Source organism: Chelonia mydas, chromosome 11, assembly GCF_015237465.2.
Source record: "Chelonia mydas isolate rCheMyd1 chromosome 11, rCheMyd1.pri.v2, whole genome shotgun sequence".
In the NCBI taxonomy this organism is placed as follows: Eukaryota; Metazoa; Chordata; order Testudines; family Cheloniidae; genus Chelonia; species Chelonia mydas.
The window spans coordinates 3,918,001-3,990,089 of record NC_051251.2 but is presented as its reverse complement, the minus strand read 5'-3'; the positions used below and the strand labels follow the sequence as shown (position 1 = coordinate 3,990,089).

The 72,089-nt window shown below is 46.0% G+C and overlaps 1 long non-coding RNA gene across 1 annotated transcript; it reads right to left on the bottom strand.

The window, feature by feature from the left end:
• Window positions 1–19,812: 19,812 nt before the first annotated feature.
• Window positions 19,813–42,401, bottom strand: LOC122462396. Its single transcript, XR_006284923.1, has 3 exons — window positions 42,198–42,401; window positions 26,866–26,872; window positions 19,813–19,824 (listed from the first exon to the last, which is right to left on the bottom strand). It is a non-coding gene; the product is annotated as an uncharacterized LOC122462396 (long non-coding RNA).
• Between the last annotated feature and the right edge of the window lie 29,688 nt (window positions 42,402–72,089).

The window sequence follows — 72,089 nt, the reverse complement described above, 5'->3', positions numbered from 1 at the left end:
CTAGTCTACAGAGTTCATTGTGGTGTATCAAAAATGCCATTAACTGTTGTTTAGTGGTCAATCAGCGCCAGCCGTGGCATGACGCATGGCAAAGAGCTAAACAGAACTGTTTGGACAGCTGAAATGGAGCATGGATATATTGGAGTCATTTGGAATGAGAGGATCCTGTTGGGGAAAGTTAGGGGAGGCAGAACAAATCTTTGAAATAACCCAGCACCTCTCCTGCTTCTCTTTGTCTTTCAGGGGAAGATTCATATGCGTCTTTCAGCTTATAAATATCTCCTGGTCTTATCTCACAATCCATGGGATGGTCCCACAGATTTCCATGGGTCTACTCTGCAATCTACACCTCTGGAAAGAAAGAGAAGGTTCCAAATCACGGCATCGCGACCCAGCTGGCCTAACACAACGACCTCACGCTTTGTGTCATGACCTCACATAGGCATCACGTGTCGATGCTACCCCTCCCTGTGCCGACACAGTGCTGCAGTCTGATTGGCCCCCTTGCGGGATGCATGCGAAACCATGACGCTACAGGAAGTTAGTGAGATAGACCTTATGCGGTGCATGCTCCTCAAAAGACGGAAGCAGAAAGTGGTGAGAGAGAGAGGAAGAGGGGGAATCATGTTCTTTATAAGGGATTTTTCCTTCTTCCCGTCCAGATACCAAACAAGTTTTAATGATGAAACCTGCTAACAGCTGGGGCTAATTTGGGAGGTTATTTTAATGGCAACAACAACCAGACAATAAAAGTCTCGCCCTAATTGTGGCTTGGTTCTGGCACTTTCACCATCAGCCCCAATAAAATAGTTCCGGTTTGACCTTTTATCCCCATTGGATCATCCCTGTCTGGTGGCAGGCTGTTTCATGTGGCCGGGATCAAACGCTGCGCCTTTCTGCCTAGTGAAAGGAATGTCTCTGCTGCATTCTGCAATACTCGGGGAGGATGCAAGGTCTGACACATTTAGCTGTGCATTTCCCACAGAGCATTAGTGACATCCTGTCTGCCACTGACTGCTATTTATAGGATACAGCATTCTCTAAAGCATGACATTAAAATCTGTTGCCTCATCATTCCCCCCCCCCAACGGAGGTGCGTACAGTTTGAAGGAAGGTTTGTTATTGTAGGGTTGCTCATAATCAGGGGGCATTTCACACTAGACTGTTATTGTAGGGCTACTCATCTCCACTAGGCACTACACTCTTGTTCATTGTTGTATGGTTGCAATGTAGGTTGAATTGATTGTGCTGGTTAGTACTGTAGGGCTGCTCAGAAGTTCTGGGCTGCATATACTGGTTTGTTTTTGTAGGGTTGCTCTTAAACAGAGGGTTGAACTCGGTGTTTTGTTAGAGTAGACTGCTCAGGAAAGCTGATTTGCTAGCACTGATTATTTTTGTAGAAAAGAAGAAGCTTGAAATATTAACCCTCCCCAAATTCCATAATACTTAGCTCCTATCAACGGGAGATTTGAAAACACTTTCCAATTCCCCATTTTACAGATGGCAAAACAGAGGCATCGTGATTTCCCCACAGTCGCACAAAAGAACCAGGAATGAAGCCGGGTCTGCTGAGTGCCAGGCTGGTGTGTAATGCACTAGGCAACACTGCTTCATCAAATGACCGACATGGACTTTACAATTTATTACTGCATATGAAAAAATGACTATGCTGTTAATCTTGGGAAAACACCTTGGGAAAAATCTTGTTCTCGGATGCACTGGTGTCCCCTCTAATAGATACAGCTACTGTCGGGCACACTACAAGGGCTATATCTTAAATCTATCTAGAGATGGAAGCTGATGCAGAGTTTGGTGATGGGATCCATCTTTCCAGGAGCACAAGACCCTAGTCAAGAGGGGAAGCAAGCTTAGACTTGATCGAATGGTCCTTTCTGACCTTAGTATCTCTGAATCTAATGCTTTCGGATCTGCACTTGTGCCACGTAGAATGCAAGGTGTTGGTTTTGATCTGTGAAGCCCATAGGGACACAGGACTGGAAAGAATTTCCTGGGACAGTGCACCCAGTCTCCTGCTATGACAGGCAACCCTCACATATAATCCCATTCCTATATTTATCAAGCTCATTTTTATAACTAGTTAGACGTTTGTCCCAGCTACTCCTATTGGGAAGCTGTTCCAGAACCTCACTCCACTGATGGCTAGAAACCTTCCTCTAATTTCCAGCTTAAATGTATCTATGGCCAGTTTCTCCCCATACCAGCATTGTCATTTAGCTTTACTTGCTCTCCTCCTTCCACGGTGGGTAGCTCCTAATGTCCACATAGACAGCAATCAGCTCCCCTCTCAGCCTTCATGTTGCTAGACTCTTCCAGTCTCCTCTCATAAGACAGGCCCTCCATTCCTCTGGTCATCCTAGTAACTCTTCTCTGCACCCCTTCCAGTTTGAGTCCATCTTTCCTGAACATGGCCGACCAGAACTGTAGACAGTATTCCAGATGCCCGTGCCTTGTCCAATGGCATTAATACCTCTCTGTCGCTGCTGGAAATACCTCTCCTGATACATCATAGAGCCAGTCGCATTTTCCTTTTTCACGACCACATCACACTGGTGTTTCATAAGCATCCTATTGTAACCCACACACCTCCTGGGTGTAGCGTTCTGTCCCCTCTTTTGGCACCGAGACCACTTTGAGATTAGTGAGTCTGCTACAGCCTTAGCTAACGCCTGTGTGACTTTTAGCTCATGCAGCAAAGACTCAAGCATTTAGCTCCAGAGGTCCCAGGTTCGATCCCACCCACCGACAACTGGGATCTGTCGGTGTTAACACTATGACTGACCAGTACGCCCCTGTCGTTCTCCTCCTCTATTGATGAGCCCCAGCGTAAAGCAGAAATGATTGTTTCTGCTAAAAAAAGGTTTATCTCAAAGGCCACCTCCCTCCCCGAGCTGTACCGCCACAGATGAGATTGCCGAGCGGCCCACGCCGGAGCTGAGCATGTATAAAAGATAAAGGGCAGCTCGCGGGCTGTGATCTGTGAGGGCCCTTCAGCTGCCCAACTCACTCCCCACCCTGGGTCCAAAATTGTCCTAGTTCGCTGAAAGGCCCCTGTGTTTTCTCCAGGCTGAGACACACTGGCAGGAATCTGGTGGGAGCGTGTAAGATCTCAGCTATGTTTTCATCTGCTGGGTGATGATTCTCTGTCAATTATTGGGTAAAAGGAGGATCCCTGTTTTTGGAAGGGTAGGTTTAAAATGTGCCCGGGAGTGCCTAGAGCAAAGGAGAAAGGCTCCTTATTATGAGATGTGCCTATAAATCAAAAGAAAAACATCAATAGGGAGTCATTTTCTGGAAGTCAGTGGAGTGACTCCAGATTTACACCAGAGTGAATGAGAACAGAATTTGGCTCCCCTTCCCTAAAGGGAGATTCTGGCAGGGTGTTCTCTGCAAGGGGACCTCCAGTTTAGAACTTGCTCCCTCCTTTTCCTCATCCCAGATTTGTTATGGTTGTTATTTGTGATTTATTTTCTAGGTATGCTGGCAAACCCAGATAATTCGCCTCTTTGTTGAGGGGGCCAGGGGTTAGAGGGGAACCATTATGGGCCGTCCTTTGTCACCTTAACTGCTATCAGCCCATTCTTCTCAGTCTGGGCCATGGAACTGTGCTGTAACTTCTTCATTTCCCAGATCCTGACATTTCTGTGAACTCTGCCTGCATGCAGAGACAGGAGCCAGTCGGTTCTGTGAGTCACTGCAGGAGACCCATCCCCACACTGCGCTCTCTCTTGGAGGACTCTACTTTTGTTCTTTCTTGCTGTTATCCTTAATCGACATAGAGTCATAAATTTCAAAGCCAGAAAGGACCATTATGATCTTCCAGTCTAACCTCGTGAATGACACAGGCCATAGAACAGTGGTTCTCAGCCAGGGGTATGGGGCTCCCTGAGGGGCCACGAGCAGGTTTCAGGGGGGCCGCCAAGCAGGGCCAGCATTAGACTCGCTGGAGCTTAGTGCAGAAAGCCAAAGCCCCACCACATGGGGCTGAAGCCTGGGGCCCTGAGCCCCGCCACGCAGGACTGGAGCCAAAGCCTGAGCAATGTAGCTTTGTGGGGACCTGTTTGGCGTGGGGCCCCAGGCAATTGCCCTGTTTGCTACCCCCTAACACCAGCCCTGGCTTTTATATGCAGAAAACCAGTTATTGTGCCACAGGGGGGCCATGGAGTTTTTAAAGCATGTTGCGGGGGCCTCCGAAAGAAAAAAGTTGAGAACCCCCGCCCTAGAACATCCCTAAAATAATTCCTAGAGAAGATATTTTTGAAAAACATCCAATCTTCACTGAAAAATTGTCAGTGATGGAGAATCCACTTATGACACTAGCTAAACTGTTCCAATGGTTAATTACTCTGAGTGTTAAAATTTTACATCTTATTTCCAGTCTGAATTGGTCTAGCTTCAACTTCCAGCCTTTGGGTCATGTTATACATGAGTCTGCAAGACTGAGGAGCCCATTGTTAAATATTTGTTCTCTACGTGGGGACTGACAGACTGTGACCAAGTCACCCCTTAAGCTTCTCCTCGTTAAATTAAATAGATCGAGCTTCTTGAGTCTCTCACTCTAAGGCAGGTTTTCCAATCCTTTAATCATTCTCGTGGCTCTTCTCTGAATCCTGTCCAGTTTATCAACCTCCTTCGTGAATTGCAGACACACGCAAACTGGATATAGTATCCCAGCAGCGGCCATACCATTTATGATACATTTAAATTCAGACTGGAATGATAGAGTTGCTCTTTGCGCTTGGGAACAAAATAGAACGCTGAAGGATACAGGCCCATTATTCCACTCAGATTTCAACACAGGGTCAGATTTCAATACTGCTCAGTGCCTGAGGTGCAGATCTCTGTAGAAAATCTGGCCCTGACTGTAGGTGCTGAGTCCTTTTTAAAAATTCTGGCCTTGGCTGTTTCTGTAACTACATGGATCTGTCACAGGCATTTATCTGGCACCCGTTAGCATAGATTCTGAGCACCTCGATGTCTTTAATGTATTTAGCCTCACAACACTCTTGTTAGGTCAGGTAGGGCTATGATCCCCATTTTACAGATGGAAAACTGAGGCACAGACAACTAAGTCACTGACCTAAGGTCACGTAGGTTTGCTCTGATGGAGCAAGAATTGAACCCGAGTCTCATAAAGCCTTGGTTAGCACCCTCACCAGTGGACTACTCTCCCTCTTGATACAGTAGATACTTTCCAAACACCTGAGGGGGGACAGACCCAGCCCAAACATGCTAGCAGCTCCACTAATGTCTTGTTTAATGCATAAATTGCCCCCAACTGCCCTCCAATTTAGTGATCACAAGCTAAATTTCTTGTTGGCCTCATAGCAGTGGTTGCTCTGGAGGCAGGGTCGGGGGACTTGACTGAAGCGAGATGAGCAGCTCAGCACCGCTCCTGGCTCAAGCAGCGACTCTAAAGCCCAGAGCATGAACGCAGAGCAAGGAAGGTGCTGGCTGGAGGGGAATAAAGCATCCTTTTGTGAACAGTAGTTGGAGCCCGCATGGCTTGTGTTGCTGCTGCGTAGAGTCACGCAGCACCTGTTCGATCTTTCAGCGCAGCCACGGCTTGTACTGTTCTCAAGACACACGAACAGCTTGACTCTATAAAACCCCTGATGTGTTTCCTTTCATACTGAAGAGCTAATCAGAAACTTTCTGTTCCCAAAGGATGAAGAAAAGCGGGGTTTCTTTTGCTTGGGAAACAGGTTGGAGCTGTTAAAATAATTGGCAACAACTCCTGCAGATTCCTTTGGCCACATTTTAAAATTGAGGTTTTGGGGTTTTTTTTTTCTTTTCTTTTCTGAGATTTAGCCATAAAATTACCCTTTATGACATTAGCAGTTGCAGAAGGCAGGAGTTTTCCTCATTAAAGCCGGTTTGCTGGAAGGGTCTGGTTATATCATTTGATGGGACAGTCCTTGCCAATAGCCCATTAAAACAGCCAAGGACGCATGCAGTAGTGTCAAGAGGTTGCTTCCTTGGTTACTTTGGTAACATACAAGCAAACTTCCCTCTAATCTCAGGGAGAGGATATGAGTTTATTTTAAAACTCATCTCCATACAGGATTGCTAGATGCATGCTGAGAGGTTAACTAAGGAGTTGGCAGGGACGAATGCTGGAGTGAACAGGAAAATAACAGGAAGGGGCTGAGAAGGATACCTGAGTCTCAAGACCTGGGTTGGGCAGTTTCTCAATTCACAAGGCTTGTTGGTCTCTAAGTAACTCAATGTCTCGGGGCACACCTCGCCACATACCTCTAAGAGGCACAGCACAGAGCTCAGACCCCAAAAGTGGCTTTGTGCTCTCCCAGTCCAGGGGCTGGAGAGGTGTCTGGTGTAAATCATGACAGCCTCGGGGACCTGTCTAAATGATGGCAGTCTCTCAAGGCTGCTTCTGAGATGCGGAGTCACCCGAAATCTCTGCAACACTGCGTGCTGTGGACCCACCCCACTTCCGCCTCTCTCTCCCCCAGCATGCCCTTTGTGCTAGGACTCATGAAGGCAGTCCTTGAAGGACAGCTGTCGGGCTGTCTTCTCCAGTGCCAGTGCTGGGAGAATCTCCCATGACCAGGGCCTTTAGGCATTTAATGTGCCCCTTTAGCCTTTTTACCCAGCATAAAGGGGGCAGAGCAACTTCACCGTAGCTGGTCCCAAGCTCGGCTGAAAAAGGGAGGTGGCTGGTGTCAGGCTGGCCGCCCGCTGTAAAACGTTGCCAGAGAAATCCATGAAATGAGTCCTTTACGCATCCTGCCTGAAAACTAGGGGTTCCTTGAAAGCGAAAGGTAGCACCCTTGTATTAGTGCTGCAGCTAGGGCTCCGGCATCATTCTGGACAGATGCAGTCAAAGAAGAGAGTCCAGAAAGTAAGACTGGTACCGTGGAATACAGAGACATTAACTGGAAAATGGGCAGAGCTGGGTCAGATGCAGAGGGGAAAGTGGGCCGGTACGGGCCGGTACGGCGTACCGGTAAGGAGTGGCCGCTGGTACAGGCCCGTACACAGCCCATGTTAAAGCACTGCCGTGGCAACACTTTAATGTCACTGCCCTTTTTGGCTCCCCCAGGGCTGCCGACGGGGGGCGGGGAGGGGGCAGCTGCTCCAGGGCCTGGAGATTTAAAAGGGCCTCGGGCTCCCAGCCACCGCTGCTGCTGCTCCCGCAGCTGCGACCAGAGTCTTGGGCCCTTTAAATCACTGCCAGAGCCCTGGGTGACACAGGCCGGGCAGCGTGGAAGGGCTGGCTGGGGGGAGGCTGACCCCCAACCCCGCCCCTTCAGCCCGAGGCCCCGCCCCTCCCAGGGGCCTGGAGCCATGTCCCCGTCCCGGTCAGTAATTTACCTTACTTTCACCCCGGTCGGATGTTAATGAAAAGGCATGTACAGATTGCCTGCATTCCAAAGACCAAATAGTAAGGAGCAAAGGCAAATGGTATTGGAGAAGGCTATAAGCGGCAATGCTCCGGCACACTGAATCACAGGAACGGAGTTGGCGTGGTTTCAGACAAAGTGGCAAGGGACTGCGGAATGGCTGTAGATAGGATAAGTGACAGGATAATTTTGGTGGAGCTAGCTCTTGCAAATGGCCCCCTACATGTCCTATGTCCCTGCACACTCCAAGTGGGATGTGATGACCAAGGAAAAGAGGTTTTCCAGGGAAATATGGGAACTGTTGTACAGAAAGTGATAAGGAATGAAAGGGTCATCGTGGGAGCTGACCTTAATGGTCACGTAAGGAGAGATGGTAAATGCTTCAAAAGGTAAGCATGTGGTAGCCTGGCATATTGAAATAGGAATAAGCAAGGGGAAATTATCCTACAGTATGCTTAGCCATATGATTTGGTAGTGGTTAATACATTTTTTGCTAAGAATGAAGAACGTCTGATTACCCATAACAGTGGTGGTACAAGGGCACAGATAGATTAGTTCCTGATAAATTAAGCTGAGCTGAAGAACGTCAATAACCATAAAATCATCCCAGGGGAAAGCATTGCAACTCAACAGAGAATGCTGCTTCTTGATTACGGGTCCATATCGTACATGAGAAGAAGGCAGCCAAAGCAGTAGAAAACCCAAGTGGTGGAAGCTTAATGAAGTTAGCAAGGAGTTCAAAATGAAAGTGTTGGAGAAGATCTCTTTAGAAGGGCTAAGAGAAAATATGAATCCATGATGGAATCAGATTGCAATCAAATCTCAAGAATGTGCAAAAACATTGGCTGGTGAAATAAAGGAGATCTGGTGGTGCAGTAAAAAATTGTTTTAAACTTTGGCAACACCAGGATTTTCAGGAGTATAAAAAAGCCAAAAAGAGAGTGAAGAAAGAGGTGGCAGCCACTAAGGCCAAAGCCATGGAAGACTGATATGCTCATCTTGAAACCAAGGAGGGCGAGGAAGAAAGATATAGAAGAGCAAAGACCTGTGATAAGAGAACAAAAGATGTTGCTATCTTTGAGTTAAGATTGCTTGTGGAAAAATACACAGAAAACAGGAAAACCCGGCGCATAGTATTCAACAGTCTCGAGAAGTCTTTGACCACATTTTGAGGGAAGTCATCTGGTGGTGTATGGGAATGAAACAGATACCTGAAGACTATATCAGACTTATCCAGACTCATAACAGACTCACAAGTGTGCTGTTACTGCAGTGAGATGGTAACTTGGAGAAACTGAATAGTTTCTACTGAGAATTGGAGTACATCAAGGCTCTACACGAAGACCCTTTTTGTTCACATTGGTGCTTGATGAACTTACAGAAAACACCCAGAGGGTGGCATCCTGGTGTATACTTTTTGAAGACAATGTAGTGCTTGTGGGGGAGAGCAAAGAAGAAGTGGAAGAAGATTTAGTTAGATGGAGGTGCACACTTGAAAGAAATGGGATGAAAATAGACAGAATTAAACCAGAGTATATGGTCTGTAGATTCGATGATACCTTGCAGGAAGACAACAAGACCATAAGTCTGTGGGGCCAGCCATTACTACAGGTACAGAAGTTCAAGTAGCTAGGTTTGATAGTATGGGATAATGGTGAACTCAACAACAAACTAATAAGCCAAACAGGAAAAGCATCAACTAAATGAGAGTAGTGAGTAGAGTGATCTGCGATAGTAGAATGTCTATCCAACTAAAAGTATGACTGACAAGACAGTACGTAGACCTGCATTTTTGTAGGGTCTGAGTGCTGGGCACTGAGGAAGAGAGAGTTACAAGGCTGGACCATGTTGGGAAACAGCGAATTAGGGGACGTGTGAAGGTGGTACCAACTATAGAAAAGCAGAGGGAATCCAGGCTTATATGGGTTGGGGATGTGAAAAGAAGAGTGGAAGAATAGGAAATGGGGTGTTCAGCTTAGAAGTGGAGGGTAAGAGAAGGGTTGGAAGACCCAAAACTAGATGGATGGATGTCATACAAAAGGATTTAATTAGCTGCAGAGTTTCCAAGGAACCGTTTCAAGACACCCCGGAATGGAGAAGGATTCAAAAAGCTGATCCCACATAGATGGGGCTAAGGCTAGAAAATGAAGATAAAGAGGGCAGAGCATGGGTGAGATCCTCACCCTGGTCTCCTCAAAAATGAGTTTGCAGCTCTATAGCCCTTTTTTCACATGAGGATCTCAGAGTGCTTTGCAGTCAATGATAAAATAACTCTCCACCCCCTGCTGTTGTAGCTACGTAGCTGAAAGGCGATTTCAGTATTCTGTTTTCTGTGACGTGCCCCTTTGCCGGTAGAGGCACCTCACAGTCTGCTGCAGGGGTGGCCGGAAAGCAGCTGCCATTTTGTTTTGCAGTTGAGCTGCAGAATGCCACAGAGCGAGTCATACACACTAGGCTCTCCCTCTGTCACGGAGACTTTGCGTTTGTTCTTTGTTGTTCTCCTGCCTCTGAAGTAAAATTCATCTAGAATGAAAACATAACACTGGTAAGCAGTTAAATAGCAAGTCTGAACCAGAACCTGGGAGCTGAACATGCCTGGTCTTTGGGGAAGTTTTGATCTAGGGTCTGTAGCCAGGCCCACCTCTAAGTACTACTTTTAAAAAGAGGAACTGAGGCACAGAGAGCTTAAATCTCCACTCGGCTGTGGTCACAGTTTCAGAGCCCAGGACTACTGAGTCCCAGTTCCTTGCTTTAAACCACTAGGAATTCCCCTGGCAGGGAAATGCAGGGATGGCACTGCCAAACAGAAGAGCAGCTGGTCACCTCAGACAGCAAAACACTAGGCCCAGCACAAAATGTTTAGTAGCTGTTTCTGTCTGGAGCACTGCAAGCTGGCATTTTCTACTATGCCTGATGCAGCAGAATCGCTAATGCCAGCACTAGTTAAACGTGTCAGTGTAGGACCATCAAACCCAATGGAGCTTCATCCAGCTCAGGTCTTCTAAAATCCCACTTTCTGCAGCGGAGCCGATTAGCAATGCCATGCTTATGCGTGTCTGTAGTCATGGCCACATCCAGTGACCTGGCCACTCATGCTCACCGCTAGGATATAAGCAGATGATCCATCTGGAAGACTTTATTCTCCCCCCTTTCCTTGTGCCACGCAGTAGAAGTGGTTTGTATAATCAAACTTCTGAAATCACGTTACCAATGTCACACAGTGCTTTGGAAATATTATGGACTCCTTCAGGGATGGGTGGAATGCCATTGAAGCAGGTGGGTGTAACCACTGGACTTCATTTAAGATCACTGTCAGAAACAGTTAGACTCCCTTATTAAACAAGAGCAGCCTCCACCCCAAACAAGGACACAGGGCACCACCCAAAACAAACACATGTAAGGTGGCTCAGGAATTTGAACTACATGGGCAGAGGGTTTCCACTGGGTATTGTTTGGTGGAGGTGTGTGTCTGTGGGGGAGAAAGGCCAGAGAAGCAGACAGAGAAGGCAGCAAGGAAGACCAGGCACACAGAAAAGCCTGAGAAAAGCCTAGAGAAGGAGATTATGGGCTTAGTGCTGGCTGACGGAGGCTTGGAACTTTGAACAAAAAACATGTCTCCTGCTGTTTGGTTTCTTCTGTGTTCAGGGAAACAGGACTTTATGTACATTTTTGTAAATAATCAGGATAGCATCAAGGATACCTGACTCTATCATCTATTTCGCCTTCTAATGGAGACAACCTACAGGACCCCAAACTTTGGCTAACTGCTTGAATCAGAAGGGGTAACTGTATTTATCACTCCCTCACTTCTATTTCCAACTCTCCCTGAGTCAGTCTCCTGCCTTTTGAAATGGTCTGATCACCAACAAAGGGTTTAGGAAGTCAGTGCCATGCCTTTTGGGACAGATAGCCACAAACGAGTCAGGCCGCATTCAGCTGCTGGCAAGGAGGTGTGTCGGCCACAAGCCATTCGAAAAATGGTGAAAAGAATAATAATAATTAAAAAAAAAACCCTCTGGGTGAGAAATCTGGGTGTAAAGTCGTCAGCCAGCCAAACTATTTTTACAATGTTAATTTCTGAGATGGGCCCAAAGCTTCAAAGTTTCTCTCCAGATATGAACTCTACCGAAGTGCAGGGAGACAGTTTTTTTTGGTTTGGGCCCATCCCATCCCTAGTTAATTTCACAGTGGAAGTTGATGTAAAAAGGGGACAGGTGATGGAAATGTATTGTTCAGAGCCAAATTGACAGCAACTGGCAAGGATGATAATGTGACATCAAGACACACCTGGCACTGCCAACCCTGCCTGCCATGAAGAGCCTTCTCTGTTCATCCTCAAAAATAAAATCATTCTGGGTCACTTTAAGTTGAGAGACTGGAAAAAAACCTGCTAGTGATTTTAGATGCTTTTCTCTCCTCTCCGAAATTAAAACCAGTGCCTGGACTTGTGCCTTTGAATTTATTTGTCTTTTTAAAATTAAAACAACCACTTTAAAAAAAAAGAAAAGAAAGGAAAGAATATGAAAAAGAAAAAAAAAAAACCCCAAAGCAGCTACTGACTTGCACTCTAGCTAAAACTTTCTGGCATGAGTGTTACAAGGATTTTTTAGCCTGGGAACCTAGCGGTGAGTGTGTGTGAGAAACATGCACAAAGAATCCCCAAACCACACAAAAACCCACCAGCTCAGCAGTCTGAGAACCTTCTGAGTGAAACTGGGCCATGTTTTGCGTGAGCCCAGGGACAAATGATGGGTTTAAACTGGAATTGGACAAAACTGGCATTTTGTACAGGTGAAACTGGGTGGTTTCAAACGAGATCCTCTTTGAAATGTTGGGTTTCAATCTGCGGTGGATACTACGCCTGCCCGCAGCTCAGTTTAGGCCCCACTGCTTCCAATATGTATTAAGCTTGGGATTTGGGAAAGAGCCCAAGGGAGTTAGGCACTGAACCCTCATCGAGATGTAGCACACCTAAGTCCTCTAGTATCATTAGAAATTCCCAGCCAAAGCCTGTTAGTATTTAACCAGATGATCTGGGCTTTTGGCCCAAATTCAAACACATCCCTGAGACTTTAGGGCATCTGCGTGGCAGAGGGACTGACATGAGACATCTCAGTGCAGCCTCCAGAGACCAGGATTGGAGACTCTTTGCAGTTTGACGGCGACCCGGCCTTGGAGGTGAAAGGTGCCAGGGTGTTTATGGAGAACCCGTTCCGTGCTCTGTGCTGGTCTTATAGAGCACCGACTACAGCCTCCGGGTCAAGTTCATCCAGTCCTGGTTTTACCTAGAGAGTGCAGTTAGCTGCAAACAGAGAAGCTGTGTGCTGCGTTCTGAGAGCTGCAACATGGGGTCTGTGGGATCTTCCTTTAAAACGATCTGCTGCGTCCATGTGATTCATTCCACAAGCTAGGACCGTGAGGACACAGTGTTGGCGACGAAGCCAGGATCAGCAGCAACCAGAAAACAGAACAAACAGACGGAAAGGGACCACAACAAAAGAAGAAGTAAAAAAGAGGTCTGAGCGCTAGCTGGCTGCTGAATTTTTAGATTGTTACAAGGCTGTCCATGGAAACACTAATCTTCTTGACATGCACTTTGCAGGGATTGTGTCTTGCTCTGTCAGCCCTGAAGGACGGTGGCACCCTTTCTGGGTGTGGCATATTCTTCTCTATCAGCCCGGAAGCGTTGTGGTAGCCATTTTGAGTGTGGCATATCCTCTGGACTGCATCCGAAAGTCTGAATATATCCATCTTAAGTTAAAAAACACGCACACTGGTGTACACAGAACATCGCAAGGGTTTGTGATAACGAATCTATCAAGGGTGTACCTCATCTCCTACAGCCACACAGTACACTTTGTTATACAGCAGTTCGAACTTCAAAGAACAAAATGTTCCCAAACTTCCCGGAGTTTCCTGTCCAGGAATCTCATTCCACTCTGGGACCCAGATGGTAACACAGGCTTGAAAGTTTTGAAAAATCAATTTCTTGCAATGCAAAGAAGATAACTCTACCACAAAATGCTCCTAAACTTTGCAGGAAGTGAAGTGCACCATATTTTTAAAATGTTGCCAGCTGCTGGGGATAATAAGGATTATGAGAAAGCAAAAACAACACTCACAAGATACTTTAAACCAAATAAAAACATTGACTATGGCAATATACATTCCAGCAAGCATGTCAGCGAGAAGGGGAAAACATGGATAAGAATCATGCCTGCCTACGTCACTTTGTGATTCATATGGATCACAAGATAAGAGGACAGAGAATACAAGGATGTTTGTCAGCTAAACTGAGAAGACAAATTCTCCGAGACCCCAAATGACTCTTATCAGAATACTGCTCGAGTGAACGAGATGTTGAGAACACATGCTCCACCAGTAAAACATGGAAACCTGGCATTCAGTACAGAGACAGTGCTGTATCTGGAATCAAATGTGGCATTCTCAAGATGGTAACCAACCCTGGAAAACTCAGGTTCAGGGCACAAAGATGACAAATGCAAAATGCTACAAATGTGGAGGCTCATACCCATAACAGGGTGATTGCCCAGCAAAATGGTTTCTCTGTCATAGCTGTGGAAAATGAACCACGATGCAAAAGTCTGTAGATCTACTGTCCCCACCTAGGGTGAGACAAAGTTCCAAGAAGATGTCAAGATGGAGTGAATGCGCTTCAGATTGATACCTCAGAAGATGGCAGCTCTTATGTCTTCACGGTAGTTCCCAAAATAACATAGCCTTCTGAGCACATCATTCAACCACGGTGCCACACCTTCAGACAAGGATCCGGGACTGACGTTTGAATTACCACTGGTGCATCAATGAATGTGATGGATCAACATGTGTATGACGCCATGCCCCAGAAACTGCTTTTACAACCAAGACCAGTAAAAGTATCTGCCTATGGAAATCCAGGCTCGCTGACAATGTGTGATGTATTCTCGGCTCATGTTGTACTTAAGGACAGGCCTGTTACCAGTCCAACGTCCATGGTGACTATTGGCAAAGATACACTGGTTAGTTATACCCCTGCAAGTGCACTAGGACTGATTCAGATGATCCACATGCCACAGCCTAACAGGCTAAATCAACTCCTCCCAGTCTGATAAGGACCTGTTCAAACGACTAGGAAAGTTGAAAGGACAGCAAATAAAATTGCACTTTGGTGACATGGGTGAGCCTGTAGTTCTACCACATAACCACATTCCTTTCCATGCCACAAAGCTGGTGGAAGACAAATTAGCACACCTGGAAGAGCCTGAAATCATCGATCAAATGGAAGGCCCCACATCATGGGTCTCCCCTACAGTAGTGGCCCTGAAACTAAAGCAACCAGGGAAAATCCAAATTTGTGTGGATATGCATTTACCCGATCGGGCTATCAAGCATGAGCGACACATCACCCCTACTGTAGATAACATTATTGCAGATCTGAATGGTGCGAAGTTCTTCTCCAGGCTTGACTTCACAGCAGGATACGATCAACTTGAGCTTCACCGAGTCAACGTACATAACAATCTTCATGATACATGTTAGTTTGTACCCCTATAAACGACTCAGTTCTGGCATTTCTTCAGCTGCAGAAATATTTCAAAACACCATACATGAGGGACTAGCTAGCATCCCTGGAGTTCTTAATGTGAGTGATGACATATTAGTATTTGGCACCACATCTGAAGAACGTGACACTCGCCTTGCAGCTGTTTTTGAATGACTGCAGGAGCAGAATCTCACATTAAACCCAGACAAATGTGAGTACAATCAACCCACATTCGAATTTTTTTGGATACACATTCTCCAAAGATGGTGTCTCAGCAGATCCTAAGAAAGTGAAGAAAGAATGTCACTGTGTCCATGGACCCCACTGAAATTCACAGCCTGCTAGGGCTTGCAAATTATCGTGGCAGATTCATTCCGAGGTTAGCTATTATCACAGAGCCTCTGAGAGGTCTAACCAGGAAAGACCAAATATGGATTTGGTTAGGTGAACTTCAAAATGCACTTGAGGAGCTAAAGAAATCCGTTCCCAGTGATGTAGGCATGTCACATTTTGATTCCAGAGAACTGAACTTTTAGTAATGGATTTGGAGCAGTCCTCCACAGATTACCCAGCGTGGTCAGATTTACATCATTGCTTAAGCAAGCCTATTGAACGACGATACTCTCAGACAGAAAGAGAAGCTCTTGCTGTACAATGGGGATGTTCCTATTTGCACTTGTGCATTTAGGGATGTCGTTTCATGATTCTGACTGATCACAAACCTCTTGCACCTATGATCCACAGTCTCCTCGGCCCATGTCCCCATGGATGGAAGTTAACGTGGATTTTTGTGATCTCACTAACGGAAAACATTTACTGGTTGTTATAGACAACTATTCTCATTACCCAGAGGTTGAAATGGTCAGCATTACTTCTGCCAGCACTGTTATACCCAAACTAGACTAGGGGTGACAGTGGACGAGAAGCTGGATATAAGTCAACAGTGTGTCCTTGTTGCCAAGAAGGCCAATGGCATTTTGGGCTGTATAAGTAGGGGCATTGCCAGCAGATCGAGGGACGTGATCGTTCCCCTCTATTTGACATTGGTGAGGCCTCATCTGGAGTACTGTGTCCAGTTTTGAGCCCGACACTACAAGAAGGATGTGGAGAAATAGGAGAGAGTCCAGCGAAGGGCAACAAAAATGATTAGGGGTCTGGAACACATGAGTTATGAGGAGAGGTTGAGGGAACTGGGATTGTTTAGTCTACGGAAGAGAAGAATGAGGGGGGATTTGATAGCTGCTTCTAACTACCTGAAAGGTGGATCCAAAGAGGATAGATCTAGACTATTCTCAGTGATAGCAGATGACAGGACAAGGAGTAATGGTCTCAAGTTGCAGTGGGGGAGATTTAGGTTGGATATTAGGAAAAACTTTTCACTAGGAGGGTGGTGAAACACTGGAATGCGTTACCCAGGGAGGTGGTGGAATCCCCTTCCTTAGAAGTTTTTAAGGTCAGGCTTGACAAAGCCCTGGCTGGGATGATTTAGTTGGGGATTTGACTAGATGACCTCCAGAGGTCCCTTCCAACTCTGATATTCTATGATTCTATGATTCTATGATCTCTCTTTTGGCCCACCACCTCGCATTGAGCGGTAGATGCTCAAACTACCAGGTTATGACTACAAAGTTATCTATTAGCCCAAAAAGGATGACTGCTACTACTGAGGACTACTTCTCCAGGCATGCTATTCCTGAAACAGCTAACAATTACACCACTTCCTCCTCTCACACACCATTCCTACAGCTATCTCATTACAACACATCAAAACAGCAAGAGAGTCTCCAAATGGGCATCAAAGCCATTCGAAGTGGTCAATGGAAAGAACTTCTGCACAGCCTACAACATTTGACCTCCAAAACACAAGCTGTCCTACGATCACTTGGCTATGTTAAAGGTGAACCTACCGTCACAGATGATGAGCTCCTACTCCAAGATATAGGACTTGTTATTCTGTGATTGTTGTGGGATCACATGCTTGATTTGGCTTATGAAGGTCACCAAGGACTGATAAAAAACCCCCAAATCCTTGCTAAGAGAAAAAGTCTGGTCCCCTGGGATTGATAACCATAGTGAAACTTGCAGTTAGTCCCACAGACTATGCCAGGCAGCATTTCTGGAAAAGCACACTCCTCCACTGCATGTATCTCCTCGGCCAATGTCCCCATGGATGGAAGTTAACGTGGATTTTTGTGATCTCACTAACGGAAAACATTTACTGGTTGTTATAGACAACTATTCTCATTACCCAGAGGTTGAAATGGTCAACATTACTTCTGCCAGCACTGTTATACCCAAACAAGACAAGATTTTGTCAGCCTACGGCATACCCGCTGTTATTAAAACAGACAATGTCCCCCCTTTCAAGGCTCGCAATTCAATCAATTTGCAGAGTATCTTGGTTTCAAACACGGTAAACTTACTCCACACTGGCCACAAGCCAATGGAGAAGTTGAGAGGTTTATGGGAACACTCAAGAAAGCACTGCGAATTGCTACACCAGATGGATTGGACACGAAACAGGAGTTATTCTGTTTCCTTGCAGTTATCGAACCACTCCCCACTGTTCAACTAACACGGCAGCTGGAATTGTCGTGTTCGGCAGACAACTCTGGACAAAATTGCCACACGTTGTTGAGTGGATGAACCTTTACGTCAACATTACAACAAAGCAAAGCTCGGCATGAAAAGATATGCTGAATGGCAAACCCACATCTTTCAGTGTGGGAGACGTAGTTCTAGTCAGAAACTTTCAGCCTTGCAACAAACTCTCTACTCCCTTTTATCTTAAGCCTTACTAGGTCACAGTGGTCAAAGGCAGAATGGTCACTGCTCAGAGAGGATTCCATACAGTCACATGAAACTGCATCTCACACCAAACTTCTTCATAAGAACGGCCATACTGGGTCAGACCAAAGGTCCATCTAGCCCAGTGTCCTGTCTTCCAGCAGTGGCCAATGCCAGGGGCCCCAGAGGGAATGAACAGAATAGGGAATCATCAAGTGATCCATCCCCTGTCTCCCATTCCCAGCATCTAGCAAACAGAGGCTAGGGACACTGTGGCACTCATTATGTTCCCACTCCGATGACAACCTTACAGAGAGACTGAACCCCCTCTAGTCTCTCCAAGGCAAGTGAGTGAGTCAACCCCCTGTGATCCAGAGGTGGAAAGTCCCCATTACCCTAAAGGAGGTAGCCATCAACTTCCAGTGCATTTGAAGGACTAACATATAAGAGCAGGTGGTTTTGAGGCTGTATTGATCAAAAATCAAACTTTTGACATTGCTTCATTTATTTTATGCTTGTATTTTACTCATAAGGTGGAAGTATTTCAAAGTGGTGAATTTAATAACTGTTGTTAATTTAAAGATTTTGGAGAAAAGGAGGGATGCAGTGTTTATGGGGAACCCATTCCATGATCCGTGATGGTCTTTTAGAGTACCGCGGATAGCAATCGGGTCAAGTGATTCCTCTTTCAGGTTTCTGTTTTGGCTAGAGAGTGCAGTTAGCAACAAATGGAGAAGCTCTATGCCGTGTTCTGTGAGCTGCAGGATTAAACACCTGGTCTATGGATTCTTCCTCTAAAACTATCTACTGCATCTGTGTAATTCATTCCAGAAGCTCCTAATCAGTTAGGACACACCAGGTGCATGAGGACAGAGACTCCAGGAGTCATTTGCCATACACTTAAGAGAGGAGAACTTTGCCTGTCACTTGTGACACAATGGAGGGAAAGTTTTGCCTAGTACTTAATGCACAGTGGGCCCAGATCCAGGGTTCTATTCCTAGCTCTGCTGCTGACTTGCTTGATGTCTTTGGGCAAGTCACTGCAGCATGCTCTGTGCCTCAGTTTCCCCATCAGTGAACTGGGGGCCATAATACCTGTGCTGTGCAGGGATTCTGAGAGGATTAATTTGTTAATGTGGGGAAAATGTAGTGAATACCCCAGCCAGTCCCAGGGAAAGGCAAAGAATATTAAAGCATAAATACCTGAAGCATTGGTCTCACAGGCTCTGTCAGGGTCTTCTCCCTGGCTCTTCCTTCCCCCCTCCCTTGAGGACAAGATACAATCCTACCTGTTCACACCACCCAACCCTGATACATATCATTTCCCTTGGAGGGGCTGCTTCCTCTACATTCACAGCCAAAACCACTTTGCTCCTCCTTCGTCTTATTTCCTGTTCTCAGACGTTTGCAACAAACGTGCATCTCTTGCTTGTCCCGTAAATGTCTTGTGGCCATGGGAACGGTTCCCGACCCAGCTGGCAGCCCGCGTGCTCTTCTCGTTAACGTTGGCTCTCACGGCAGCTGGATCCTTAGGCGATGGCCAGGTGAACTCCCCATCCAGAGGAGCACACCTGGGAAAGCTCTCGGCTCAGGGCTGCATCAGGGCTTTCCTCCCCACTGTGTGAGCTCCAAGGATGTTTGCCAAATGCCACCCATCCCAAACATTGGTCCCGGTTACATGACTGTGTCTTGCCTGCGTTCCTGAGCTCCATTTCTTAGGACACAAACACACAGAGGGAAACCAAGCCAGGGGGAGCTGAGAACAAAGTGTACGCTGAAGGCCAGGACTTTCAGATGAAGGTATTTTATGGGGCCTGAGTCCCAACCAGGACAATTGACCCTGTCAGATCTTGTAGAGTGTTTAGACTTAGTCCGGTTCAGTTTTGCATTGGATCCAATCCTGCATTTGCAGAGAATTTTGACATCTTTGAAGCACTTTGCTACCTGGGATAAGGGGCAGTCCTGAGTCCATCTAATGCAGCAAAGTAATTGGCTTGTTCCTTCTGATGTCCTGCTTGCACCGGGCTTAATCATGGAAAACTATCTCTGTTCCTCTCCTGGTGTAATTCACGCTCTGCTGTGGTACCAGGGACAGTGCCTTTAAGGGCTGATCTTCCCAGAGAGAGATTCTGGAGGGGAGGCAGTGCTGTGAAGCTCTTGCTGTTATTTATACATAGAATACAGCGGAACTCTTGCAAGCACCTCAAGGACGGAGCAATCACTGACATGACCTCATCTAGCAACCAACTAGGGAAGACGGTGAGAACTTTTGGCCCGTAAGTGTCATCAATGTGCTGCTGATCCTCATCTCCAGGTCTCCTCTGCAGTCTCATTGCTCAGATTCTGCGGTCTCATTGCTCTCCCATTCCCTGCCAGAGACAGAGACGTGAGCTGGAGGGAAATGGGCTACCTGCAGCTGAGCCTGGATGGCTATGAAGTGACGTCTGTGAGCCAGGAGAAGCCTTTAGAGCAGTAGGCAGAGATGTGGCTCTGTATCATCTGTTGCCTTTTGCCAGAAGGGTTTGCATCTTTGGGGGATTTGATAGCCACCTTCAACGACCTGAAAGGGGGGTTCCAAAAAGGATGGAGCTAGGTTGTTCTCAGTGGTGGCAGATGACAGAACAAGGAGCAATGGTCCCAAGTTGCAGTGGGGGAGGTCTAGGTTGGATATTAAGAAAAACTATTTCACTGGGAGGGTGGTGACGCACTGGAATGGGTTCCCTAGGGAGGTGGTGGAATCTCCATCCTGAGAGGTTTTTAAGGCCCAGCTTGACAAAGTCTGGGCTAGGATGATTTAGTTGGGGTTGGTCCTGCTTTGGGCAGGGGGTTGGACTAGATGACCTCTTGAGGTCTCTTCTAACCCTAATCTTCTATGATAATGCCGACAGACCCTGGTCGTCGTCGTTGAACCTGGAGCTTAAAGCATAAGCCTCTACTGCATGAGCTAAAAGCCAACCGTCTATTAGCTAAGGCTGTAGAGCAGAGTCATTTGATCTCTCTCTCTAAGTGGTCTCAGTGCCACTAGATGGGACAGAACACCACATCCAGAAGGTGTGTGGGTTATGCTATGACTAACTTCAAGCAAAGAATTAAGATACAGAGGGGCCAGTCTTTGCCCTCAGATACCATCCGTGGACACAAGTCTCCTTGAAACCCAGGGGATTTGCATGTATGAATTCAAGAGCAGAAAATGGCTGATAATATGGTAAGTATTGTTGTCCTTTGTCAGAGGTGGGGACTGGAAGTCAGGACTCTTGGGTTTTACCTCCAGCTCTGACTCAGTGTGTGAACTTAGGTAAAATGCTAACTTCGCCGTCCCTGAGTTTCTCATCTGTGAAACAGGAAGAATAATATCTCACAGGGTACGTTTGTGAGACGTAATTAATAATAGTAAAGTGCGTGGAGATTGTGAAGGAAAAGGTCATTCACAGGCTAAGTTTTCCAGCAGATCTCTATGGGTACGTCTACATTGGAGCTGGGAGCAAGCGCCCACCCCAGATAGACAGACTTCGCTAGCGGGATGTCAGCTAGTGCACTGAAAATAGCAGAGAGTCGAACGGGCTTGAGAACCTGAGCTGCAGCCCCTGCCACAATATCCACGCTCTTGTCTCTAGTATGCTAGCTCTACTCTGGCTGGGGGGCTCGCTTGCAGCTGCCGTGTAGACATACTCTAAGTGGTGCCTGCTTTTGAAGGCCAATATTACACACGCCTGTATACATGGCTACGCTTCTCCGGTGCAAACAACTGCGTGTGCACTTTGAAAATCCTAACCTCTGCATTGCAAGCACTAGAGTTTGCCTCCACGAAAACAATTGTGGATTAAAGGTGCAAATTCTAATACTTGCGCGTGTACTGGCATTAGCATTCTGCGAGGGCAGGCGCCGAGAGTGTGACTGTCGACGCCTGGGCACTTCTTTACCCACGCCAGTTGAGGCTGGGAGCTGTAAATCAGGCCCTTCATATTTATAACTTTGGCCTCCATCCCAAACAAAGAAGCCCTACTGGAGAAGTTCTTTTTGCTGTAATGGGATCTGCAAACTCTTCATTTTAATTCTAATCCGAAAGAGTTTAGCTGGCAGACATAAGTTTTTATAGGAAGCAGAACAACTAATCCACTGAAGTACAATGCAAAAGTTTCCTAAGCGTAACGTCCCCTCAGAAATATGACGGCTGCAGCTTAACCCCCCCCCGACCCCACCCCAAATCTTCCATATCAAAGTCAGCCAAGCTTGGAAATGGTAAATTGATTATCAGATGGTTGGCAAACCCCCAATGGCCCAACCTCTGAAAACAGCTGAAATGATTATGGCAGAGGGTTGTGGAGAAATAATTGGAGCAGGAAAGAACTGGTGATGGGGGAACCTCTAAGGGTACGTCTACACTGCACATTAAGCCCGGATCTGCGGGACCTGGGCTTGTGGACTCAGTGTTTCCAAGCTTGCACTTGAGCATCCACACTGCATTGTAATCCTGGGTTTATAGTTGCTGGACCTTAATCTCACACTTTGCAGACCTTCTGATTCAGTTCTGTGGCTTGACCTAAGTCCACACTGCAAAATGACAGGGTCCAAGTCCCAGCAGGACTCAGGCTCTGACCATACCCCACGTCAGGGTCCTAGGCCCTGAGTGCTTGCTGACCTAAGTCAGGCTGATTTGTGTGTGGATGGAAGCGGGGCTTGGGCTCAAACCTGACTGAGGGCCCAGGCTTAGTGTGCAGTGTAGTCCTACCCTAAGAGTTCAGGTTTCAGAGTAGTAGCCGTGTTAGCCTGTATCCGTAAAAAGAAAAGGAGGACTTGTGGCTTTTTAGAGACTAACAAATTTATTAGAACATAAGCTTTTGTGAGCTACAGCTCACTTCATCCGATGAAGTGAGTTCAGGTTCCTAACTCTTCCTGAGAGGTCAGGTTCAGTTAGCGGAGATGGGCTGGGGCCACAGTGTTTGGATCAGGATTTTCACTGGAACTTTTCCAGGACTTGGGGGTATTTAGGTTCAAGCCATAATAGAAACAGGGCCTAGCAACTGTTGAATCCCTCATGGTAAAGAGACAGGACTCAACTGTAACAAATGTAAAGGGGATTCTTTGTTGAGGCTGCCAGACACAGACAGAGCTATGGTTTGCTCTGGCTGTCTGCCTCCTGGTCTGTGCTGGCTACATCACTACACAGGGTCACCCTCAGTCCTGGCCTGGACTCATCAGTCAAGGAATGGACTGTCCTTGCCATTATAAAGGGAGGGGCCGAGCATGACGTTCGGTTCTGGATACGAGATTCCTCACAATGAAGGGGTGGGCGGATCCAGGGTCTGCGTTCGGACCATCTCTTTTGGTTTAGGAGAAGCTTTCCAATGTTGGGTGCTTGTCAAAACTTCTGCAGGACTGGGAACATCTCAGGAGCTTCCCACATTTCCTGCTTCTGACTGGGCTGGGGATACTGTGGAGAACACAGTTTCTTATGATACTTAGGTGTTTCTGCCTCTGGATAGAGTTCAGAAATGCTGATGTAACCCACCCACCTCCTGGGTGTGGCGTTCTGTCCCAGCTAGTGGCACCGAGATCGCTTAGAGAGAGATTGAGTCTGCTACAGCCTCAGCTAAGGGCCACGTGGCTTTTAGCTCACGCAGTAGAGGCTCCTGCATTTAGTTTCAGAGGTCTCAGGTTCGACGACAACCGGGATCTGTCGGTGTTACACTGAGGCAGCAGGGAAGAGCTGGACATTAGCTGAGCGCTGCCAAATTTTGAAACAGTCTTGAACTCAGTTGCCACTTTGGCCAACTGAGCTCCCAACACAGTTGCCACTTTGGCCTCTCTGCCGTTTTCCAGCAACTGGCGCAATGTGCGATGGCGTGGGGTGGGGTGGGAGTGTTGTGATTCTGACATTTGGTCCACTAGAAACTGGGCTGAGACCCATCAAACTCATTTCAGATAAGACACTGAAATGACTCAGTGGTGAGTGACTCCGTGATCCTTGTTACCAACCCCCTGCCACCAGAGCCAGGTGACAGCCGGTGAAAAATCGTGCGGAGAAGTTTGTGTGAAACTGCTCACCAGCCAGGTTTGTGCGATAGTGAACAGCCAGTAGTCTTCTGATCTTTTTTTTTTTTAAAATGAGAAATTGTGAGAGACTGAAAATGATTTGCAGGGATGTTTCACGATAATGCAAAACACACATTTTGGCACCAAAAATCCCACTTGTGAATTCTGCAGCAGAAACAGCCTCCCCGACCGCTCCTTTCCTTTGTCCCACATGGTAACAAAAGACAGACCACAGTGCTGCAATTAAAAGGTCCTGAGCTCTTCACTAGCTTTGCAATTAAAAGGCCCTGAGCTCTTCACTATCTTTGAGACTGGCTGCAATGGGAACTCGCATCTACGCAGCGCTGTGCAAACATTGAGGCCTCCAATCCTGTGGGGGTGGATCCTATGCAGATCCACCCACACAGTCCGGGCCTTAGGTAGCTTTCATGATAGTCTCAAGACACAGCTGAATATCATTGCTTTCATTTCACAGCTGGAGAAACAGAGGCTCAGCGAAGGTCAGTGACTTGCTCATGATCTAGTTGATTACAGGCGGGCATCAGGAATCAGATGCTTTGTCTGACACCGATTTATGTGATCCCAGGCACGATACGTAATTTCTCCCTGACTCAGTTACCCAGCTATAAAATGGGATAACATTATCCCCTTCTGCACACCCCTTTTTTCCGTCTTATGTATTTTTTACAGTAGTATGATTGTAGCAACTTGGAGTCCCAGTTATGGCCCGGTACCCCACTGTGCTAGGCACTGTACAAACACAGAACAGAAAGGTTTGTCTCTGTCCTGTCTCCTTCCCTTTCTTGTACCGCAATTTCCAGAAGTGGCTTTTCAGATTTCTTTCTGAGCAAAGAAATATTTCAGGCCAAATGCAGTGAAGAATTTCCAAAATTGCTCCAGGCGCGCAGACGTTTTGTGAACATAAACTCAGGCCACTTTCGCCCATCCTCGAAATACCTATAAACATTTGGGATGAGCATTTACCACTGGCCTCCTGAGCATTTTCCAAGCTAATTTTAAAGAGGAAGGGGAAGGGGGAGGGTTATTTATCAGAACAACAATTTCAAGCAGAACAATCCCTTGGAGTGGTCTTGCTACAAGAGCATCTGCAAACCATAGCCTGCAATTTTGGCTTGAGAGCTTGAGATAATAAGACCACTGACTGACAAATTCCAAAAGTGTTTTCCTATTTATATTAGCTTTATATTTATTTGTTCAATATGTGAGGATGTGATTCCTTGAATTAATCATTAACTTGGTAGAGCTTTTCCTACTTCCTTGCCAAGAAAAAAAATCAAGATACACAACAAAAATCAAACTTTCCATGTAGATATAAGTAACATGACATGGAAGTAAGTCCCCCAGTAGAAAAGGGCAACACAAATCATCAGCAGTGGGGCTGGAGCCCTGAGCTGCAAAGGTTTTTATTTATATCTTTGTTGCTGGGAGATTTGCAGCAGACCTACAGATACTTTTCAAGTGCACGCCAGTGGGCTTGGATTTCAGAGCAAATGTTGTGAGTCTCCATGCACCAGGACCTGGTCCCTCTTTGTGGGCACACAACTCCTACCTCTGTGTCTCCCCACTACTTGGGCTTTTTTGCCCTCCACACAAATCTCTCTGGGCATTAGTTCCTCAACTGTGCGACACAGGAGGTCAGACGAGATGATCACAGTGGTCCTTTCTGGCCTGAGAATCGATGAATCTATACAATGAAGGTAGCAATCCTTTCTTTGCCTAGCTTGTCTATATTGATTGAAAGCTCTTTGGGGCTAGACACGGTCACTTACTGTGTATTTGTACAGCACCTAGTTCCCTGGTCTTGTGGGCTCCTCTAGACGTGATTGTAATAAACGAAAGTTGTAACAGGAAATGTCCCAGTATCTGGAAAACTTTGGCTCCGCTTTATTTGCTGCCAGGATTAATAATGGCCCGAATGTATCTGCCTAGAATGGGGGCTAGTCCATTGTTCCCATCAGTTTTCAGCACTACAGGGTGGAAGTTTAACAGAAAAGCTGCACTTAAATAACAGAATTGCTACGGGGCAAACATTTCAACAGTACCTAAGTGAGTTAGGAGCATTAGGGCTTGTCTACACAATGAGATTTCCTTGATTAACTGTCCCTGATTAATTCCACATGTAGAATGATCCCTGATTAATTCCACGTGTAGACACTTGTGTAAGAGAGCCTTGTTTCTGTTTAGTTTAACTGAAGTGGATTATTGCAGACAGAATAAAAGTGTCTACACGTGGAATTAATCAGGGAGAGTTAATCAGGAATAACTCCATGTGCAGACAAGCTCTAAGCCTCACTTTTTAAAGGAGACTTGGACCCTCATGGGCAGGAGTCCCATTGCCTTTCAGTGAGACCTCGGCTCCTAAGTCACTTTTGAAAATATTACCTGCCACCATCATTAAAATTGCAAAGTTTAAATTTTAATGCAGGAACCGCTTTCTTCCAAGCTGTTGAATTCTGTATGACATCACACGAATGGCCGTCTTCGCCCAGTAAGCCAGAGTCAAAAGGATTCACAAAACCATCATGCCCAAGCTGAGGATATCTTTTGTTTTGTTTTCCACTTTGATGTGCTGGGTAAAAGTGGTGGATCGAAGATGTTAGGGACCGAAGTTATAACACCAGCAGCAGCCATGCATGGCAACTGACAAAGCACCATGGCTTGACTCAGCGGCACCTCTCATAAGAATAAGGGTGTCCTGGCACAATCAATTGGATAATTATTCTGCTTACTTAAAATTCCCCCTACACTTTCAACTGACTCACCAAAACAAGAGATGGAAAAGACCTATTAGGTCATCTAAACCATTTCCCGGCCAGCGTGGGATTGTTCTTGATGTGACATCCTTCAGCGCTTTGGCCTGTCCTGTCTTCAGTGACTCAAGTGGGGGGTTTCCATCACTTCTCCTTGGAGACTCTTCCACTGCCTTGTAGCTCTCACCCTTAGGAAAGTTTTCCTCAGGCTTAATTTTCCTTTGAACCGTGTCATCCCGTTTCTCTGAATTCTACCCCCATGGACCTCCCTGAATGACGGCTCTGCCTTCTTGGCCACTCTTCAGTGTGTCATTATCCGATCCCCCTGCTAAGCAGTCCTGTAGCCAACATAAATGCTTTTCCATTGTCGTTTTGGAATTCTTGTGTTTGTACGATGTCATGTTCTTAAAAAAAATTAAATGTCAAATCTAAATGCAAATGGAAAACAAAACCAACAACCTCACTCCTGGGCTGGGATGCCATTGGCCAAAACGTCTTCCAAAGTGTGTGTGTGTGTGTGTGTTTTTTTTTAATGGCTGAGTTACAAACCTCTGCAAATGAAGGAACGTAGTGGAAATGCTGGCACCACCTTATCCTTTCTGACACAAATTACTCTTTTACTAAATTAACAAGACTTTGTGAGTGTGTATTGTGTATATTGTGAGTGTATATCCCATCAGGAATAAGCAATCATCCTTTCTCCGTATTTTTTTTCTTCTGACTTGGTGAAATGATTCCTAACCCTGGCATTGTAATAACGATTGCCATCAATCTCATAATACCTACCTAGAAGATAGTACTTTTCATCAGTAGGTCTCACACAACTTTACAATGGAGGGCAATGTCATTATACTCACTTTACCTGGATAGATGAGGAAACTGAGGCATGGAACAATGAAGTGACTTATCCAGCGTCATGCAGCAAGCCAGCGACAAGGCAGGGATTAAAACCCTCCTGTTCCCCAATCAAGTTCTGAACCCACTAGGCCACACTGACTCTCATCACCCATACCTATAGCACCTTAATGTCCCGAAGGACTCCAGAGCTCCATATAAACTGTTCATCTCTATCTAATCTATGAAAAGGAATGGCCATAGCAGATCAGACCAACGGTACTTTTAAGCTAGTGGCATTGTGATATTTTGATATCAGATATGATATGGCTCCTAACATTCTGTTAGCTCTTTTGACTTCCCCTGCATATTGAGAAGATGTTTTCAGAGAACTGTCCACAATGACTCCCAGACCTCTTTCTTGAGTTTCTTTCTGGGTTCTAAAAATAATTAGATAAGTTGAGGGAGGACAGGTCCATCGATGGGTATTAGCCAAAATGGTCAGGGATGCCACCCCATGCTCTGGGTGTCCGTAAGTCTTGGACTACCAGATGCTGGGACTAACCAGGAGGGAATGGATCATTTGATAATTGCCCTGTTCAGTTCATTCTCATGGAAGCATCTGACAGTGGCCTCTGTGGAAGACAGAACACTGGGCTAGATGGACAGTGGTCTGACCCAATATGGCGGTCCTGATGTTACTTTGAGCGGCAACAGCTAATTTAAACCTCTCATTTTGGGATTTGTATAGTTGGGATTATGTTTTCCAATGTGCGTTACTCTGCATTTATCAACATTGAATTTCATCGGCCGGTCGCTTGCCCAGTCTCCCACTCCTGTAACTCCTCGCAATCGGCTTTGGACTTAACTATCTTGAGTGATTTTTGTATTGCCTGCAAACTCTGCCACTTCACTGTTGACCCCTTTTTTCCAGCCCATTTACGAATACGTTGAACAGCATTGGTCCCAGCACAGATTATCGGGACCCGTTAGAAAGAAAGTCTCTTCTAACCCCTGGTATCCTGATCCCATTAACCTAGAGGAAGGAGGGTTCAGTGGTTAGAGTGCCAGGTTTTGACTCTGGAGACGTAGCTTCACTTCCCTGCTGTGCCATAGACGTCCTCTCTGCACTTGAGTAGGTAACTTGGTCTCTCTGTGCCTTAGTTCCCTATTCATAAAATGGAGCAATCATAGTGATTCCTACTTCACTGCGTGTTGCGCACATAAATGCATTAAAGAGATTATGAAGTGCTCAGGTACCGGAATAATGGGGTCATCTACCTTAGGTGGGTAGACAAAGGAATGTGATACAATTTCTTTATAGGTTTCAGAGTAGCAGCCGTGTTAGTCTGTATCCGCAAAAAGAAAAGGAGTACTTGTGGCACCTTAGAGACTAACCAATTTATTTGAGCATGAGCTTTCGTGAGCTACAGCTCACTTCATCGGATGCCATTCAGCTTAGTATCTCAATTCCATGTGCATTTGGCACAAATCTATGTCGTACTGAGTGTAGGAGACACTCAGAATGGAAATGCACCTTCCTCTGGAGTGGAACAGGATGGTTATATAACAGCACCCAGCAGTTCTGGAGAAGAAAAGCATTTCCAGCTGACACGGTAGAGGGAAGTCGGGGAGGCAGAATTCGTTGGAATTTGGCCAGGAGCCCTGAGATAATGGTCACAAGTGGTTTGGATTTCGTTTGAAAGACCGCACCTCCATTAGGAGAGCACCCCCTCACACCGTGCTGGTGGGGGCCTGAGGGCAGTTCTCTTCAGTCACGCCTGAGTCCCCAAATGTCTGTGTGTCTACTCTGCTCGTGCCTTTTTGCAGCCTATTAAGCGGTATCGTCCTTTTCAAACATCTGTTAGCACAGGAAGACGTGTTGAAAAGGCTGCGGTTGCTCATTTACTCGCATTTTGATGTGACCCCGCTGAGTGATTGTATTAGCGATGGTGATGATTTTCCTTTGCAGAGTGCCCATCGCAAAAGGCAGCCCCGTGGGAAAAAACATGAAACAAGCATTGTTTCGGTTTTGATTTAACATCTAGCTCAGAGGCATCCCAGAGAGCAATGCCTTGGAGGGTGGCGCTCGAATGTGGAAGGAGTGGCCTGTCCGGGGGGGGGACACAGGGTGAAAAGTGAGTTCAATGACATTGGGAAGAAGAAGGAGGCTGTTTTTTTTCCTCAAGTTATGTTGACTGTAGAGCGGGTTGGGAATTTTATGACAAACCATTTTTTTCTGGCCAATTCATCATAGCCAAAACTTTCCTTCAGACAAGGGTCACTTTCCACTGATTTTTCAACTAAAATAAAAAGGGTCAAACAATTTTGAACTTGTCAGTGTGAAAAATAATCAGTTTTCTCGTTCAAACTGTCTTTTCATTTTGAAATTTAAACTAGCTGGTATAGGTTTCCACTTGGCCCAAATCGAAATGAAACATTTTGACATTTTCAAAAATTCCTGGCTGACAGCGCCTTTTGTTTCAACATTTACGCTAATGATATGCTAATTAAAAAAAAAAACAACCATGGTCAAAATCGAAACAGAAAATGGCTTAAATTATTGAAACAAAATGTGTCAATTGACCCAAACTGACTGTTGTTTGGCTTTTCTGTAAGCAAAAAAAAAAAAAAAAAAAAAATTCAAGATTTCAACTTTTCATCAGGATGGGGACATTTTTCGATCTCTTGAGCATCTTCATGGGATGGGAAACCAATTTCTCACCCAGTTCTACTTGACTGCCATCCTTGCTTTTTCACAGAATGATATACCTGTACAAAGGGTGGGCGTGACACCTAAAAAGTCCAAGGTGAAGAGTCTGCCCAAGATTCATAGGAGGAGGAAAGCTGTAGTGTTCGACAAGCATGTGCTTGCTTTAAGCGTCGAGGGCCCTGGTTTTTCATCTCCAGCTCAGTCAGGAGGTTACATTGGTGAAAATGATGGCAGAATTTGGTCCGTGATCTGGGATTGCTAGTTTGGGTAGTGTAACAAGGCATGCCACCTGTCTGGTTCACAGAGGGACAGGGGAGTGGCCTGGAGAAAGACCTGGGGCTTCAGATCAGGGGGTCTATGCAGGGAGACAAAGGTTAACTCGCATGACTATGAAATTGCTCGAGTCTGTCAGCCTCCTGAAGCAAGGAGTTGGCTGAGAAGCCCAGTGGCTGGGCTGGAGAGTTCCCATTCTATTCTCTCCAGGTTATTATACCACCGTATCACCATATTACCATTAAGCCACGTGGCTAACATCTGTCGTGTGCCTCATCCTCTCCTCAGGGGGAGAATTGTGCCCCGTGACGGAGATGGTGCTGTAGCTATGGTAAGTTGGAGCCTGTTCAGCAGGAAACATCTTCTAAACCAAAACACTGTTTAAAAAAAGGGAGGAAAGAAAAGCAAACAAGGAGGCTTCACTTTTACTGTCCATTTAGTTCTCACAAAAAGTGCTGGCCTGACAGCTCCGGTGGCTTCAATTTATCCAAGTAGGAGATTTTAGATAGACAAGTTTCCTGTGCTGCCCAAAACCCCTTCGTGGGACAAATGGATGACTCAGGGGATCTGTAATGAATTAATGAGCCTTTCACTTCTAAATCACCGGACAAAATCCCAGCCCAGGCCAGCAATGACAAGAAGCTGTTGTTGTCTGAAGGCTATTTACAAGGCAATGGGAATGAACCTATGGATTGCAGCCTGTTGCTGGAGGAAGATGAGGGAGAGGAAGGATGGCCAGGTGTTTAGCCTGGAACCTGGCTTCAGTTCTCTGACACAGGCTTCCTGTGTTATCTTGGGCAAGTCACCTGGTCTCTCTGTGCCTCAGTTTCCCATCTGTAAAATGGGATAACAAACTTGCCCTGCCTCACAGGGATATTGTGAGGACTCGTACATTAAAGACCACAAGGTGTTCACCTCCTATGGTAATGGGGGCCAGATAAGTCCCGTGGATAAACAAAAGCAGTGTGGTCTGCAAGAGTTGCATTGGGAGCCAGCAGGTCCTGAGTTCCAAGCTTGGCTCTGCTACTGATGTGGTGTATTGCCTTGGGCAAATCACTTTACTCATGCGTGCCTCGGTTTCCCCATCTGTGAAATGGGGATAATAGCACTGCCCTATCGATGTCACCCCGGGATTTATGGGATCAATGTGTTAATGTTTGTAAAGAGCTTGGAAAGCGTCGAGTGCTACGTGATCTTAAACCCACTTCACTGGGGGCGGACAGCCACTCCACGAAAAACCTCCTCCCCAGCTATCGCGAGCCTGAATACCTTTCTAAAGACATGCTCCAGTTAAGCCACAAGCGACTGAGCTCTCTAGTATTCACTTGTGTAGCAGGGAAGATTAATTTCCTGCACTGCAAGAATCCCCTAGGTGAATTTCTCTAACCTGGTTTAGGCAGAAGGCCAGAGTAGATGATCACAGACATCCTGTCTGGGCTGAAGAGCATGAACAAGCCTCATTATTGGCAACCTCAGTGGAGATTCACTAGCCTTGGCAGCCACCTCTGATCCCTGAAGGCGGTCACTCCAAATCAGGGCGTAGGCATGCTCCCTGGGAACCTGCGTCAGCGGACGCTTGCACCGCTCCTGCCTCTAGTGTTTGTATTTGGTGACTAACCAGAGGACTTCACTTTCCAGGGCTGTAAATCCAACCCCCGTTCGCTAGCACCAGAAGTCCCTTGGAAGGTAGATTCAGATGTGAAAGAGCTGGATGGATTCGCCAGTTTCGCAACCCTTCCAGGCCCGGTCCAGAGCCTTCCTGTTGATTTGTGGCGTTAGAAACACCAGTTGCAACAAGGTGCCGCTGAGGTTGTGGATTTGCAGCATCCATTATGTACCTGGGTTTCCTATCCTTTCCACTCTCAGAGCTCACCCTGGACAGCAGATAAGCTGAGGAGGAGGGATACTATACATACATACGCACACACACACATATTTTTGTGGAGCCAATTTGATTTACTTTCCGTTTACTCAAGACACCAGTGTGGCCAGACTCATTAGGGAGCTCTCTGCCTTGCAAACACTGATCATGGCTTCCAGAATACACACATGCTTCTTGGACGCATCTCAGGAGCTTGCGTCTCTCGCCTGGCTAAGATTTCCAAGCTATCTCGGGGGGAAATCATTAGGACAAATAGGATTTGCTTTTGACCTGGCATCCATGCATTTTGCAAAGCAACCCCCAGGAGGAGTGAAAAAAGAGGAAAATCACGCCTTTCTGCTCACCTCCCTTTCTTAGTAGGCTGCCAATCACTCTCCTCCTTTCATGGCCCAGGGCTCAATTGTTTCGGGGGCTTTACTAATTAAATCTGGATGCACTGGCTTAATGACAGAAGTATTGCAATGTTTAGGACTTGTAGGGGGAGGTCGTGAGCTATCGTTTGAGCTCTGCGAGAGACCCCCCCCCCAGCTCTCATAAAGGGCTTTGACTTACAAAGGGGAAGAGCAGGAGACACAGAGGGCGGGAGAGAAGTGATAAGAAAAGGGGGATCAGGAGAGAGGGGAAGGAGATAATGCAGAGAAGGTGAAAGGGAGGGAAGAGGAAGGCAGAAAAAAGCACTGTCATCATAAACTCGCTCCCTCTCTTGCAGTTACAGTTTGCTTTCTCCTCCTTTCTTTTGGCGATCTCAGTTTGCTCTGCTCTTTGCAAAGTTTATTTAACTCTGTGTTTCTTTGCATTTGTGTGTCTGTGCCAGTAGAATAGTAGACCGTGTGTGTGGTGGGGGGCGGGGGAAGGCGGGGGTTGTCTGTTCAGCTGCATGCATCTCTAGGCACCTGTCTCTGTGAGTGAGCAGCATGTGCGTGATGCACAAAGAGAAGGGGGTGGGGAGGAGAAACTAATATGGACTATGGAAGCAGCGAGTGGCCCTGGTGGAGATCTGGGCCCTGCTGTGCTAGGTGCTGCATGTACACATAGCAAGATGTTGTAATCCTCACTACGGTAGCTGGGAGTGTTCTCCTTACCCATATAGACATCAGAGCCTTTTTAAAAAATCAGAGTATTATACGTTTATATCATCGTCGTGCCTAGATGCCAGCCAGTGTGGGTCAACGGTGTGCTAGGGGCTGTACAAAGATATAGCAAGTGACAGTTCTTGCCCCCAAAGAGCTTACAGATAAGACAGAAAACATGTGGAAGGGAGAATATAGGGGACTGAGTCATGAACAGACCCCCAGATCTCCTGACTTGCAGCCCAAGTCCCTAGCCACTAGAGTACCCTGCCTTCCCTCTCTAGGTGTAGAATGTATGTATCTCTCCACATGCTTGTCCAGCTAAGCTACCTACCAAAATCCTTGGTCGTAGGGCTGTGTGAGCGTGTGTGTGTACAGACACGCTAGTGCGAGTGTGTGTACACGTGGTTTCACTTGGGATCGGGACACCGCTGTCTGCAATTTACACTTTCTTTGTACCTCAAAGCCACTTTCTGGCCACATCTGCAAAGCCAGAGGCAAGCGGCTTGTCCGGGTGACGGGGGCAGGCTGCATTTTCACCCCACTCTCTCTCTGCGCTGAGCTCTGGGGTGTGTATTGTGCATGCGGGCTCGATACCATCTGCGGTGAGCTCATCGACGCTCTGAGAGCTGCAGACGAAGCTGATCAGCAGCATGCGTTTCCACTGGAAGCTGTGTACTCAGGTGCAGACTGTGCCTCTGAGGTAATTGCTCAGCCTCCTGCCAAGTCTCTATCTGAAGGGAGCTGCTCTTCTAGTCTATAACACCTTGGCATTGTTCGGCTCCCATGAGGCAAAGCAACAAGCGAGTCAAAAGTGCACAAGCATGGAATGAATTATCTTTATAGATCTGCGGTTCAATACCCCCAGCTTCCCCCTTCTCTTTCCTTGAAGGATGTTTCTCTTTCAAAATGATTGAGATTATTAGGCTTGTGGGCAAGACATGATGGGCCTCTTTAGAGTGGCCGGGAAGAGATGGATGGCTTTTCTATTCCTTCCAAACAAAAAAGAAATCTATCACTTCCATTCCCCAAATCTTTATTCCAGCAGTTGCTTGATCTTTGAGAAACTCGGTGCATCTTTGTATTGGAAAACAACACCCGCCTCCCCCTGCAAGTCCTTCAGGAGAAGAAGACATCTACACATTCTGGATGAAGTGGGTTTTAGCCCATGAAAGCTTATGCTCAAATAAATTTGTTAGTCTCTAAGGTGCCACACATACGCCTCGTTCTTTTTGCTGATACAGACTAACATGACTACCACTCTGAAACATTCGTGTGTGTTACTGACTGGTCCACCGTGCCGCTGGAAGGACTGGTGAGAGGGGTACCCAGTCACTTTGATAGGAAAAGGTTAATTGACACAGAAGCTTGAGTCCAGGTAGAGTTGGTAGAAAATGCCCAGCCCCGCAGCAAGGGAATGCCTAGCACCAGGGGCAGGAGTTATTTACTGAATGATAACGGCCCGTGGCTTGCATAGCGTTAAGACTGAGTCACTCTTTCCATTATAAATCCTGAGCCAGTTTGGACTCCGAATCGTCAGCCTGAGGATGAGCGATATTTATTTTCAAATATTGTGTGAAATACTTTTCATCCTTTTGGAATCCCGGGGCAGGGGTGTGTGTGTGTGTGTGTGTGGTGGGTGGGGGGGAAAGAAATTCTGGAGTCTTTTCTGTTTTGTACAGCGGCCAAAACGTTTGTGCCTCAAGCTCAGGCCCAAAACAGGCTGGATTTTAAAGATTTCTTTTTTTTTTTGTGGTCAGGCTGCCGCACAAAAGCATCAGACTTTGACTTCTAGCAATGAAGTTCAGGCCGTACATAAAACGCATTTAAGGGATGAACCAGAGTCCATAGAAAGAGAGGTGTTTTACAGTGACCTGGAGCCAATCATTCTTTCTTTCTTTATTATTATTATTCTAATAACAGTCATACTGAGGTAATACCAGGCTGGAACCCCATTGTGCTAGGCGCTGTACACATACCATAAGGACAGCCCCTGACCCGAACTCCTGAGTTCTAATATGGACGCTGAGTCACTGTGTGCAAATAACTTTGCCGCTCGGTGCCTCAGTTTCCTCAGCTGCAAAACAGGGATAATTTTATTACTTCTATTTATTATTTGTATTACAGTAGCATCTAGGAGCCCTAGTTAAGGACCAGGACCCTTTTATGCTGCACAAACACAGAACAAAAGGACAGTCTCAGGAGTTTACAACCTAAGTATAAAACAAAAAACAACAAATGGATTCAGACAGACAGGGGGATCTCGGTCAAAGGGGTTTTGCGAAGGTGAATTAGGTGATGGATGAAGAGTATGGAGAACAAGAAATTCCCCCGGCCAGACAATCTGCCTGCATTTTGCCCAGCCTGCCAATCCACACAATCAGAAGCACTGTGTCACCAGGAATAAATGGTGAGCCAACAGATTGCTCAGAAAAACCCATGCCTGCTCGGTGACACTGGATAAGTGCAAAGGATTTTCTAAAATGTTTATCCGTCTCTAATATTGAAACTATACAGATCCTTACCTCTCAATGTTAATGCGTTTCTTTCGACTGCCAAGCCAATATCACAGCTGGGTGGGTTACAGTTACACCAACTGTGGCCAGTAGCCGTATCAGTCTTATGCTGAAACATGACCTCTCAGAAGCCCCAGCTCATCACTCTGAGACTCCAGTTTCGTGCCAGTATATCTCTGAGGATTTCAGTGGAGTGACATCAGCGTGAGACTGGTGTTAGGGGATGGTGAATTGGGCCCATTTTGAGATGAATGGCTTAAAGCTGTTGTGACTTCATCAGGTTGTTTTGTCGTAGACAACAGTGCCAGGGGCAGCAGGGGCCTGATCCAAAGCCAGTTGAAGCCAATGGGAAGTTTCCCATATACCTCAGTAAACTTTGGAATGGGGGCTATAAGAACCTAGGGAGAGTTTTCACCAGCTCTTTCCTGCCACATTCTAGAGAACAGAGCAACACGGAACATCTGCCCTTGGCCTTTATGCAATAGGATGAAAATCTCATTTAATACAGTGGCATATTGCCATGTATTGTTATTACAAATGAGCCCGAGCTATGGAATTCAGATCCAAGTGTGGCTTTCCAACACCCCGAGGTGGGAACCCATCCCTGTGTGCATTGTACTGAGTAATAATCAGATTCATACATAGGCACTAGCTGATCACCTCCAGCACATGCAACTGCGGGGATGGAAACCAAACAGTGCCTGTGTTCCCCCAAGCCCAGAGCTAGATGAGAATTGGTACCACGAGATAAGGCTCAGAATGCATCTCCTCTTAGGTGTCTCCTCTTGGGACTAAGGTGGAAGCTGCCCAGCTAGTTGTCTCTGATCCCTAAAGTGGACGGGCTCCCTTCTGGGCCTAATTCAAAGTCCAGGGAAGTCAGTGAGAGCCTTTCCGTTGACTTTGATGGGTTGTGGTTCGGGCCCTTTGTAATGGGAGAGGTATTGCTGGTCTCCAGTCTTTCAGTGTCACAGAGGGAGTTGGGGTGGGAAGGGGGATGCTCTTAAAAGTTCTCATGGCCAAGCTGGGCTAGCGCCTTGGTGAAACCCTCAGAAGGGCATTCAAGGGCACCGGAAATGTTGGGGGGGTTCACATTAGGAAAGTTCACAATGGTTAGGCCGCAGCTAGGGTGCCAGGTTGAAAACTCACCCCGTGAACCCTTGCCGGCTCCCCGACCTCCGCTTAAAAGTGATTTTGTCCTTCAGAGGCATCATTTGTAGTTTTTCACAAGCAAAATCCCTGCTTCCCAGGGCCTAACCCCACGTCCTGGTGGGAGAGGTTTGCAGCCTGGTCTTGGGGCACCTAAAGGGAGCTCTCCCCTTCTCTGTACCATCCACATGCGCCCCACCATGTTAGGATCTTGTGCATAAGGGCTGGAATGTTCGGCCCAAACAAGTGACTTGATGGGCGGGGCTTCTCTGGAGGCCTGATAAAGCTCTGAATGGGGAGTGTTACTATCTGCTCCAATGGGAGCGGGCCCTGGGCCTACGAGTTCTCTGAGACCTCATCTATAGCCCATTGAAACCCATGGGGATCTATCCACTGACTTTAATGGGAGTTGGATTATGTCCATAAAGTGACTGATGGAGCCGGTTAACATGATTCAAGTCTGTCAGCTCGGCTTTCACTGTCATCTCTTGCTCGAGATGTAAAACCGCAGGCTGTGACCACTCACGACCAGCGAAAGATCTCATGGCTGACCGGTGGACTGTGCTAACCGTCAGTATTAACCGACAGACAAGGAGGGTGAAGTAATATCTTTGATTGGACCAACTCCTGTGGTGAAAGAGACAAGCTTTTTAGCTACACAGAGCTCTTCTCCAGGTCTGAAGAAAGGAAACAGATACAGGTGTCCACCCCACTGCTTGGCTGCTCCGGTTATAATTGTGTTCCTGTTGCAGTGAATACATCGTATGATACATATTTCTGTGGCAATGGTCTGTAGCACCTCCTGCTCTGGGTTATGCAATGTTCTCGTTACAGTAGGACAGACAAATAAATTAGATTAATAAAATACAAAGGACACAATATAACAATGCAACATATAGTATAACTGATAATATAATTTACATGATATATTTATAGAAAATGATACAATTTAAATTAATATACAAAAAAACCCCACTGCACTTTGTTGTTGCAAAAGTAGATTGGTTAATTCCAATGACCTGGCCATAGTCCAATGAGAACAAATACAGTCTGCTGATATAAAACTTCCCTGTGCGCCTTCAACTGGAATCGATATTCTTTCCTTCCTCACTTATAAACCGGTTAGTCAGTGTTCAAGGCACAAAATGGGTCGGGTGTATTTTGGTTAGGCTGCACTTTGTTTCTTGCACACTTATTTATTCATGGAGTTGGGCAGGAAACGCTTTCCCCACCCCAGGAGAATTTTTGAGAAAAAAATTGGGAAAAAAAGTTTAAATAGCAAACATTTTCACAAACTGATAATCCAAAAAGAATAAAATAAAATAAAAACAGATGCAGTCAATCAAACCATTTTGTTTCAATATTTGCAAAACTGTTCATTTTTATTTTGATCATTTTCATTTATATTTTATTTATTTCTCATTATTTACATTTCATTTCAGTCATTTCAAAATATTTGATCTTTTAAATTATTGTTACCTTTCCTTCTTTTTATCACACATGAACTGCCACTTGAAAACGAGCCATCACTTCAAACTGAAAAAAAAAAACAAATTTTTTTCTTCTGAACATGTTGAAACAGAAAGCTTGGACAATTCTGAAACTTTTTTTTCCCCAAACACTTTTTGAACTGAGAGATTTGTTGACACCGACCCTTTCCTGTGAACAGTGTTGGCTTCAGTGCATTGGCATTATCGGATGCAATACGTTCTGTTGGAAAATTACAAACTTTACTTCATTTGGACTACAGACTTTTTTTGTCCTGTGACTGCAGAGGTGTTAACAAGCTATTTCACTTGGAATGGTCCCTTAGAACATGTGTTTACTACTTACACCACACAATCTGTTCTGCCTTGTATTTAGCTGTGACACTGAGTACCTTTCCCACACCCGAAGAAGAGCTTTGTGTAAGCTTAAAAGCTTTTCTCTCTCACCAACAGAAGTTCTGTCTACACTGCTCCAGTTCGGACTAGGGGTGTGTGAACAGCAGCGTGCACCAAAGTGCTGTAACTCCCCCATGTGGATGCGGCAGGCGTAAACGAAAAGGTTTCTAGTTTGCCTTAATGTATTCAGATGATGTTCCGTATCTTTATCGCACAGCCATCCTCCTGTAGGAAATTTGTTTTTGAACAAAATAATTTCTAACCTGACTGTATCACTTTGAGACTCATTGTTGATGTCAAAACCCTTCCACTTCCTGGATAGTTTCTCCCACGTCCCATCAGGTAGGAACGATGCCCTGGATTTTGAAGAATTGCTCTGCAATGTGTTGCCTAGATTTGCTCTTCTCATAGGCTGAGACACATGCAACATGGTTAAGGGTTTGAAAACAGGTGGTTTATCTTTATCTTACCGTAGGTAGGAAAAATGCCTGGCAGCTACCACCATATAAGAGAGATCTGGGACTGGGGTCACCTATCTAATAGTCTCTAGTCCACGATACAGTTTAAGGCTCCGCAAAAAATTATGGAGCCAATCTTTTCAAGCAATCAGGGTAGCCGCATTAAGTCCTGGTTTCTCTGCTGGCTTTTAAGAGAAGACAGCAACAGTTTATTGTTCACTCAAAGCACTTGCATGACCTTGGCGGTGGAAGTGCCTGGCCAAATGATATCTCGGAGTCTACGCAAACGTCCATCATTCATCCTCCTGGCCTCTTGGGTACTGTGTTTTTCAAGAGCAATTAAACTAAAAGCTTTCTTCCTTCAAGGTTTGTGTCAAGCACTGGTCAAAGAGTGAGGCTATGGCCCTGGACAGAGGGACCACTGGCAAACCTCGAGCACTTGGCGTATGGAAGGAAATGTCAGGATTAGTTAGCTTAAAATGAATAGCTATAAGCCAGTCCAGGACCACTCCTTCTGCCAAGTTCTCCAGGGCTTGCTGGATGAGCCAACAGCGCTCTGCCAAGACTCTCTGTTAAAGGGTTTTTGTTCCTCCTCTCTACCTGCTTTCCAGCTTAATTGGAAGAGTTTTATTATTCAGCGGGAAATGGTCATTTTGTGTTGCACCAGAAACAACCCGCCAGAGTCAAAGCAATCCTGACCCATTACAACAAAACTGTTCATGAAGTATCAGACGGCAATCCCAGGTTGGTAGAGTCCCCTGACCTCCTCCTGTGTGGATTTGTATGTGGTCCTCATCACAGTGAGTGAGGGTTAGTGCTGGCTACTGATGCTCAGCGAAGTGCCTTTGAGATGCAAGTGTGCCCCGCACAGATGCTCCTCACCCCTGACTTTGCTGCAGTTGCTCTGGGAGGAGGGTGGTCTAGCCGGAGCAGGTGTCAGGCCTTGGGGTCACAGCGGGCGTCAGAAACCAAGGACCAGGGTCAGAGCCGGAGTCAATAGTTGGAAGCTGGAGCCCAGGGTAAAGCTGGAGATCAAGAATTGGATTCCAGAGCTGAAGGTCAAGCCAGAGTTGATAATCAGAAGCTGGACTGAGGGTCAAACCAGAGGGCAGGAACTGGAGGAAGCAGGGTAGCAGGCAAGAAGGGGCTCAGGGCAGGGGCAGGATGGAGGCAAAGCTGGGTGCAATGCAAGGGCAGTAGGAACAAGATAACACAGGAGCAGGGCATGAGCACCCAGGAAGCTACTGTTGCTGCTGACTTAAACACTGGCCTTCTGACTCCTCCAGTCAATCAGGTGGCATGGCCAATCAGGAAGCTGCTGCCGTCCAGCTGTTCTGATGAAGCTACCTGGAGACGAGCTCTGCCGCAGGCCCTGATTCCGGACACTCTCTCCTGCTCCTGTCGCGCGTTCCCAGTCCTGCCACGGCACCTCAATCCTGATCTCCCTCTTCGCTGTTTGATCCACTCCCGGGAAACAATGTAGCTGTGCCAATGTATCTCAATCCCTAGCCTGCAGCACCTCCTGGTATTCCACCCAGTCCTCAGACATCCCCTGGCCCACACCAAACCTATCTCCTGGTCTGAAACTCCCACTCCCAGCTGATCCGAATCTGGGACATCTCCTCCTTAGACCGCTTTATCAGCACCCTTTTTCCTACTGAATTTCTCGCCACGCCGGTGGTTATCTGACCTGGACACTTGCCTGCTAAGATCAAGGCGCCAGCAACGCACAGCTGGGTTGGAGAACACGTTTAAGATGAAATAAGTGGCTTTGAACGTTTCCCGCCGTGTTTTTCCTCTCCTGTTGAGCTGTATTATGGCACATGCCTCTTTGAGAGGCCCAGCACGACCTGCCAAGAAGGTTCCATTTAACAGAGGCCAACAAGAGCACGTTGCTGATGTTTAGCTGCAGCGAAGCCCATAAAAAAGCGCCCCATTTAGCCTGTGATAAACCCTGCATCCCAGTGGGGGCATGTGCTTGCCCAGGTAAGGGGGAATCGATTAATTAATTGTCCCATTTAAACAACCCCTTTGTCTTTTAGCTGCTGCCAAGGAAGCAGGCAACAGCACCTGCCAAACAGACTCCTACTAAGGGCACTTGCTAGAAATATTTATACTTTCTTCCCGGGTGCACTGATAGCCCCACCCTGTTTTACTTTGAAAGGGAGGCCTTACTGGGGATCACAAGTTATCCCAGGGAATAATTTTTGCTGGTGGGTTCTGCCAAGCTGCTAACTTAGGGAGGCAGATAGCGCCTGTGTCAGGTGATGGGGACACAGAGCTGAGGTTAACTCCTTGTTCGCCAGGGATCAGCCTGGATGGCTGCTGTTGTGGTTATGTTCTGGGTTCTGTTCATGGCTCTTACAGAGATTCCCCATGTGACCTTGGGGAAGTCACTTAATCTCTCTGTGCCTCAGTTCCCCTCTGAAAGGTGGGGGTGGGTAATAATCCTTCCTTTGTCTGTTTGTATTGTGAAGTCCTTGGGCCCCAGACTGTCTCTTATTATGTGGATGTACAGCACCTAGCACACTGGAGCCCTAGTCTCGGCTGCGGCCTGGAGGTGCTCCTATAATATAAATAATAAAGTGCTTCTGCGCACTACACCACAGCAACACACCCACACACCCACAACTAAGCTTACAGTCTCTGGGGCTCTCCCTGTTTTCTCTTTGTCTGGCTCTGAGAACGTAAGCTCTTCAGGGCAGGGAGTAACTTTTGTCTGTGGGTACTGTACAACGCTGAGTTCATTGTCCCACCTCCTCAGCACTGGGGGTGAGGCCTCAGCTGGAGTACTGCATCCAGTTCTGGGCACCGCACTTTAGGAAGGATGTGGACACATTGGAGCGAATCCAGAGGAGAGCAACAAAAATGATCCAAGATTTAGAAAACCTGACCTACGAGGGGACGGTGATCAATTGTTCTCCCTACCCACTGAAGGTAAGACAAGAAGTAATGGGCTTAATCTGCAACAAGGGAGATTGAGGTTAGATATTAGGAAAAAACTTTCTAACTATGAGAGTAGTTAAGGTCTGGAACAGGCTACAAGGGGAGGTTGTGGAATCCCCGTCATTGAAGGTTTTTAAGAACAGGTTGGACAAACACCTGTCAGGGATGGTTTAGCTCAGGGGTCGGCAACCTTTCAGAAGTGGGGTGCCCAGTCTTCATTTATTCACTCTAATTTAAGGTTTCGTGTGCCAGTCATACATTTTACTGTTTTTAGAAGATCTCTTTCTATAAGTCTATAATATACAACTCAGCTATTGTTGTAAGTAAAGTAAATAAGGTTTTTAAAATGTTTAAGAAGCTTCATTTAAAATTCAATTAAAATGCAGAGCCCCCCGGACCGGTGGCCAGGACCCGGGCAGTGTGAGTGCCACTGAAAATCAGCTCGCATGCCACCTTTGGCACGCGTGCCATAGGTTGCCTACCTCTGGTCTAGTTTTACTTGGTCCTGCCTCTGAGCAGAGGGTTGGACTTGATGACATCTCAAGGTTCCTTCCAGCCCTACAGTTCTCTGATTTCATGGTTTCTGGCTCTTAACAAATCACAGCCAATGGCCCTGGATATGGACATGGTATAAAAATGCCTTTTAAAAATCAAGGCTGAGATTTTCAAAAGTGACGGGTGGTTTTGGGTGCTCAACGTGAGACAGGGGGTTGATTTTCTGAGCGGGCTGTGTGCTTCTTCCCTTTATAATTAAGGACACTGACACGGAGTGTAGGTCCCCAGTTTGGGTGTTATAGGAGAGGAGCCAATTTTAAAAAAGTAGGAATGACACAGAAAGAGTTTTTCAAAGAAATGTGAAGATTTCTTTTCTAGTGCTGGTTGCCCACAGACAACGCTGTGTTAATGAAGGAGAAAGAGGGAATGAATCTACCCTGTCTCATTTCACTGCCAATGCAGAGTGATGGGCAGATAGGCAATGGGCAGTGAGGGTGGATGGCAAACTAGATTTATAAAATTATTTCAGGTTTAAGCAGCATAGCAGTTATTAGGAACTCCCCCCCGCCACACTGACCCCAAACCAACTACCCCAGGTCTCTTCCCTCACATCATTCCACTCCATCCACAAGACTCGCTTTCGCTGAGATGGGTTCAAGAAACCAGCTCCTTAGTAATGATTAGATAGGAGGGCAGGGGGGAATAGTTTATGCCCCCCTTGCCATAGTATTTGAGCATCTCATAATCTTTCATGTATTCATCCTTTCAAAACCCCTGTGGACAAGGAAGTGCTGTTATCCCCATTTTACAGATGGAGACCTGAGGCCCCTAAATACTTGTGAGGATCTGGGCGTGAGTGACTTGGCCAAGGTCACACAGGAAGTCCATGGCAGAGCAGGGAATCGACTCCAGGTCACTCCATTGTATCCCTTTCCTTTGCCCTTTGATTTTTGGTCTTTCGGATGATATAGTCTTTGGAGCAGGGACCGTGACTTCTTATAGATTTGAAACATGCCTATCCCACATTGGCTGCTATTGCAATATAAATACCGGCAACGAGAGAAGATAGTGGAGGTTGTTTGAAGTTAGCACAAGAGCCAGTGGCTGGAAGATGAAATCAGAAAAACTCAGAAGTGGAAATACGGATGCAAGTGTTTAACTGTAAGGGTTAGGGTAATTAACCACTGCTCCACATTCCCCAGGGGTGGGGCAGATGTTCCACCACCTGGAGTCTTTAAATCAACACTGTCTCTTTCTAAAGGATATGGTCTGGTTCAACCCCACGTTAGCAGGCTTGAAGGCGGAATTATTGGGTGAGGTTTGCTGGACAATGCCATGGAAGAGGACAGACAAGATGATCATAGTGGTCCCTTTCTGACCTTAAACTCCTCGACTGTATAAATGACAGTAATAACTATAAGCCTTTAAAAGACATGATTTTTCTTTACATTGTCCCTTTACATGAACAAGTTCAAACTTGAAAAAAAAAACAATAGCTATTCCAATGTGAAGTCTCTGATAAGGAATGGCAAGGTGCCACCTTGTGCCACGGGGAGATGTATAGACACAGTGGCCTCAGACTCTTCACTCCTTGCTGGCATCTATTTTAACACGTGTGCTTTCCTTTCTCTCTCTCTCTCATCCCCCTGATCTACGGTATGCATCACGTGCTACCAAAACCAGCAATCACGAACCTCTCTTGAAAGCTCCTTTCACTGTTAAACCCCTCCTCATTCGACCTAATGCCCCAGTGACACAGATGTACAGGATTTCGGAGAACAGAAAGTAAATAATTGCTTTGGTTTCTTCATCGCCCAGAGCATGTACAACGCTCTGTCCCTCAGGGGCCATACTTTTTGGTGTTCTGTTGATATAATGCTTGCTACGCTTTAGAGTTTCTAGCAAAACCCTTTCCAAAGACATCAGGCATAAAATACACACAACTGCTCCAGCTCCTGTTCTTTCTAATAGTCTATCTTTGTGCATGCGGATTTTAATGTGATTTTTCAGGATTCACAGTCCATGAGGGTGCCTGGGAATTCATATGGCTTGTTCTGGGGAGAGGACTGCCTCTGCCTTGGTAATGTTTAAAGCACAGATTAGATAGATACACAGTGATAATTCTGTCTAGGCTCCTGTGCATAACTGGTGTGTTGTCTCTAGGAGATGGTTTCATTACAGTTTAGTTTCCAGCAAAGGAATTCTGGGATCTCTCCAGTTTTCTGGAGGTAGGGGGTTGTTTATCCAATTCTGGTAGAGTGAGAACTGACTAGAACTTTGTGCAAAGCTCTCCAAATAGTTCTATCACAAGAGCAGCATTTGTCCTAAGTGTCTTTACTCTTGGTATAAGAACATAAGAATGGCCATTCTGGGTCCAACCAAAGGTCCATCTAGCCCAGTATCTTGTCTTCCTTCTCAGTTTGTCTGCATCCTCCCAGGGCTGCTTGTGAATTGTTCCCTTCCTGAAATCTTTAAAGCATAATACCTTAAATCTTCATTGGAGATGATTTCTGGTGTGGAAGAGGAGCCACTGTGGCTTAGTGCCAGGTCAGTGGCACAGAACCCGCTGACAGGCGTGGCAGTGACATCCCCTTGCTGAAGCGATGGACTTTACTAGCCTTTCTGAACTTGAAGAGTTTCAGGTTGTATTTGCATCCGATGAAGTGAGCTGTAGCTCACGAAAGCTGATGCTCAAATAAATTTGTTAGTCTCTAAGGTGCCACAAGTCCTCCTTTTCTTTTTGTCTTCCATCAGTGGCCAATGCCAGGTGCCCCAGAGGGAATAAACAGAACAGGTAATCATCAAGTGATCCATCCCCTGTCATCCATTCCCAGCTTCTGGCAAACAGAGGCTAGGGACACCATCCCTGCCCATCCTGGCTAATAGCCACTGACGGACCTATCCTCCATGAACTTATCTAGTTCTTTTTTGAACCCTGTTATGGTCTTGGCCTTCACAACATCCTCTGGCAAAGAGTTCCACAAGTTGGCTGTGCATTATGTGAAGAAATACTTCTTTTTATTTGTTTTAAGCCTGCTGCCTATTAATTTCATTTGGTGACCCCTAGTTCTTGTGTTATGAGAAGGGGTAAATAACACTTCCTTATTCACTTTCTCCACACCGGTCATGACTTGATAGACCTCTATCATATCCCCCCTTAGTCATATCCATCTCATCATATGAGTCATCCTTCAAGATGGGTCTTCACTGGACTGTTCAGCTCTGGGGTATTGGTTCTTCTCTATTTGGATATAATGCTGCCTTTGTGACCTTGTAGACCACAGTTAGGAAACCCAAGCAGAGCCAAGTGATGCTTACTTCTTGAGATCTGAGTGCAAAGACAGCATCCATGAAGACACAGGAACTGTTAACCTCAAAATCGGCCATATTGGTGGTTATTTTAAAACTGATTCAGAGCCAGAGGTGACAGTCATTTGTAGAAATACTTTTAAGGAGGTAAGCCCTCGCCTCTAGCTAGACAGTCCAGAATAGTGCTCAGTGATCCAGGGGACAGACAATTTACCTGGCTCAATTCAAACCTGCATGAGCTACAGGAACAAGGAACACATCCCCAGTACCTTTGTCTTGTAAGAGGCCATTGCAAGCAACCTCTTGGCCAAGCCACAGCTATTGGGATGAGCCTGAGGAAAGGCAGAAGGGGCATTAGGATGCTGCTTGGTGAAAACGGCTAGTTTAAAGGAGATGCCATTGAAAGAGGCTCTCAACACAGCCCAGAGGAAGCCAAAACCGATTGCTTCCAAAACTGAAGGAAGAAATGGATAAGATGGAGAGAGATGGTGTTAACAAAGTGTATTACTGAGTTGAAAGGATGGGGTGCCCCTCTGATGCCCGCTGTGACAAAAATTGGCATGGCCCTATCTGCCGACACACAGCGACGCAGTAAACCGTGAAGTCTATCCATCGTACCTAGGGGCGTGCATGATCCTCCTCACCATAGCATCTGAGCACTTCAGAATCCTCCGTTCACTGCCCCTGTGGGGTAGGGAAATATTATCCCCAATTTTACAGCAAGGAAACGGAGGCACCGGGTACATTAAATGATTGCCCATGATCACGCAGGGAGTCTGTGGCTGAGGTGGAAATTGAACCCCAGGCATTGGCTCTAGACTATTCTTCCATCCATTAGACTATCCCTCCTGAACAGTGTACACCTGAAAGATATATGCCTCCCTTGGTGGAAGATACAAATCTGCAAGTTAATTGGTGTAACAATATCCTCATCCCCAGAGGTCGCTTCCAGCGGTGGATGACAAAGCCCTGGCTGGGATGATTTAGTTGGGGATTGGTCCTGCTTTGAGCAGGGGGTTGGACTAGATGACCTCCTGAGGTCCCTTCCAACCCTGATATTCTATTCTATTCTATGTCAGATAGGTCTCAAATGAACATGAGAAAATCCTGAGCTAAATTCCAAAATAGACAAAGTGGCAACATTAATCAAAGAAATTATTTCTGATGAATTAGTCACTTCAAATGTTTCCTACCCTCTTTTTCTAACCACATAGATAAGGATGGAAGTTGTATATGGCCAGGAAAAAACACCACCAACACTGATAAAAAGACGTGGTTTTGCCTACACAGCATAGCCTGAATAAATGCCTTTTCCTTGTTATTATCCTTTCATTAGCAAGAATCTAATAATATATTTACATGCCCCATGCCAGAGGGCCTCTGGGCAACTTAATAAAATACAGCTCAAAGCATGCATGATCATTAATAGGGAATCAGGCCAAATACAACTGGGAGTCAGCGCAAAATGAAATCCAGTGCTCCATCCTCCGTGTACACAGCCTGACAATAAAGACCATAAGCCAGCTAAAATGCCTGCTCCCCATAATAAAGCATTAGGACCTGTGTATGTCGAACACAATGGATATGTTAGCTGTTGGCATCTGCACAATAAACAGATCCGCATATCCCAGGCTTGTGAAAACAATGGTAATCTGCCTCTTCTCAGAGCCCGCTGTCTCTGGGCTTTATCATGAGCCCCAAACAATTAAAGGACACAGAGAGCCTGAGCCAGAGATCACAGGAGTCAATGGAAAGATTCCCAGAGATTTTTGATGGGCTTTGGATCAGGCCCTGTGTCTTCCTCTCTGACTCGTGCATTGAAGCAAGTCAGGGAATAGGAGGATTTTGGAGGAAACGCTAAGAAATTAATGGCAGCGAAAGGTCCTGGCTCGGCATCCCTGGAGAACGAAAACCTCAGTCCCCATCCCCTGGTTATCGACAGGACATACACAACACAAGCCCAGAAAACACCTCTCGGTGAACAAAAGGAGTTCAGCCCCCAGGCCCAAATCAGGCCTTCACCTCTGCTGATGGCCCTTTTATAACCCTGTTAATATTTCTGTTCAACTGAAAACTGTCGTCAGTTTGTTTCATCAATTCACTTGCTGGTATCTGGAGCATTGCACGAGTAACATCCAGTGCACCGTCACTTCGATCCGTTTGCCCACTGGCTCTTCCTCTACTTGTTTGTCTGTCTGCCCTGACAGTGTGAGATCCCGGGAGCAGGGCCTTTGGAAAGCACCTCTCTCGTTGTGTGCACCGCCATAAATAAGATCTCAGCGTCCTGCATGATGGAACCTATCAGTGCATTGACTAGAGGTGTGCCCAAGCTGCACATCTCAGACCCAGATTTCAGGCTGGCTCCTGTTCATCTCTAGAGCGTCCACGTTATTTTTAAAAACATGGTGACTACATGCATGTCTCGCATGTTAGACGAGACTGCAAGGCCAGATCCTTTCTATCAAAGGTAATTATATGGTCCCCACCGCACCCCACAATGTATTTATCCTCACAGCTCCAACTATGAGGTAGGGGCAGTGCTATTAGCTCCATTTTAGAGATGGGAAACTGAGGCCTGGAGAGGCTATATTACTTGCTCAAGGCCACACAGGGGGTCTGTAACAAAGTGAATCCAGCTTAGCAGCTCCCGTCTATTGGTTAGACAGAACGAGGAGCAATGGTCTCAAGTTGCAGTGGGGGAGGTCTAGGTTGGATATTAGGAAACACTATTTCACTAGGAGGGTGGTGAAGCACTGGAATGGGTTACCTAGGCAGGTGTTGGAATCTCCATTGTTAGGATATAGATATTCAGGCCTGTCTGCAAATGCCTGGTCTTTAAGAATTTAGGTGTATTCTTATCACTTAGCTAGTTCTAGAGGTATAAAAGAAAGAATCAAAATCACTGTCTGCCGGTGTAAGGGCCTTCTCTTACTGTGACAGTCTGAGGCCCTGTGCTTAGGCTAAGGCCTTTGGCTAAGCAGCAGAGGCAGCCATAAGCTGGGAAGCGACCGGTCACAGCCTCACATTCCAAACTAGTCACATTGAAAGAAGGTGCTATTGGGCTGTTAGGAATACAATCCTGTCCTGATAATGCCTGTCACCTCCGGAGAAAGGGAAGTGCCTAGAAAATGTAAAAGGAAACTTAGTTTGATAGCATCCTGTCTGGCAAGAACTCACTTATCAATAGCTGGGATGTGAAATCCTCACTTCTGTATTGTTTTGTCATGATAGTTCCCACTTTGCTATTGTTTGTCTGCATAATCTCTGTCTGGTTCTGTGATTGTTCCTGTCTGCTGTATAATTAATTTTGCTGGGTGTAAACTAATTAAGGTAGTGGGATATAATTGGTTAAATAATCATGTTACAATATGTTAGGATTGGTTAGTTAAATTTCAGGAAAATGATTGGTTAAGGTATAGCTAAGCAGAACTCAAGTTTTACTATATAGTCTGCAGTCAATCAGGGAGTGTGTGTGTGTGGGGGAAATGGGAACAGGGAATGGGGGGCGGGGAAATTAGAATCATGTTTTGCTAAGGGGGGAATGGGAACAGGTGTAAGGCTCTGTGGTGTCAGAGCTGGGAAGGGGGACACTAAGGAAGGAAACTGGAATCATGCTTGCTGGAAGTTCATCCCAATAAACATCGAATTGTTTGCACCTTTGGACTTCGGGTATTGTTGCTCTCTGTTCATGCGAGAAGGACCAGGGAAGTAAGTGGGTGAAGGAATAAGGCCCCTAACATCCATCCTTAGAGGTTTTTAAGGCCTGGCTTGACAAAGCCCTGGCTGGGATGATTTAGTTGGTGTTGGTCCTGCTTTGAGCAGGGGGTTGGACTAGATGACCTCCTGAGGTCCCTTCCAACCCTGATATTCTATGATTCTATGAGGCATTATCTTTTATTGGATCATCTTCTGTTGGTGAGAGAGGCAAGTTTTCGAGCTTACACAGAGCTCTTCTTCAGTCTGGGCATCTTTAACTCAGAGTGCCACAGCTAAATACAAGGTGGACCTGATTGTTTAGCATAAGTAAGTAACACTTATTTCAAGGGACCCTTCAAGGTCAAGTGGCCTGTAAAACACACTTCCAGTTATAGGGAGGAAAAGAAGGGGGGGGGGGAAGTAATTCGGAGGGTTGTTGGTGGATTATAGATCATTGTCTTAAGCCATAAATCCCATGTCTCTATTCAGTCCATGATTTTTAGTGACAAACTAAGTTATGAATTTAAGCTCCCAGGCTCATCTTTTGAAAGCTTGGGGGAGGTTTAGGTTGGATATTAGGGAAAACTTTTTCACGAGGAGGGTGGTGAAACACTGGAATGGGTTGCCTAGGGAGGTGGTGGAATCTCCTTCGTTAGATATTTTTAAGGTCAGGCTTGACAAAGCCCTGGCTGGGATGTTTTAGTTGGGGATTGGTCCTGCTTTGAGGAGGGGGTTGGACTAGGTGACCTCCTGAGGTCCCTTCCAACCCTGATCTTTTATGATTCTAAGCTTTGCACAAGTTTCCTTGGAGTGCTGAGGACTGAGAGGTCAGATATGGAGTGATCACTTTGTGAAAAGTGCTTCACCCACAGGTGCTAACGGGCCACTTCACCTTGAAGGGTCCCTCGAAACGTGTTAACTGCTTTTGCTAAGTAATCTGCCCCACCTTGTATTTAGCTGTGACACTCTGAGGGCGGGTCTGCACTAAAAATACTGCATCGGCACAGCTGCACCGTTGCAGATGTGCTGCTGTTGTGCTTAAGTGAAGACGCTTCTACGCTGATGAGAGAGAGCTCGCCCGTTGGCATAGTTAATCCACCTCCCTGAGCGGTCTCCCATTGACATAGCTCTGTCTACATGGGGGGTTAAGGTCGGTATAACTACATCACTCATGGGTGTGGATTTTTCAGCCCCCCCTCCCCGCCCCCGAGTGAGATACTTATACCGACATAGGTCTGTAGCGTAGACTTGTCCTAAGTAAGTTTCCCAGACCTGAAGAAGAGCTATGTACAAGCTCGAAATCTTGTCTCTCTCACCAAAAGAAGTTGGTCCAATAAACTATATGACCTCACGCACCTTGTCTTTCTAATATCCTGGGACCGACACAGCTACAACATCACTGCATACCCCTCGTTTGGTTGACAGTGTCCTTGTTCCAGTGGAACGTAACTATCATGGGAGGTTGCAGTCACGGCAGGAGTTACCTCTCAAATAGCTCAGTCCCAGGGAGGGATTTGAATGTCAGGACAGAGCCTTTGACATGGACTCTGTGTCGACAGGGGATGTGGTGAAGAACATCAAGGTGAGGTGCTCATGGTGACCTCTGCTTGTAAGATGACCTGCTGCTGCATTTTGGAGTAGTTGGAGCATTTTCAGGTTGTGCAGCTTCATTTCTAGGGCTAAAGGGAGCTGGCAGGGAGCATTATGCTGGGAAGATAGACATGTCTTAATTATTTATTTATCTACTAGTCTTCTGTGGGCAGCCAGAATGCATGGGGAATACTACTTAAGCCCAGCCAAAACGATCACCATGTTGATTTCATGCAGCCATTCTTACAGTCGCCAAGAAGAAACTATCCCCACCATCTAGCCAGACATTAGGAACAATTCATAAATGCACATGGGTATTTTCCTCTGGGCAACAAGACTATAACTCCAGGTGGCCACCACATATAGAGGAATTCCACAGTCAGTTTGCAAAGACAATGAAGGAGATAGCTTTTTAATTAGATTCGAGTCTTAATTTAAATGGGTGAAATTAAAGAAGATGATGTTTTCAATATGCCTGGGGAGGTTTATGTGGAGACAGTCTCTTTGGCTACATTAAATGAGTGCTGTTAGCTAATATATACCTGGAAACCAGAATGCATTTTTTTATTCTGCAGAAACATTAATCGGACCTTACTGCCTAGTTTATGAGATCTCAATAATAAGCCAAATTTGAAAAAAAAATCAAGCCAGTAGTTGTCAAATTATGACCATTTAAATACAGAAAACATGCAACTGCACAGTAGAAATTTGCTCTGTGTGCTGTGGGTGTAAGGTCCATAATTCCAGTTTGTAAAATGTGTATTGTATTAGCTGTAATATATAAATGATCTAGAGTGAGTGTGTTTGAAGGCGTATGACCAATGGTGCAGCATTAAGGCTGACCTTTTATCACTGTCTTTGCATGTGCTGGTTAATTTCTCCACCTGAATGTTACGCTGATGCTACCATTTTGCCTGGGGTGTTTTATTTTAGCTTTACTGTTGCCCCCAGGGATCTCCTGGGAATGAGAATGAGTCTCACACTAGCTTCTCCTGTGATCCGATTGTCTAAACGAACACAAAAGCATACAAGGGTCTCCAGCTAAGTGATGTCATTATCTCTTCTCTGCCTCGTAAGGAGAAGCTAAAAAAGAATGTAACTTGTGTGTGGCCCGCGATAAATGCACTGGTGATCATGCTGCAGTTCCTGGTGGATATGAGTCCACATCACCAAAAAATACCACTAGTTACGGCCCCTCCTTGCTAATCTCAGCAGAAAGGTCAAAGACTGAATAGGTGATGAATTCTCTTCGTTTCTCCCTCCACCTGATGGGTCCCCCCAGGGGGAGAAAGGGCATTGCATGCTACGCAGGCCCTGTGTCTGTGACACATACCATGTCTCAAAATGCACTGAATGTTTTCTGTCTTGGTGCAGCTGTAAACTGCTCCGATCAGGGCTTTAGGCTTCTCATATGTCTATGAATGTCCATGCGCCCCAAAGCTTCTATATAAATAATGTTCAGCTGGATGAATATTGAAAAAAAAAACAATGTATGATTTTGTTGGGGAATCTAAGCGCTGGGCTTGACCGTCCTTTGCTCGTTCATCATCTGCTATTCTCCTGTTTTAAAAGCTTCATTTATCCAGTCAGAATTCAGGAACAACACCAGGTCACTTAGGCGACCAATCACACCACATGAATAGTCAATGCAAAGAGTTCACAAACAACCCATGGCCTGAAAACTATGTGTTGAAGAATCCTTACAAATAGTGACTGTATTGAAAGAAATCAGAATAGGTGAAAACAATTCATTGTCCCCTGACCAAAACTTAATACAATTTGGGCTTGAGATTTTGACAATGATTCAGAGAAGAGGGTCCTTATGACACAGGGTGCCCCATAAATAAGATTAGATTTGTTTGCTCGTTATGTAATTTACATACCCCCGGTAGAACATGGCTGCCTCTGTGGCGTGGTTGATCTTTTAGCTTGCACTGAAATGGAGAAAAATCTAAACCTAAATAAATGCTGGTCTTGTATATAACTGACCTCCACTCTGAGCTCTGTCAGCTCTCTTGTCCCACCTGCCTTATTCATCTTCCCTGTGGGATGACTTTCCCATTAGCCAAAGGAAGCTTTTTCTTTCTTTTCGGATGTCAGTGTAAGGAATTGAGTACCACAGGGAGACTCTGCCATGTTAAAGGTCAGTTGCATAAGTTCTCTTAAATAGCAATTAAACGATTGTATGACAAAACAGGATGCGCCCCCAGTGCAGACATCAGCTCTGACCTTGGGACCTGTGAGAGTCTGGGAAAGAGGGAAAAAAAAAAAAAGGCTTTGGGAAAATAAACATAACACCCCAAACTGTAGAAGCAGATGAATCAGCAGAGAAACTGTATCATTCCCCCCTCCCCCCCCCCCGCCTGTGGGGAATGAGAAATGTAGCAGCATTGTAATGTCTTGACTAGCACAAAAAACCCCAGGCTGCCTAAAGACCAGCTGTTTCCCAGTGCTGTTAGAAACAACCTGCTGAACGTCCTACACCTACTAAGGGATCAGACCTTTCTGTCACTGGCTCGGGGGGTAGAAGAGGGGTCGTAACATTGCGTACGGCCTGAGCTACAATGACTCCCCCTTTGGGTTGGGTTCGGGGCGGTGGAACACTTTGTATAGTGGGGCCGCTGAGAGCCATTGAGCCCAACTGTAAACCATGTATATAATGGAAACCACGTCAAGCCGGGGGATGCGGCCGCATCCCTAGTTCCAGCACGTATGGTTGGGTCCTGCCCTGTGTGTTTGTTGCCTGTTACATGTATAAATACAAGATAAACAGTGATAACAGGACAGAGGTCCAGGGGAACCCAATCCTGCATTAGCTAGAGGCTGCCAGGCTACTCTGGCCTAGTAGCAAGAGTGAAGCCTAAACGAAAAGTGCTCAGCTAAGCACCACATTAGCATGATACAAAATGGGAAATGACTGGCTAGGAAGGAGTGCTGCAGGAAGGGATCACAGTGGATCACAAGCTAAATAGGAGTCAACACTGCAACCCTGTTGCAAGAAACCCAAACATCATTCTGGGATGCATTAGCAGGAGTGTTGTAAATACGACACGAGAAGTAATTTTTTTTTGCTCTACTCCGCGCTGATTAGGCCTCAACTGGAGTATTGTGCCCAGTTCTGGGCGCCACATTTCAGGAAGGATGTGAACAAATTGGAGAAAGTCTAGAGAAGAGCAACAACAATGATTAAAGGTCTAGAAAACATGACCTGTGAGGGAAGATTGAAAAAAACTGGGTTTGTTTAGTCTGGAGAAGAGAAGACGGAAGGGGGACATGAGAACAGTTTTCAAGTCCATAAAAGGTTCTTACATGGAGGAGGGAGAAAAATTCTTCTCCTTAACCTCTGAGGATAGGACAAGAAGCAATGGGTTTAAATTGCAGCAAGTGGGGGTGGGGGTGGAGGGTTAGGTTGGACACTAGAAAAAAAATCCTAACTGTCAGGGTGGTTAAACACTGGAATAAATTGTGTAGTGAGGTTGTGGAATCTTCATCACCGGAGATTTTTAAGAGCAGGTTAGACAAATGCCTGTCAGGATGGAGATAATACTTAGTCCTGCCATGAGCACAGAAGATGGACAAGATGACCTCTTGAGGTCCCTTCCAGTCCTACGATTCTATGATGATGATCGAGCCTGAGTCTGTGTCTTCTGAGACATGGTCATTCTCCACCCATCCCATGACACTTTTCATACTGTGCACTTCTGAGCAAGGGAGCCAGCCCTCAGACTCCTTGAGACATACTACTGCAGAGGGCCTGGCTAGTGCTCCACTTTGCTTGTTCCCATCGGTCACCCCGGTTCCCGTTTACACTGGAGGACAACAGTCATCAGCTCCCTGCTGCGCACAGTGCAGGAACTTCCAGGATCAAAGCCATAGAGTAATAGAGAGAAGCAGATTTACTGGATGGCTCTTTTACTGCTTGGTATAAGTAATAATAAATAAAGGATGGAGGCTCTGGAGACATGGAAGAAGAAAGTACAGCATATTCCAGCCAGGTGGGAGCAGATTAACATTTCTATTTAATATCAGTACAATGTCAGCTGTGTGCCAGGTGCTTCACAGATAAATAAGAAGAAACAGTCCTTGTCCTGTGCTCACTACCCATATACAGACACAGGGAAGAGGAAAAGAAGCAACACAAGGATTGTGAATGTGCAGAGAAGGACATCCTGCCTTCTGGCCGGTTCCTTGATCTGTTTTTATTTTTAATTTTAATTTGAGCGGGAAGGAAGGTGAGTCACAGAGCTTTGCTGTGGGGCTGTGACTTGAGCGTTTCCCTGAGGGAAGGAGTAGGATCGTGTGGGCTTCTTGGAAGAAATGTATTTTCAGCAGGTGATGGTGGAGCCTGGTCTGGATTTCAGGCCTAGGGGGCTGCCTGGAAGAAAGCACTGAGCCTGAAGAGGGAACAGGACATGAAGGAGGAGATGAATCAGACAGGTTGGCCTGAGCCAAAGGGGATATGAGGGGAGAAAGTAAGACAAGAATAGAGAGGTAGGAGAGGCCCTGGTTGTGCCGGAGCATAAAGCTGAGGACAGGAGGAGCTTGAACTTCATGTGGAGGGTGAGACAGAGCCCAGGAAAGGGAACAGAGAAGAGGCAGGATGTAGGCAGAGGAATGGATGGTGAGGGTGATTTTGTCCGCAGCATGTTGCACTGACTGAAGGGAGGTGGTGAGGCCAATATAGGGAATGACACAAAGGAGGGAGTGGAGGCGAGAGACAATCAGGCTCTTGGCAGTGGAAATGGAGAGGAATGGGTGGATTTAGAAGATGATGAGAAGGAAGAAAATGGGAAGATTAAGGCCCAGATCCTCAAAGATATTGAGGCTCCTGATTTCCACTGATTTCAATGAGGATCTGGGTCTTAGTGACAGTGTCAATTTGAGGGGACTAGAGAGAGACATGAAGATGATAGCAAGGCTGCGGGACAGGGAGGGTCATAGCATCCCCAGCAGTGATAGAGGAGGTCATGAGAGAGGGAAGAGGAGGAACTCTGTTTCAGCCAAGTTATTTTCAGCTGGTGGTGGACATCCAGCAGGAGATGTCAGAGACCGGAATCAGTGGAGTTACCATCAGGACTGACTCGTGCCCGATGGGTGCATGAATCATGGTCTGCTCTCTGATTGGTAGCACAGTTCACTGCAGCAGATGAATAACAATACCACTGTGGTATCGGGCTTCCTTCAGTCAGATAAAGACATTCTCTGGGCCAAGTCACCACTGATGGTGCCACTGTGTCCCCTTCAGAATCAATTCTGGTGAAGCAAGGACTGACGTGACCCTTCAACCAAAATCAAACCAGACATGAGCCAAGAGTTACAAAGGTCAAAAGGAATTCTCGCCTCCCCCCACCCCAAAAAAACCCCAACTCATTGTTCTTCAGTTTTGTGGAGGTCTGAATTTCCCAGGTGCCAGCTGGGAAGTGGGCACAGAAATGCTAAATGTTACAGGAAAATTGACTCATCTCACTGGGATTTTGGCTTAGCTGGGAGCAGAAGTGATATTGAATCTCATGGGAGATGCATGTCCTTGCGAGACTGACAGAGCCAAGAGGTTTGGAGAATCATTCAGACATTTGGGTATTTATCAAAGCCAAGCCAACAAAGAACATAGTAATGAGAACTTTATAGTCATCTCTGTGCTGCATACTTGACCATCTAGACCACTAGAGTAGTAGAGATAAAACTCAGTCCTCCGGTTCCAAAGACACAGGCCCCTACCACTTGAGCTAAAGGAGAATCTCCATCAGCAGTATAGAGCTTATCTCAGAGTTCAGATTCTTCTTAGAGTGTTACGTGCTAGCCTCTTCATTGCAACAGTAACAACACTTTGCACTTCTATAGCACCTTTCCTTTCAGGCTCAGAGTGTCGTAGGGTAAACGATATGCAGGAATTGCTTTGTCCACCTCTAGGGAGGAGCATATCAGTTGTTTATACCAGCACGCAGCAGTATTACTCAAACGTTTAACAACTGAAGAAGAAAGTTACATGCCGTTGAAATGGCAAATGGAGCTCACATTAGCCGAGTGTGATTGCCAGAGTTGGAATTTGGCCAGGATTTCAGCGTTAACACCAAAACTCTCATCAAAAATAGTAGCAGATCTGTAATGACCACAGGTGGTTGGGGGGACTCTGCTTTATACCTCCAGCACCACACCACGCTGGAGTGTTGGCTGAGGGCTGTTTCAGAGAAAAATGCTGCGACATGACTCATAGCATGGCCTGCAGCACCCCGCTATCCTTTGGAGGTCTCCCGTCCAAGGACTTATTCAGTCTGACCTGCCGTAGTTCATGGGCCCTGACTGGATTACAAAAGGAAGGGGTCTGGCTGATGTCTCTCTAATGTTAACCCCCATAGGGCCTAGAGTCATGCCCATGTAAACCGGGAGTAACGGTGGTGCAGTTATCAATATACTTATAGGACCCATATCATCACAGTATCTGAGCACTTCACCTTCATGAATGGATGAATGGTCCTGCTTTGAGCAGGGTGTTGGACTAGATGACCTCCTGAGGTCCCTTCCAACCCTGATAGTCTATGATTTTTATCCTCCCAGCAAGGTTGGGATCAGTCCTGTTCAGCTGGAGAATTGAGACCCAAGGCAGAATTAAATGACTGACTTAATGTCTCAGGGGAAGTTTTTAGTACAGTACAACGAAGACTTGAACCAGGTCTCCTACAGCCTATGCTAGCTTCCTGGTTCCTAGACTATCCATCCTACCTACTCATAGTCTTGTAATACCCAAAGAAGTGAGGATAAAGCCCTATACCATGCACCTCTTGAGTGCATAAAATGCCCCCACCCTGCACAATAGCTCAACAAGGATTTGCCAGATATAATATAGATAGGTGATTATGTGCTTGTAGACATGCATCACGGGAAGAGATGGGAGGTGGGTGAGATAGTGAACATTCTCCAGTGCCAAATCAGGTGAAATATGATCTTGGTATTTCAAGAATTTAGGCAGCCGAGTTGTCATCTGAATGGCACCTGAAATCCAGTGAAAGCCGGTACAGTAGGAAGCCATGAAACGATAAGGGAAGAAATCTCTGAAGATTTGAAATATATTGAGCATGGGAGTAGAAGAGAGGGAAGCAGGCTAGATTCACCCGAACGTTCAGATAACTCCAATCTTCCCTCAGGGAGGCCTGATTAAAATGGAGAGCTTGACTCGCTAGCCCGGGGGTTTGCTTCTGTAACCTTGGAGCAAATCTTCGCAGCATTAAAAATCACGAGTCGCCATGGCCCCCCAATAAAAAAAATGGTTCTTTTTATTTACATTCTGCTTTCTGAGCTTTAGCTAACACTTATTGTTTTCATGTGTTTCTCTGCCACTGGGATGGCTGGTCATGTCCTTTAAAAACAAAACAACGCTTAGAGCCAAGAACTTCACAGATTCACCAGATTCCAGGCACTGAAGCTTTAAGAAACTCACCAAATATCAAGAGACTCATACAAAAATCACAAGAGTCGTCATAGCTGCATTTCAGCTAAAGGGGGTTCTGCCTGTATATTTCATCTTGTCTTCTGTACAGCTGGTCCCCTGGTTTTATATACGAGAGACATTTACCGATCGATCTATGGTACTTATCTGGCCCCTGGCACCATAGGATCTGAGAGCCTCATATTCTTTAATGCATTTATTGAATGTTTCTGGGGCAAAGGCACTGGACTGGAGACCTGGGTTTAATTCCTGGATCTGCCATAGATTCCCTGTCTGACCCCATCTCTCGGTGTCGCAGTTCCCCAGCTGTAACACTGGTATAATAATGCTTCCTTTCACTCACCCTTTTTCTGTTTAGACAGTAAGCTCTCTGGGGCAGAGACTGTATCTCACAATGGGTCTGCATAGCACTTAGCACAAAGGAGTCTGATCCCAGTTGGGGCCTCTTGATATTACCTTAACAAAATCAGGATCTCTGTTTCTTTGGCTTTTATCTGCCTTGGCTGCTTATTCCTCATCTGTCAAGGCCGATTCCCCACTCTGGCACTTTGAGTGCAGAAGGTGGGGGCCCGCAAGGATTTTAAAAATTAATACTGGCCACTCCAGGTCGGTATTAAACTCCCAAGGTCACAGCTTCTCTCTGACCTTGGAGGGGTAGATGCTGCCACCACTCAAGTGCAACCCCTCCCGCCCCCATTTTGAGAACCCGGGAAGGAACACTTGGGAATTCCTTCCTGTGGGGTACCCTCAAGCCCTTTCACTCCCCACCCCTCCGGGGAAGAGCTGCAAAAGAGAACAAAGGAAATCCGCTGTTGCCAGCAGCTAATTAAACAACGTGCACAAACCTTTTAGGACACAAAAATCCAATCCTGTTTTTAAAAAAGGTAAATTTCATTAAACCCAAAAAGAAAGGAAATACATTTGGAACTTCGGCTTTTTGCTAGATCTTAAAAGAACAATTACAAAAATTAAGCATCAAGATAGCTCTCTTGAGGTTCAGTGTAAAGGTTACAAGCAAAACAGAAGCATCTGGGGTTAGCACAGAGGAGTCCACAAGCCAATAAAAAATAAAAGAAATAACCCTAATTGCGTCTTTCTAAACATAACTTACACATTTGGGGGTTCCAAAAAAGTAGTTCTAGGTGTGATCTGATGATCTATGATCATACCTGGCTTAAAGCTTCTTACAGCATAACTGCTCCCTGTTCCCCTCTTTCCCAGAGAACCATAATACACAGACAAAGGGAAGTTTTTTCCCAACTTTAAAAAGTTCTAGCCCTCCCATTGGCTCTTTTGGTCAGGTGCCCACTCCTTTCCTTTTACCTGTGGGTTTGTTAACCCTTTACAAGTAAAGCAAGTAGAGATCAGCTGCTAAGAGGAATTTTATAGCTAACTGGCTGGCTGGGTGTCCATAAAAGGGAGCTACCCCCTCCCTTCATTTATCACACCATCTGTAGTCAGAAAGCTCTTCCTCTGACATTGGAATATCTCCCCGGGGCTTTGAAACATTTTATAGGCTCAAAGGTGTCATATACAGTACATGTAATACTGTATCTATACAAATGTTCCCATGCAAAGGTCTTTGCCAACAAAAGCACATCAGCTTTAGATCCACATCCACACTTGGCACAGGCTTTCTCAGCAGCCATCCTGCACCTCGGAATAAGGCTTTGTAGTCAACTAGCACCACATCAGTCTTTATTCTTCTCCAACACTGATGTAAAGGAAGACTAACTCCGCTGAAGTTAATAGAGTTACACGAATGTAAGGCCTGCATTGTCACAGCATGCTGCTCTGGTGAAGAGTTCTCTAGGTAATTCTGTTGCCACTCCATATTAGTTTAAACACCTTTAAATCTCTAAGGATTGATGATTGCTGAGGATGGCAGCCGTTTTGTGTTCAGTTCATTGTAGACCACCACAGAGGAGACAGACACACGGTACTCTCTCTTTCTGTCACAGAGGGCTGGATCCTCACTGATTTCAATCGTGCTACACTGCCAGTTTACATCCGTTGAGGCTCTGGTTCAGAGACTTTACATTCGTTCTTTCTTAGTTTGTAATTCTCTTGGCCTAGAATAGAAGTCATTCTAACTGGGAAGATCTGTTTGCATTTTGGATACATAACAAGTCTCTCTTTTGACTGGTATTTCATCCCCACAGTGTCCTGTTGCCTTCATTTCAGTACTAAATTTGTGGTATAAACCCATGTAACCCCTCCCAGAAATGTGCTTGACCTGGGTCCTACCTGAATGGTACAACTGTGATATTTGCAGTTGGTGCTACTCCCAGACATGCACACTTCCGTTTGCTGGCTCAGAACATGTACGTAAGAACTCACTCCCTGGGGTTTTGCTTCTATTATACACGGGGCTCATCCCAGTTGCTGACCTTCAGTATTTGGCAAAAAATATTTCCTTTCCCACGTTCCTTGCAGGTTTTCCCATAAGCTGGTGAGGTTATAGGGTAATGTTGCCTGCCACATGTACCTTTCCATTTAACTGGCTGGTCCTGACCTTTGCTAATGGCTCTCAGAGTCTCCCATCCACGCCCTGCTTATTCTCCTTTTACAATTTATGGCACATATTGTACACCCATTTCCTTCTGCACTTAACTCTCCTGCGTGTGTTCTTGTTATCTCAGCTGCTTGACAGATTTGCAGTGCTCCAGCTAGCATCCAACCCAACTCTCCTAACGGCTGCTCTTTCTGACGACATTCCACATGTTGTCAGCGTTTCAGCCCAATCTCTGAGTTCACACATCTCGCAACGACTTCTCGGATTCATCACAAGGCTGGCCTACAAGCACTTCTGCCATGCAAGGGGAAGCAGAATAGGTGGGGATGTTGGTAGGATGCATTGCTTTGTGGAATGCAATGTGCTTTAATCTTTTTCAGGGCGTCAACCAGATTTCAATCCTGACCTCCTCCAAACTGTGGAGGTTCAGTCTTCTCCAGGCATCATCTGCCATAATACTTTGAGCTATAAACAGAATCTCTGCCTGAAACTTCCTCCAAACATTCTCTGATATGGTCCTAGTGTGAACCTCCAAGTGGTAGCCGCTCATCCATTCTGACTTTGGGGTTTGCTGCTTTGTATAACTTGGTCATCTTCTTTCAAAGGTCCCCATATAATTTCAGTTTCACTTTCTCTCTCTCATTCCCTGCCATCTGAAAACTTGTTTTCAGGGATTGCCCTAAATTCTTCTCACCAGACGATACACAATCAAAGCAACACTTTCTTCGTAGCAGCACCTCGCATGCACGTTCCATATTCCATCTTCTGCCTCTTATGTCGCACCTTGATCATGTCCCAAGAATCACTCCTGACAGGGTTTTTTAAATCAGGCGTTCAGACTGCAGTGATAGAGGCCATATAAGAACCTGGACAGAGGGATTTCAAGTGCTCTGAGACTTTGGCACCACGGCAATTTGCTAGTTGCATTCTGTTGAGCTAACCTTTATCTGAGGCAGTGAAGAATTGCCATGGCGTATCCAACTGAGATAAACACACACCGCACAGCTAAGTCAGGACAGATTTTCCCTTTTGGATAACAAAGCAGAGCTATTGTCTTTGCACTCATAACTGTCCCGGGTTCAAGTTGCAGCTGCAGTATGATGCAGGCTGCACATAGGCATAGTGGGAGTCTCACTACCAGCTCGGACAGGGGAAAGGGGAGACTGTGCTAAGTGGTTAAGTCTACTCCACGTCTGGACACCCACTGGTAGACAACAGAGGTCACCTACTCTTGCAGTATCATTCCCTCACCTGGTGACTGTGCAGTTCAGTTCTGGTGTTTCCCTTGCCATTCAGTTCTGAAGCTATGTTTTTTTCATTATCATTTAATATTCACAGAGTGCTGGGAGTGTAGATGCTTTATACATCACTTAGACCAGGTCTCTGCCCCGAGGACCTTGCAGCCTAGATCCCTGATCTGAATGCCATTGACTTCAGTGCTGCAGGACTGGACTGCAAGTCAGACACTCGGACCAAACTAATACTTGGGAGAAAGGTGCAAAGCAAAAAAAGACACAGGGCAGGTCTACACTAGGGGGTTAAGTCGACCTAAGTTACACAACTCCAGTTACGTGAATAATGTAGCTGAAGTAGACATAGCTTAGGTCAACTTACTGGGGTGTCTACACTGCGCTGGGTCGATGGGAGAAACTCTCTCACCGACTTACCTTACACTTCTCGTTCCGGAGAAGTACCGGAGTTGATGGGAGAGCGATCGGCGGTGAATTTAGTGGGTCTTCAATTGACCCGCGAAATCGACCCCCAGTGGATCGATCGCCGCAGTGTTGATCCCTGGTGAGTGTAGACATACCCACAGAGACTGTTCTGGAGAAGAGATCAGCCAGTCAAGTTTTCCTGAATGGAGCAGGTGTTAAGGAACGATTTGAAGGAGGATGCTGCGGAGTGTGATGAAAGCAGGCATGCAGGGTGATTAGGGGAGAGGATGTGAGAACATAGGGCATGATAGCAGGAGTAGAATGAAAGGAAGGTGGATGTTTAGATAGGCTTAGAGCCTGGGAGGAGAAGGTAAGAAGGTTGAATGTGATGTAGAAGGAGAGTGGGAGCTAATGAAGGGACTGCCGCAGTCTCCACTGGCTGGCTTCAGAAATTCCAATCAATATCTCCCCACCTCTGCCCGCCCACGAAACTGACCCCATCAACACAGCTGCCTTTCCCTAAGGGGATAGGGAGTGGTGAGGGTCTGCACAATGGCTGTGTAACTCTGCCCTTGTTTATTCAGATGGCCCTTCCATGGCAAGCATTAGCAGAATGATGGATGCGCTTCCTCTCAGGACAGTATCACCTGGCTCTTTGCTCTCAGGTCATTTCCTGAGCTTCTGCGCAGCTGACTCCATTTTGGTGTTTCTCCATAATTAGCTGAGATCGAATGCTGACTTCTGGGAGAGATAGAGACCCGAGAGCTCCCAGAGTGGATCAAGACAGAGACACAAACATTCGTGTACTGACTGCAAATGCAGTCTCTTGCTATGTGGCTCTTCTTCAGGATAGCATTCGTCGGATGTAGTAAGTAACTCCGGCCCTGTGAAGGGCACCATTTGGCCTGGTGACATCACTACTCTCAGAGGTAGCAGAATTTATTGGTGCCAGCCAGCTGTGAGTGTCATTTGTAAGACATGGGAAGTAACTGTTCTGCTCTACTCAGCCCTGGTGAGGCCTCAGCTGGAGGACTGTGTCCAATTCCGGGTGCCGCACATTAGGAAAGATGTGGACAAATTGGAGACAGTCCAGAGGAGAGCCACAAAAATGATACGTAGTTTAGGAAACCTGACCTCTGAGGAAAGGTTGAAAGAATTGGTCATGTTTAGTCTTGAGAAGAGAAGGCTGAGGGGAGAACCTGATAAACAGGTAAACGGTTGGTATAAAGTGGAAGGTGGTCAATTGTTCTCCATCTCCACAGAAGGCAGGATAAGAAAGAATCAGTTTAGTTTACAACAAGGAAGATGTAGGTTGGGTATTAGGAAAACTTTCTAACTCGACGGATAGTTAAGCCCTGGAACAGATTACCAAGGGAGATAGTGAAATCCCCGTCACTGGAGGTTTTCAAGATCAGGCTGGACAAACATTGGTCAGGGATGGTCTAGGTATACTCAATCCTGCCACAGCAGGGGTGATGGAGTAGATGACCTCCTGACTAGCCCTATACTTCTATGATTTCTATGTCACAGAAACCGTGGGCTTCATTGCTCCTCTCCCAAGGAGGTTGACGCTCTGAAAAAATCACTTACAACTTACATCTTGGAAGCCTCTTTTGAAATCTGCCCAATACTAATTAAATATCACTTAACGCTGCCTTTTAAACTCCTGATAAGTGATTAACCCGGACAGATGAAGGGCCCTAATGCAGTATTATTACGATGAGCCACAGTAACAACTTCAGGAAGGTGTTTCCCTGACTTCCTAAAAATATCAGAAAGGTCACAATGTGTTACAGCTTGAGGATTTAATGAATCAAACTGACAGCAGCTAGCCCCAAGTCGTTTCCTGGAGGCATCCGATTGTCATGATTTCATGTCAGCTTTAGATAGCAGCATATGGTGACCCATATGAAAAAGGCAAACTCCCCCCACCAGCCCCAGATATATCCCTTAATGATTCAGGATACATTAAGATGAGTGCTAAGGGTCTGATTCACGGCTGAAATAAGTCAATGGGCAGCTTTCCAATGACTTCAGTGGCCTTTGGATCAGGTCCAAAGCGAGGAAGGTGTGACGGGTTCGGTCACAGAGACCCCCTTGGGACTGCCACCTGATGTACTGCGACTATCTCTGAGTCTGTTTTCCCTGGCAGCTTGGGACTTCAGTACCCTGCCTTGTTGAGCCAGAAACGCTAGCCTGCTGCAAACACAGACCCAGGTCTGGTCCATGCCCCCAGAAGCTTCAGACATAACTGAAAACAGCTTAAGAAGTGCTCCTGTCTCTAGCACTCAGACACCCAACTCCCAATGGGGTCCAAACCCCAAATATATCTGTTTTACTCTGTATAAAGCATATACTGGGTAAACTTATAAATTGTCCACCCTCTATAACACTGATAGAGAGATATGCACATCTGTTTGCTTCCCCAGGTATTAATCACTTAGTCTGGATTAATTTATAAGCAAAAGTGATTTTATTAAATATAAAAAGTAGGGTTTAAGTGGTTCCAAATAATAACAGACAGAACAAAGTAAGTTACCAAGCAAAATGAAACAAAACACTCAAGTCTAAGCCTAATACATTAAGAAACTGATTACAGATAAAATCTCACCCTCAGAGGTGTTCCAATAAGTTTCTTTCACAGACTGGACTCCTTCCTAGTCTGGGACCAATCCTTTCCCCAGTACAGTCCTTGTTCCAGCTTAGGTGGTAGCTAGGGGATTTCTCATCACTCAAGCCCCTTTGTTCTGTTCCACCCCCTTATATATCTTTGGAACAAGGTGGGAATCTTTTGTCTCTCTGGGTCCCCACCCCTCCTTCTAAATGGAAAAGCACCAGGTTTAAGATGGATTCCAGTACCAGGTGACATGGTCACATGTCCTGGGAGACCCTGAGCCTTCATTTTTCTCAGCCTGACTCACAGGAAGGCTTGCAAGTAAACAGATCCATTTACAACCAATTGTCCTAGTTGATGGGAGCCATCAAGGTTCCAAACCACCTTTAATGGCCCACACTTTGCATAACTACAATAGGACCTCAGAGTTATATTTCATATTTCTAGTTTCAGATACAAGAATGATACATTTATACAAATTGGATGACCACACTCAGTAGATTATAAAATTTGCAATGATACCTTACAAGGGACCTTTTGCATGAAGCATATTCCAGTTACATTATATGCACACTCATTAGCATATTTACATAAAATCATATGGAGTGCAACGTCACAGAAGGTAAATTTGCTCCATTAATTTTTCTCTTTTAAAGGCTTGTGACAACATAGAAAGACCCTCCATAAGCACCAGTGCATGAAAAGTTAACCCAGATCCCTGTGACATGGAAGATTGGGTTGTGGGCAGGAGATGGAGGTAGTGGTGAAGCGATTATGGGGCAGCTACTGAGGAACACAGGTGTGTTGTTTCCCCTCCCACCTGGCTAAGAAGCTTGAAAGTCATCTGACCATTGGGACCTACTGTTCTGAGTGACTTGTTTTTGTTGGGAATCTTTTGTCTATGAATCAATAAAAGAAAGCCCGAAGGAAAGGAATTGAAAACTCTACTGCTGGTGAGAGCATTATTCATCTTCCACTGGCCTACTTGGTCTTCAGTTGTAATGTAATGGAGGATTCCCAGATGCTGTTATATTCAATGTATTAATGGTAGAGATCTCAATTTGCACTGGAATAGCCTAGTACCTTGCACTATCTTGTAGGGTGATAGAGCTGGGACAATAATGCAAATGTTTTCCGCTAATAGGCTTTATTTTCAGTAAAATTTACTTTGATTGTGTTTGCCTCCATTGTGGCCGGCATCCCATCAATATCCTACAGAGCGAATGTGCTGTGGGGCACGTCAGCTGACACGTGAATTTTAAGAAAATGTTGTGGCACACGGTTGGAAAAGCAAAATTTGCAATCAAAAGTCTTTGCTTCTGCTCCCTGATTCAGAGAGTTGTGCTCCTCCGTTCAGGGGAATGAAGCATCCCGGGTGACCCATGTCCAATCGAAAGAGCTTGGATTTCAAAGATCAAAGGCTCACAAACAAGCTATCTTGCAAACAAAGCTACAGACCAAGATTATTAATCAACTAATGGTTGGGAGTATGATGAAACTGGGCACCTAAAGCTCTACCTAACCACCTAAACGCACGGCCAGCTTTTGAAAGGTGCTCTCAGCAGCTCCTCCCACTGAAGCCAATAGAACTGAAAAAGGACAATGAAGAATATGTTGCATTTGTTACACATGGATTAGTCCTCACACACAGTCCAGGGTAGGTAGCTGGATTAGATTCTAAAACCAAGAGGGACCATTGTGATCATCTGGTCTGACCTCCTGCACAACGCAGGCCGGAAAACTGCCCCCAAATAATCCCTGTTTGAATTAGAGCAGATCCTTTAGGAAAATGTCCCTACATGTAACATTCAGGCACAAGGAGGGGACAAGACTTATACAAGGCCACAGAGGGAATAGGCCTTAGGCCCTAGAATCTCCATCGTGTGTGGAGAACGCTAGGCCAAGCCTCTCCTCGACCGACACTGGTTGATGTTGTTGGGGGAAGCGGCTGACTGTGGAAACAGGGAACTCTTGCTCCTGGACAGCAAGAATAGGCATTCAGCATCAGCACAAAGCACCAGGTGTGATAAGGTAACACAGCTTCCATGGTAGGCTTGTGAGCTGTGCTGAATTAAGACTAAGGCCCTGGGCTGAGGGTTTAAGCCACGTGCACTTGGACTGCAAACTCTTTGCGGTGGGGACTATCTTTTTGTTCTGGGTTTGTACAGCACCTAGCACCCTCGGGTCCTGGTCCATGACTAGGGCTCCAAGGCACTACCATAACATACCTAATAAATTATCATAACACCAGGGTGCCCACATGGACACACGGACTCTAGCTCTGCACTAAGGGGCCTAGGTCTCTACTGCATGCTTCAAGTTGTGTGCTCCACTGTGCTCATTCAGCTTCACTGGCAGGTGAGCGTGTGTTCTGTGTGCAGGGTGGGGGAAGGCAAAAAAGCCCTGGGCTCACTCTTGCTGCACCTCTTCTCTTATTCCCATTGGAGAGCCCTGGCGCCATCAGCCTTATGCTCCCTGAATGCTGGGTCTCCAGCTGCAGCTGGCCTCTGGGCAGGAGGGCTTCTTGCCGTTTCACCCATCCTTCACAAAATGGCCCTAAATGAGGCTTCTGGTATCGGGCCCCCAAAACCCATTCGTTGGATAGGAGTGAGAAGAGGGAAACAATACATAATGTTGCTCTCTCTGCTGAGTGGTAGCAGGTGCCGGGGCAGTTCCCCATTGAAGGAGAAATCAATGATGCAGAGTATGTTCTTAGTGTGACTTGTTTATTTACACTGTATACACCAGTCCTGGAACAGAGGTGGTCACCAGCAGCACACAGGCAAAGCTCTCTTTCAGAAACCAATGCCCACTTCACAGGGAGCAAGTCTCCACTAAGAATTGATTCCAGTTAGAGAGATTAAGGCAGACAACAAACTCTCCTGCTGTTTGCAATGGCTCCCTCAAAAGAATCAGCATCACAAAACCAGGACAGTACAGCATCTCCTTAAAGATACCACACTGCTCGCATTCTAAGGAAAAGGACTTGGAAGACTATGTGTAATTGCGCCATCTGGTGACTTCTGTCATAATCTCTCTCTCTCTCTCTCTCTCCCCGGAGGTGGGGAGGGGATGTGGCTGCAAACTGTCCCAGAATAGGGGTCAGGGGAGAAGGGTAACCCCATTAAGAAAGAAGAGCACAGATCCATTTAATCCTCCCCTGAATCTGCCTCAGGGGATCAATCTCCCCTGAATCTGTCTCCTGAAATACATCTGTTGAGATGTCTCTATCAAACAACAGATCTCTTTCCTCAGAAAGATACTCAAGCAAATATCTAAGAAGCAGCTTTCTCCCTTTACCCCCACCCCAGGAAGTGGGAGACTGCCCAGGGAGATTAAGATTGCACAGCACAATGCATTCTGTTGGATAATTGGTTTAGGAGTCTGAGACATTGCTGGAATTACCCAGAGCTAATCTAGGTAGGGGTGAATGCAAAGTACATGCCAGCTGGGGAGATTACATGTGGTTTGCCACCCAATGTGGCTTATACCAGCTTGGAAAGTTTCATGAGAGAAAGCATGTCTTTGAGACAGGCTGAGCGTCTGTCTGGTGTTTCAAGCAGGAAGGGATCTGGCCAGCATGAAAGTCTGCAAATAAGATATATGCTTATCTGTGCACTTCCATCTCGGGGTGGGGGTGGGGGTGTGTGTGTGTGCATAGGAATAACACTTCCAGAAGGAGAAGGGTGCCCAGAGTGCCTCTCTGTGCTATCAGCATTTTCTAATGCCACTAAGGCGCCAAGAAGGCTCTTAAGAGCGGGGAAGGAAAAGTCTGAAAGATTCTAGCACCAAGTTTCTCCCAGCTCCTTCTGTCAGGGCAGTGCTTGCTCCCTCGGCAGAATGGGTGGAAGATTCATCCCTGAACCCTGCAGGAGCCCAAGAAAGGCCAGGACAACCCACACTGGCTGCAGGATCCCAGTTCCTCTAGCCCTGGCTTCACCACTGAAAACCCCCATGAAGCAGGTGCTTGCCATGTGCAGGGGGTTCCACTAACAGGTGACACAACCTCAGGGGCTGGTGGAGCAGGTTAGGCTTGATGCTGTGATCTGGAGTAATGGTGAGACAGGAGATGCCATCCCAGATCAGGCCAACGGCCCACCTAGTCCAGTGTCCTGCCTCTGACAGGCGTCAGTAGCAGATACTTCAGAGGAAGGAGGCAAGGACCCCATAATGGAAACAAATGGAACAGCTTTCTCAAAGAGGATGTTTCTTTCTAACCCTAGGAGACTGGTGACTGAAGCATGATGTTATTAATCTTCTATTATGGCAACACCTGCAGGGCTCAGTCAGGATCAGGGCCTCATTGTGCTAGGTGCTGTACATACGAATAGTGAGAGACAGTCCCTGCCCTGATGAGCTTACAATCTTAATAAACAAGGCAAAGTCAGATTAAAAACAGAAGGAAAGTGACTTGTCCATTGTCACCCGGAAGGTCAGTGAAAGAAGCAGGATTAGAACCCAGGTCTGCTGAGTGTCAGTCCATTGCCCTGCACAGGGGATCCCGCTGCCTATGCTACATTGGATCCCACAGGTTTTTCCAACCTGATAGAACTGTGAATCTTCCTATTATTTTTGAAACATCTACTTCTTCTCAAACTCCTCCGAAACGCTGCACTAACCCTTAATAACACCTTGAGGTGGTGGGTTTCACAGGTAACTGTTGATGAGGTAAAAAAAAAATGTATTTCTAGCTTCCATTTTGTGTCCCCTTTTTCCTCCATTATAAAAAAGAGCAAACAGGAGCATTCAATTTCCTGTCTTTACACTATTCATTTTTATGTTCCTTTCTCATGTCACTTCTCATTTGTCTCCTCTCTACCCCCCGCAGTCCTGATGATTTTCCATCTCTGCTCAGATGGAAGCCTTCCCATGCCGCTAATCATTTCCGTTGCCCTTTTCTGGACTCTACTCCTTTATAACATGGAGGCAATCAGAATTCAGCACATCACTTGAAGTGAAAACATACCATCAATTTACTCAACAGAAGGGCATTATAATCCCCGCAATACTCTCTCTCCCTTTCTTGCTGCAGTCTAGCAACTTGTTGGTTTATTTCTGAACAAGAACCTGAGTGCATTTGAATGAGCTCTCCACAATGCTGCTCAGGTGGTATGCCTAACGCCTGTTGGCTTGATAACTTTTTCCTAGTCAGATCCTACGCTGATGAGTCCCAAAGACAGGCCTAACATGAGAGGTTGGCATTGGTTTTTGGAGAAGTGGGGGGATGGGGGTGCATGTAAAAATGTAACTTTATTTAAAAAGAGAAGATTGGCAAAATACCAAAACCAACCCCCTCCTACTCTCCAACCGGGAGATTACCTGATGAACTGCATCTAAAAAACCAAACTGGTACATGCAGCCTAACACCCACTCAGAGCCCAGTTCATCCCCACTCTCTTTCCAGAACCCACTGAACCTTCCTGAAAACCAAGACTGACTATGTAGCTCAGCCCTCTTTATAGGGGAGATGATCCATAACCTCACCCCATAACTCCACCCCCCCACCCAAGTTCATTCAGATCTTCCTCTCTTTTCCCCAATCCCCCATTTCACACGTGATGCAATTAACCAGGAAACTCAACCCAAGGATTTAATTTAAAAAATAAACTTTTATACCCACATTTTTTGCTGTAGCCAATCACAACACGGAGCCTCCAACCAAAATGGTCTCCCTGCTACAGAACTACATACCCCAGAATGTCATGAGCCTGGGGTCAGGGTTCACGCCACCTTCCCAGGTATGAAAAAGCATCGGTCTCCTAAGTAAAAGAGTGACATGCATGGAAAGTAACTGTGTATTCCAGTGCTCATTAGCCATCCTGTTGCACAAACAAACACATGACAACGTGCAAGACCCAATTCTCTAAGGTCCATTAAAAATCAATCAATAGTTAATTTCCCCTCTCTGAGTTGCTCAGTCTAATGTATCACTGGCCTCTTAAGTATTTACTATTCCCCAGCAATAACCTACATTCACAGACCATTTAAATATCCCAGTATTCCCTCTAGCTCAGCTTGGCTTTGGACCATTCTGACTGAGGGACCAACCTCTCTCCCAATGACATTCTGCCATAGCAGCTGAGATCGGCAGAGGTACTAAAGCTGGATCTGGGAGAGTACATTCTCTGTGAGCTCCCTTTGCCTTTCGAATGTGCTTCCCCAGTCCACTGACCTGCAGAGCCCACTGAAAGGTACATCTAGTTGCTGCAGAAGTGGATATTTGGGGGAGCGATGCTTCAGGATACTATACTAGATGGACCTCAAGTCTTATCCACTCTGGGAATCACTAGTGTCCAGATCCTCAAATCAATGAGAGTTAGGAGCCTAAATATGTTCCTATGTAGAGAAATATGGAACATTTGGTTATATGTGTTCTCACTGGTTAACTAGAAGGGTTCTATACTAGGAGGTTCTTTTTTTTAACCTTTATTTTATTTGTAGGTATTTACCCAAAGTGCACAAAAGGATACAGAGAGGCACCTTTCAAGGTTGCTATTTTCTAAATCTAAAGGATAAAGAAATATTTTTCTCAGG